This window comes from Prionailurus viverrinus, chromosome D2, assembly GCF_022837055.1.
Source record: "Prionailurus viverrinus isolate Anna chromosome D2, UM_Priviv_1.0, whole genome shotgun sequence".
Classification (NCBI taxonomy): domain Eukaryota; kingdom Metazoa; phylum Chordata; class Mammalia; order Carnivora; family Felidae; genus Prionailurus; species Prionailurus viverrinus.
In genome coordinates, this window is record NC_062571.1 from 48,880,105 (window position 1) to 48,950,724 (window position 70,620).

General features: G+C 48.8%; 2 protein-coding genes across 4 annotated transcripts; one reads left to right on the forward strand and one right to left on the reverse strand.

Annotated features, from left to right (window-relative positions):
- Nucleotides 1–20,516: 20,516 nt before the first annotated feature.
- On the reverse strand, nt 20,517–53,164 carry RASSF4 (Ras association domain family member 4). Of its 3 annotated transcripts, XM_047825628.1 has the most exons (11): nt 53,078–53,164; nt 42,836–42,931; nt 40,569–40,644; nt 31,111–31,253; nt 29,717–29,808; nt 28,870–29,027; nt 25,235–25,336; nt 24,899–24,950; nt 24,262–24,383; nt 23,320–23,417; nt 20,517–22,030 (listed from the first exon to the last, which is right to left on the reverse strand). In XM_047825628.1, the coding sequence occupies exons 2-11, from the start codon at nt 42,895–42,897 to the stop codon at nt 21,970–21,972; spliced, it is 966 nt and encodes a 321-aa protein (XP_047681584.1). In that variant the 5' UTR covers nt 42,898–42,931; nt 53,078–53,164; the 3' UTR covers nt 20,517–21,969. The 3 variants fall into 3 exon arrangements, with proteins under 3 accessions (XP_047681584.1, XP_047681585.1, XP_047681583.1); XM_047825629.1 differs by lacking the exon at nt 23,320–23,417; XM_047825627.1 differs by lacking the exons at nt 20,517–22,030; nt 23,320–23,417; nt 24,262–24,383; nt 24,899–24,950 and adding an exon at nt 24,390–24,874.
- Nucleotides 33,681–35,130, forward strand: DEPP1 (DEPP autophagy regulator 1). Its single transcript, XM_047825630.1, has 2 exons — nt 33,681–33,878; nt 34,449–35,130. The coding sequence occupies exon 2, from the start codon at nt 34,475–34,477 to the stop codon at nt 35,099–35,101; it is 627 nt and encodes a 208-aa protein (XP_047681586.1). The 5' UTR covers nt 33,681–33,878; nt 34,449–34,474; the 3' UTR covers nt 35,102–35,130.
- Nucleotides 53,165–70,620: the final 17,456 nt, after the last annotated feature.

A 70,620-nucleotide genomic window follows, 5' to 3' on the forward strand; every position in this document is an offset into this window, starting at 1 on the left:
CAAGCTAAGGGCACTGGGAAAAGGCTCCATTCCTCTGCTGTGGTTGTGTGAATCACTACAACTTTCATGGAACAGAACTTGGCAGTATCTAGTGACATTTAGAGCATGCATACCCTTTGATCCAGCAATCACACTTGGGAGATCCATTCCACAGAACTTAACGTCCTAGTATATAAGAATCTATGTGTAAAGATTTGTATCCCAGACTCGACCTCCATACTAGTAACTTGATGATGATGTATTCTTTTTGAGGCCATTGTGGGGATTAAAGATAATGTGTAAGAAATGTATTTTGCAAATTAGTTATCAATATTTAAAATACGTGGGAATAGTATGGGATTTCCCAAAGAGGACCCCACCTTTCCTGGTCTGACTCGTCATACATCATCCTCTGTACCTGGTGTTTCCCATAGCACAGCACTCAGCAGAAGCCAGCAAGAAAAGAAGGAAATAACAGCAAGGAATAGCAGAAATAAATTCAGCAGTCAGGGAAAGAAGCCTGTGCTTTCTCAGCCCATTATGAAGAGACCCTGGAGGGCCACCTCCTGGAACTCTGGCTCACCAGTCTATTGATGTTTCTCTCAAGTATTAATTACTCCCAGAAAGTTTAGAGTAAGGGTGAAAACTCTTACTCGAGTTTGGAGTAAGGCAGAGGCTGAGCCCTGGTCATATCTGCAGGGATCCTGGGGTCTGGCCATTACCTGCTTGTCTCTAATGGCTTTATTATCTCACAGAGGTGGGTCTCCCAGTGGATGCCTCCAGGGAGCTTAAAGGCTCTGGGGCAAGTTTCCAGGGACCACTTCTAGCCATAGGTGATTCTGGGATCCTTTGTTAAATCTCTCCTAGTAGGTTAGATACATCATGTGGGGAATTAGGCTTCAGCATATGAATTTGGGGGGACACAAACATTCATTCTATAGCAACTCTCCCAAGGGTCTGCCTTCCACTCTCTGAGATTTCCCCCATTAATTACCTGTATACATGTCCTTGCTCAGGCTCTGCTTTTGGTGGTGTCTGAAGCCAGAGCAAGTTCATTTTTCCTTTTTAATTCCAGGACAGTATTTCCTTTCCATTATTCTGCACTATTTGCCAACAACCTGAATGACTCAGGGCAGATGCTAGTCCGGAGTCTCCAGATAATAACATAGACTGGATGACACTTTGATTTTGGTTTTGTGAGACCTTATGCAAAGAACATAGTCAAGCCCACCCAGACTTCTGATCAACAGAACTGTGTTGTTTTAAGCCACTAAATTTATGGCACCTTGTTTTCTCACTGATCTTGAGTCAAGGAGCAGGTTGAGAGATAGAACCTGTACGTGTTTAGTGTCCTTCCAAAATTCATGTCCTTCTTGGAACACCAGAATGTGACCTTATTTGGAAACAGAGTCACTGTGGGTATATAATTAGTTACAATGAGGTCATGCTGAAGCAAAGTGGCTCTTAATCCATTATGACTGGTATCTTTACAAGCAGAAGAGAAGAGACACAGACACAAACAAAAAAGGGAGAAAGCCACACGAAGGTGGAGGCAGAGTTTGGGGTAATACCAAGGAGCATCAAGGATTGCTAGCAACACTGGAAACTAAAAGAAAGGAATGGAGCCCTCAGAGCGAGACTGTGGCCCTGTCTACATCTTAATTTCAGACATCTTGCCTCCAGAAATGTGAAAGAATCCTTGTTCTGTTGTTAAAAATCCCCTACTTTGTTACACCAGCTCTAAGAAACACATCCAGGACCTGTGTCTTCCTGCCCTTTTAGGTGGTCTTTGTTTCACCAATCAAAGCCTGAGCTCTTCACGAAAGGAAGCCTATGCTATCATTTCCTTAATCCAGACTTATCTGCTAATAGGTTGTCTATCATTCTCAAGTTTTAGTGAGACTGTGGGTTTTTATCATCACATATTTCAGCGGGAGGGAATAGGAAACCACTAGAGGCTGCTAGACAGCACAACCATCCTGACCGTTGTTGATGATCATGCACATTTTGGAAAACTACCACAAATCTCCTCTGGAACCAGGTTAGGGGCTAATTAACTAATTAGCAAGATCATAAATATTGCTAGAAGGTAAAAGAGTACTTCAATCTATTACATAAGCTTTGCCTTGACTATGGGGCTTTGAAAGTTTAAAAGGCCAGCTCTAGAAAGGACAGGCATCTGGTCAATTTCTCTTCAATCTCAGAAAGGGAATAAAAGAATTTATGATTGTCAAGTGGTATCATTTGGAATAACATACCCTCAGCATCAGAAAGTGGATAAGGAGAGAGAAAAGAATCTGAAACATACAACAGGATACATCCTCAAGCCATTCTTCTACAAGAATGTAGAAAACATCCATCAAAATGCAAATCTGGTTCTGCTTTGTCCCTATTTTTATACCCCTCTAATGGTACAGGGGTATGCCTTCAGGATATTGGGCCACACTTCTTAGCTGGGCATTTAAGTCTCTCCATGATCTGTGCCCTTGCTAACTTCATCTCCTCTACCCCCGCAGCATAGGCTCTAAGCAGAAGCCACGCTGGGCTATGCACACACCCCTGAATATTCCATGCTCCTTTACCTCTCTGACTTTGCCCATGTTTCCACATGGACAAGCCTTCTCCTCCCCCATCCTTCTCTCACTACACTAGCAAATCCTTCCCTGCCCCTCCCAACCCAAGGTGGTTCCTTCCCACTCCTAGTGCCTGCTGTAGCCAGTGCAGGTCTTTGTTTTGCACACATCCCCATTCCTATGCAGTACCTTGTCTCACAGTTGACTTTTCTTCTACGCAGAGAGCTCCTAAGTTGGTTCTATGGCCCAGCGAACTCTGATTAAGATACGAAGTGGAGCTCTGACTACACGTTTAGAGTTGCATCAAAGGCAAGCAGCAGCCTGGTGTCTATGTAGTGGAAAGCCATAGTGGCCCATAAAACTTAATATATATTGAGCAGGCTGTGGCTATGTAACTTTTTAAGTCGAAAGAGCACACAACCTTTAAAGGCGTACCTTTCCCATTTTCGTGACTCATGTACCACAGTAACCAGATTTTATCTCTGTTATTATTTCCCAGTAAAAGGAACCAACAGATTCAGCTCAGAAAAAAATCACAGTGGGTCTGGACTTACCGATAACATGAGGTGAGGATGCTTTCAAGAAGTCAGGGGGAGGTGTTCCCAGTAGGGAGGATGAAAAATCAGAATAAAACTTAGGATGAATTAGAACAAGTTAAGCCAGGGGGCACCTGGGTGGCTCAGTCAGTTAAGCATCCAACTCCTGATCTTGGCTCTGGTCATGATCTCATGATTTGTGAAGGTGAGCCCTGAATTGGGCTCCATGTTGACAGTGTAGAGCCTGCTTGGGATTCTCTCTCTCTGCCCCTCCTGCTCTCTCTCTCTCTCTCTCAAAATAAATAAATAATTTTAGAAAAAAGAACTAGTTAATCCATTGTAAGGCCATGAGTTAATAAAATATTGAAGAGTTCATATTATGTGATAAAAGAGTAGTCGTGATCTCAAAACAGAGGAGTGTAATAGGATGAAAACAAATTTTTTTATTTTAATAAGCCTCAGAATATTAATATAAGGAATTTTTCTCCTAATTATATGTTAGTAAAATGGTTTTATGTGTATACACGTATTTATATATAAGAATATACAAATATGTATTTTTTATCTAAATAAACAGGAAAGAACAAAATAATGTGTTCAGAATAGTAATATGCAGTCTGAAGGGCAAGTTACAAAGTATATCTTTAATAATTCTGCCACAAAGAGTAAAGTTAAAACTAGTGTTTGAGTTAACTTAAGAAGTTTAAGGCAAAACTGACTATGAACTTGTCTCAATTTAAGTGTGAGGTTAAAAACAAATTTAAATAAATTTGCTCTTATTACTTCTGCATAGATATTACTTATTGGAAGTCCTCAGAAGACTTGATGTGATAAATGTGAACATTTAGTAGCATTTTTCTGTGAGAATGGATACAAACATAATACGAAAACATATACACAGAGATGAATTATTTTTTCTTTTAAGGTAGTCACATCAGAAAGTATGTGCTCACTGCAATGTTTCCATTACTTAAACTATTGTTAGATTATTCATTTGGAAATTTAGAAATTGTTTTCAGAGCTAATTTATAAGTTTTAAGAATATAAGTCCTATTCTTTTATATTTTTTTCTTTTCTTGTGTCTTTTCTGTCTCTTCTCTCTTCTCTCTTCTCAACTACCCTCCCCACCCCCATCCCTTCATTATAAATGGCGTTCCTCCTTCCCCTTGCAAACCACATCCATTAAAGATGGGAACGAGCACTGTCATCCCAGTTAGCAGGCAGATGGTGGCTCGAGCTGAGAACTTCTGATGGTAGCCTCATAAAGATCCACCTGTGACCCTGAGATCCCTGGGGTTGCCCTGGCTGACCATCCTTCCTACGACCTAGTGGTTCAATTCTTTCTTTAGCCATATTTCCTTACATCTCTTTGTTTTGTTGTGGTTAGCCAAAGTTGGTTTTGGCAGCCTGCAGCTATAGAGTCATAACTGAGACAACCGATTTACTTGACTTGAAGTCAGAACTTGACTTCATTTGATGGATGGGAAAACTTAGGGCCCAAGAGGAAAAATGAATTGCCTAAGGGCATGTGGATATTCCACAACAGAACAGGATCTGGAACTCAGGACTAATCACTCCAATTCAGACATAATTTCTCTTATACCATACTGCCCCTTATATTCAACACTCCCTTTCCCTCCATACCCACCCCAGGTGTACCCAACCGCTGAACACAAATAAGTTCCCATACATGGACTCTGTGATAGAATTCAGCCCTTTAGAAGTTGGGGAAAGAAAAGCACAGGGAGAAGGATTGGAGAAACAAGTACTAGATGAGATGGTATGTTTATGAAATGCAATGCTCCTTAGGACTTCTTGCCCACCAGGCAAAGGTGACGAAGGCATTGCTCTGGGACACCCCCCCCCCGACTTCCTGTTTCCCCAGACTGTCCTAGTCTTGCTACAGAAATGTAATTGGCTTTACATTTATATTTTAATTGTAAATATAATGCATGTACATGCTCAAAAGTCCAAACTCTGGAAAGCAAACTGTTCTTCCAGCTCTAAAGCTCTAGCATCAGTCTCTACAACTGCATTCAATTCTCCACGGGGTCTAGCCTTGCCTTTGAACCTTCCTGTCAGTGGCCTGTGCTGCACAAATTCCTTGAGAAGAGTTTTTCTGAGCAGAGGGGTGGATGGAAGCATGGTGACTGAGGGGAGAATGCCAGGTAAAGAAAGGGGAAAACAAGCACAGGCAGATCTTTCAAGGAAAGCAAAGAAGAGGGGAGCAGAGGAAACAGCTATGGTTTGGTTAGCAATCACTTCAGGTGATTTCTTTTCCTCTTCTGCCAGGACAAGAAAGGTACTTACTTATCCCTCTGTGCCTTAGAAGTAATTTAATATCCAAGTTACTGAAGAAATGGAATGACAGGTAATTTGACTGAAATGTGCTTAATCTTAAAAACTATGTTTGTATTCCCAAGGACACTTTACTGAATCCCAGATGACTGCAAAGAGTGGCCTTAAGTTTTCAACATTTTGAGTATGGTATTTTCAAAGGAAAATACAAATTGAATGTGGATCAGCTACAGTCTGGTTTCCATTATGTCTCCTTTGCTCCCATGCAGTGACAGTTCAAGGAAGTACAAGAATCCCAGTGTCCTAGGGGCTCCTGGATGACTCAGTTGGTTAAGCATCTGACTTTGGCTCAGTCATGATCTCACAGTTCATGAGTTCAAGCCCTGCGTCAGGCTGTGTGCTGACAGCTGGGAGCCTGGAGCCTGCTATGGATTCTGCCTCTCTCTCTCTCTCTCTCTCAAAAATAAATAAACATTAGAAAAAAAAAAAAAGAATCCCAGTGTCCTAGAACAGTGAAGACTTTTGTGACGGAGTACCTTCTGTTTCCTTTGCCCACATGGTGCCTTCATTGGGTGGACATATTTCTGAGTCTAGGGATTTAATTTGTTGGTTTTCTTCAGTGGTAAAAATCTCCTCAAGAGCACTTACTAAACATGTTTCTGTATGAAGTGAGGCAAGTAGACCCTTGAAAATGACATGGGGTCCATCTCCAGCTCAAACAAAATCCATGAGGACATCATGAAAAATAAGCCCATGAATGAATACTTTGGTTACTTCCATATCATAGCTATTATAAATAATACTCAGCCTTGCCCCCTTTTTTTCTGGAACACTTTCCATGGAATACAGTCTTTAACCCGCATTAATATGCTATATAGTTTTCAACATCAGAGAAAACAAGGGAGTGTTTAATGAACGAAATGAGGAAAGAGGATTGATATGTGTAATCCTGTCCTTTTGCTGGCTGGTCTCCTGTTGGCTTGTGAGGAGGCCCAGCCAATAGGGGGCAGCAGCAGCATTTTGTTTCATGCTCACTTCCAGGGTGAATGCTGTGTCTACTGCCAAGAATGAGACCATAGTCGACACCAAAGCTGATTAGACCTTTGGTCCCACTGAAAGACTTTCCTACAGGAGACTTTACCATGCTCTCCATACTTGTGAGTCATCAGAGTGCAGCCCTTTGCCTCTCCCCAAACCACCATTCACTTTTTATCAAAGTCTGCAAGAAAAACCGTAGACAAGACTTGTAAAATTGTCCTTGGAGTAGCAGAGTTGAACAGCCAAAAGGTCCACAGAACCAAGGTAAAACAGAACCTAGGTTTGGATCCGTTTGGTTTTCAAAGGGCAAATAAATCCACACTTATGGGTGACTATGCAACTAAGGTAGATCCAGCCAGAGAACCAGAAGAGCTGGAGGCTGTGTATGGAGTCAATACTCATTCCTGTTATACTCTATTCTGGCAAATCTCCTCTCTCTTTGAGGTCAAGGAGGTTGGGACTGTTACTTTTATTTTTGATAGCCATAAAGGTGCATCCATTTCACATGATCTAGGATGGGATAACGAGATATTTAAAAGATATCCAAAAGGCCATGGACCTTTTGGTCCGGTTTGATGTTGAATAAGTTACTTGAACTCTCAGAGTCTGTTCCTTTATCTAGACAATGGGAATAGTATCCCTTGCGAGCTGAATTGTGTCCTCCCAAAATTCATATGTTGAAGCCTTAACCCCCAATGTGAATGTATTAGTATATAGGGCTTTTAAGGAGGGAATTAAAGTTAAATGAGGTCAGGAGTGTGAGGCCCTAATCCAACAGGACTAGTGTCCTTATAAGAAGAGACCCAGGGAGCTCTCTTCTCTCTCTCACCCCCTCCCCTGCATGCACAGAGGAGAGGCCATGAGAGAACACAGTGAGAAGATGGCTGCCTGGAAGCAAGGAAGAGAAAACAGAAAACAACCCTGCCAGGACCTTGATCATGGGCTTCCAGCCTCTAAAATAAGAAGACAATGCCTGCTATTTAAGACACCTAGCCTGTGGTATTGATATGGCAACCCAAGCAGATTAATACAAAATCTAATTTATGTAAAGCATCCAGCACAGGGTGGTGCAAAGATGAATTTCATTCCTCAATATCTTCCATGCTTAGATACAGATATTCAATTTTCTATTACAGTTGTTTACCCAGATACTACCATAAACATCTCAAAATCAGTATTTCTTAAAACAAATTCATCGTCTTCTCCCCAAACCTCCTAGTCACTTGGACTGGAAACCACCGTGATGTTTCCTCTCTTGCTTGCACCTCAAATCTGTTGTGTCTCAGGCCTGTCCGTTCTATCACCACAGTATCTCCTTCCAAGACTTCCCCACTCCAGATCCCCTCTTTAATTTCTTCCTGCGTGGACTACTCTAAGAGTCCTCTTGACTTTCAGTGCCAGCAAATGGTCTACTTGATCCAAGTCTCTACCTTTCAAATCATCTAGGTAACATTCTGTCCAAATTACAGACTTAAAACTCTTCCAAAAACGTCAGACTTTCCAATTTTGGAGATCTGGTATTTCTTGGTCACAAAACCAGTATTAAATGTGTGTGTGTGTGTGTGTGTGTGTGCGCGCGTGTGTGTGTTCAAGTCTGCAAAGTCCTTAAAATGCTCCAGATCCGGCTTTAAGGTGAAAAACGCAGAGTGTTGGGTCATTTAAAAGTTGGAAATGGTGGTTTCCTAAAATGATATAGACTCTATGTATATGTGTTTTATAACTCCAAAGAGCATAAAAGAAGAATTTGGGTCATTAAAAAATAATCGTCCAATTAGGGGAAGGTGAAGTAAGTGGCCTTTCAGGTCCCTTAAGACCATGAGAATCTTTTTCCTTAAAGGTTGATGCCATTTTATACACATTCATTCATTCATTCATTCAACAAATATAAGTGTGTACTTTGTGCCAGGCTAAAGAATGAACTACACAATGAGCAAGGACCTCCAAGAGGATAGAAGGTTTGAAGAAGAGGGATAAGGATGGCAGATAGGGGAAGAAAAGTTCTACGGGGGACTCTTCAGCTAGGTAGGTATGATAGCTGACAAGTAGGCTAGCAACTTTCCAGAACTAACTTCTTACCTCTTTCTCTAACCTTCTTTCTGTACTTCCCTCTTACCATTCTTCACTAAAACTTTGACTTGATTGACTACTGTAAGCCAGGAGCTCACAGTCTAGTAGGAGAGAGGAAGAATGAGAGAGATTGAAACATGGATCACTACAATTCAGTTTAAAGGAAGAGCATCTAAAGAAGGTCCAAGGCTGACATCCTGGGTGGTCTACCTCTCAGAGTAGGTACTGCAGGATATTTGCAGGATAAGCAAAGCTACAGAGCAGTTTGGAGTTGCTGTCAGTGTGGGGCAGGGAATGGGAGGAGAGAAGATTTGAGGCCTGAGGCAGGAAGGGAAGCCCTGTAGATCCAATTAGTCAATTGGGTCTCTTCCGGGGGAGTTTTTCTTCTCACCAACGGGGTTATTCTCCTTTGTGGGTTCATCACCTTCCAACCTACACTCTAAAAACCTTTGTGCATTTCGTCTCAAACTGTTTCACTCTTAAAGTAATATTTAAGGTTCTTCTGGAGGCCCCAGCCTTATCTCCCACATCTCTTGGATAAAACTGTTAATAAAGCAGCCGCTCGCTGTTCGCTGGGCATTCTTCTGTGTTTTGCAGCTTCGATACCATCATGCAGCTGGGACTTTCCCCTCCATGCTCTCCATACACACAGAGGCTTCATATTCTTAAAATTCTAGTCCAAGTGTGGCAAACTGACAAGAAGGGTTGTGACTTTTAAAATCTGGATTTCTCTTGGAAAGTCAAGAGCTGGTAAGTCTGGGCCTGAATCTCTATATGGCAACAAGGGGTTGAACCTGAGTCGGGTTATCTTTTGGAGGGGGACAGGCACCCATTTACAGGACACACGTCTTTGGCTTCACTCATGACATTAGCTGCCTGGCCTCCACGGCCTTTTCGGTTCCATTCCCTAACCTAATATAAATGTCATTCCTTTATGATTATTTCCTTCCTTCTTGTACTAGATGTAAATTCTCCCAACTTGAATAGCAATCACACTGTATATTCATCACCTGTTTTCATATTACTTTAAAAAAAAATGTAACCTCCCTTTACTCCCAGTCTTTTATACATGGCCAGTACCTACTTTTATACGTGGCCAGTACTCAACAAATTTTTGTTTCCTCAACAACATGAAAGCTTCTCCTTCCCCGATATGGAGTATAATCATTGTGTTTGTGGCCATGTACTTCTATTTTGAACAGGTCCTCCCATTACTTGTCAAAAAATTAATGGATTCTAAAATTTCTCTTAGAAACTTAGATGGCCCTTGCCCTTTTTAGGCATCTCTTTCTCTCCCAGGGTCTTGCCTCAATCAAAGTAAAAGAGAACTCACCTTTATTTAAAAAAAAATTTTTTTTTAACGTTTATTTATTTTTGGGACAGAGAGAGACAGAGCATGAACAGGGGAGGGGCAGAGAGAGAGGGAGACACAGAATTGGAAACAGGCTCCAGGCTCTGAGCCATCAGCCCAGACACCTTTAAATTTATGGGAGTAATACTTTTGCCACTGACAATTTCAGATGGATAGAATAGCTTCTCTGTCTCTGGCAGTCTAATAAGCTAATCAGTAAATTCTAAACAATGTCCCAGGCACCATGCTAAGCCCTCTGCCTGCATTTGTTCATTTAATTCCATCCACAACTCAACCATAGGCATGTTCTCCAATTTAGGCAAGGGCAATTATTCAAACTGCCCAGTTGCTAGGTAACTAAGATATAAACCTAAGTAGGTAGACCCCAGGGCCATCTTCATCATTAAATCCTGCCCATCCTTATCAATGAATAGTATTATGTATCTTAGGATTTTATGTGAGCACATCACTACCCTCCAGTAATGGGTTATAGTAGTTCTTAAAGTGTGTCCTAGACTAGGGTGCCTGGGTGGCTCAGTCTGTTGAGTGTCTGTAGGACTTCGGCTCAGGTCATGATCTCATGGTTCATGGGTTCGAGCCCCACATCTGTGCTGACAGCATGGAGCCTGCTTCGGATTCTGTGTCCCCCTCTCTGCATCTCCCCGGCTCATTCTCTTTCAAAAATAAGATAATTTTAAACATTAAAAAAAAAAAAAGTGTCCTAGACCACTATATCAGCATCACCTGGTAGTGTTAGAAATGTAAATTATCTGGCTACAACCCAGACCTACTGGATAAGCAATTCTGGGAACAGACTGAGGAATGTTTTAACAAGCCCTCCAAGTGACTCTGATGCACCTTGAAACTGAGAACCACTGGGCCAGAGGAACTGCCCTTATGCTCAAACAGCACCCTGTGCTTGCGCTCCTAGTTTAGTTTCCCAGTTCCTCTACCCAACTACTCATTTAACCAAAGTTCCTTTACACTAAGGGTGTCTTGATTGGCTTTATTTCTACCACAGTTATGAAATGACTGAATAAACGAATGTGGAAGGCAAAGACATTGAACAACACCGCTTACTCACTAGTGTAGGGTGAATGAAATTTCAACAATACTTTAAAAAAACACCTTGGAGCTTTTTTTCCCCTCTTCTCCAATACAACATCCAGAGACTGCATAAGAAAAGAACCTGCCAGAAGGATAAAAGGATTCGGTTTAGTAAACGTGAGTGAAGGTAGAGATTCAGCAGAATATTGAGGGGCAGCATATTTTCACATGAGATGGCCTTTAAAGAGGCAGTGCCTGTCAGATTTACATTCTCCCATAACTCAATTTCTAGCAGGGGAACATATCCTTTAATCAATTTAAAGCAGCTGTGATACTTCTCTGGTAAGATGTCACAAAAGCAGATGAAGGCTGCCGCCTGTACGTTAGGTCCTACCTACGTTAGGCCACCAAGTTATTGACCTATTTGCTTCCAGTTTTAGGGCTCTGAGAAGACATGCATACCACTAACTGGGAATACACAAAAGTCTGAAGAGGATTTGCTTTACTTTTCTACAGAATATGGAAGTCTATTCAGGGTAAAAATATAAACTATGAAATCTAACAAGATACAGAGGTCTATTGCAGGTTGCTGTCAAAATTGGCAAATTCATTAAAGAAAGTGGTGTTGGTCCCAGACACAAGTTACTCCAGACACAAAACTGCTATAAATAACACTCATGGCAGAGCCTCAGAATGGCCCCAGAGCCATGCCCCTACTACAAAGTGACTTGGCTGTGATTCAGGGGACACTTGCTAAGTAAATGATCAGGGATCGAGTCTTTTGTAAAAGATAACTACAATCACCTGGTACTCACCAAACACTCTGTGGATATTCTGTTGAATGAAACTGTTGTCAATAAGGCATCTTCTATGACTTGCACTCAAATGCAAGGCCAGGAGGGAGGCCAAGTTCAAGCTTGAGGAAATAAAAAACAGGCAGAACAGGGATTCCTCCAAAAGCTCGGATTTCTACATGTTGCCTAAATCACTGAAACAATTTCCCAGGAGCAAAATAAACAGAAGGTGGTCGTATGCAAAATATTTCATTTTCTTTATTTTTATGGATGTCATTAATACAGCAGGAACTGGTATGATTACAAAAGATACAAAAAAATCAGAAGAATGTTAGCTTTCAATAGAAATTAAAACCTGAGCTGAAGGGTGATCAGAATGTCTGACACTTGGCACTGTCCTGACGAAAGTTAAGAAACAGGTTTGCTCAACTTCATAAATAATTCGTATCGACTCAGAGGAAGTTAACTTACATTTCAAAATCTACACATTGAGCTACAGATGCACGGACACTGGAGTCAAATGACTTTCACTGTCGACAAGCATTTGTTTAAGATAACCAGTGTTACCTAAAACTCTCAAAGGGGGAAAGCAGGGAAGCGTGTAAATTGTAGATTTCTAATTAACAAGTTGAGTGTGCTGGTAGGATATGGTTTAATTATTTATTCATGTAGATCTAACAGGCTGGCTCAGTTTGTCAGAGGGTAAACGAATGCCGAAAGACAAAGGCATGGGGACGGGTGAACATGAAGCCACCCCAACTTCTCAGAAACAAGTGGCACAGTGTAACACCATCTCAAAGAACTGTGCTAGTGGGAATAGGAGACTTGTGGTCTACTTCAGTTCTCACTTTGGCTTCTAGAGGATCTCTTATTAAGCATTGGGTGAAAGAGAGGGAAATTCAATTCCTTTTATTAATAAGTGTCCATAAGCAGGAGGGAAAAACAAAAGCTAAGTGAACAGGAATACATTTTAATATGTTGAGTCTTGAGTCATACTTACATACCAAATGGTTAATATACTACAAAACTTTACAAACATAAAATCTCCTCATCGGCTGCAGAACTTCCACACTAACGGAATTAATTTCTTCTCCCTTTTAATTACTTCCACAGAAAGTCCTAAAACTGAGGAGTCACTAGAATACCTGCACTTTCACACGTGCCATTAAAACATAGTTATTTTTGTCAAAATGATGCAGGAAGCAATTATCATATGAGGTCAAGGATCTTATATTCTCTCAAAACATAGTTTCGGGTTTTTGTCTTCCAAGTTACATAAAAAGAAATGAGACCAGCTGGACTTGTAGTTTTTCTCAGCCCAAGGTCATTAAACTCCCAATGTCTCCGTGCTAGGAAAGGATACAGTATTTAAGTGCTCTATTACAAAATATCTCCAGTTCTAAAAGGGACAGCTTTTATTTTTGTATTTAAAAGAAGGCTGAAGCAGTGCCCTTTACTTAGCGGAGACCAGCCACTGACTTCCTACCTGTACCAGCTTTCCAAGATGACACTAAGTGAGTTTTTGCCCTAATATTTTTGCCCCGGGTTTTACGAGGTTTCTCTTCTTTGTGCACCTTCATGTGCTGCCTAAGATGAGAGCTCTGGCTGAAGCATTTGCCACATTCACTGCACTGGTAGGGCTTCTCCCCTGTGTGGGTTCTCTGATGTTGAATAAGGTGGGAACTCTGGCTGAAACATCGGCCACACTCATCACACTGATAGGGTTTTTCTCCAGTATGAATTCTCTGGTGTTGAATGAGATTTGAACTCTGTTTAAACCTTTCTCCACACTCATCACATTTATAGGGCTTTTCCCCAGTATGGATCCGCCGATGCTGAATGAGGTTAGAGCTCTGAAAGAAACTTTTCCCGCAATCGGCACATTTATGGGATTTCTTTCCGGTGTGAATCTTCTGATGTTGAAAAAGAGTTGAGCTCTGACTGAAACTCTTTTCACATTCAGTACATTTATAGGGCTTCTCATCCAACCTTCTTCTCAGTCTACTCAAGCTTGAGTCAAATCGAACAGTCATTCCCCATTTTTGCCGCTGCCGGCCTGTTTTGCGTGGGTTCTCATAAGCTTTTCCTTGGCTTGAGCTCCGAGAAATACCTCCCTTAGGTTTTCCTAACCTCATGGTGATGAGCCAGATGTACTCTTAAGAGTCTGCTCTCTTCTTCTGAAGTTTCACCTCCTAGAGCTCCTCAGCTCAGAATTTTCTGCATGGAAGAAAAAAATAAAAGCCAACTTAGATCATTTGTTAATTATTCAACTTTAATACCTCTTCAACCCACTAAAATTGTATCCATGCTTAAATTAACAATGTATACAGTACAGGGGTGCCTGGGTGGCTCGGTTCATTAAGCGTTGGACTTCGGCTCAGGTCATGATCTCGCTGTTCGTGAGTTCGAGCCCCATGTCGGGACAGCTCAGAGCCTGGAACCGGTTTTGGACTCTGTGTCTCCTGTCTCTGCCCCTTACCCCCTCACACTCTGTCTCTCTCTCTCTCTCTCACATAAATAAACATTAAAAGAAGTTTTTTTTTTTTAATGTATCCAATACATATGAAAGACAATTCTGGGGGAAAAATACTTGAAAAATAATTCTAATAATTCCCAGGGTTTCAACTTAATAAATATCCCCAAATTTTGACCAAATTTACCTAGGGAGTTTTTGTCTGTTGAGACATGACAAAATAAAAGTGATAATGTGAAATATATGTTTTTATTAGGCATTATCAAATGGATATAGAATTCTGAAGGATTAAAAGGCTGAGACAAAATAATATCTTCATGGGAACAGAAGAAATAACTCCAAAAGACAATCAAAATTTGGGTAATAGACTATCATTACATTTTAGTATTTACTCCCATGTTAAAATTCTACTTTCTTACTGGTGACTACATAAGGCATCCAAATTAAAATGAAATGCCAAATCATACTACTTTATTAAATATTTTTGTTTATCCTTACTTGGTTAGCCATTCTACTTTCACAGCGTGAATACTACTTGGCTTTAACTTTGTAGCATAAATTGCTTTGACAGTAGGAGCTCCTCTCTAGGGAGTGGCAAGTTTGTGAATCAATTCAATAATACTGGATGAGAAAAATATAAAGGAAGAGACGCTTTAGTATTTTTTCCAGATTCGAATGATCCAAGAAAGAGGACAATTCTTTGAAAATTTGAAACAAGGGAATTGTTTTTGGAGAGAGGAAAAAAATTTTCAGAAGAACTTTTAGTGGACAGTGGAATAAAACGGGGTAGGAAAAAAGCGGGGTGAGCAGGGCACACGAAAAGGAAGGGCGGCAAGTTTACATGCAAAAATAGGACAGGATTTTGTAAATACCCAAATGCTAGGAAAATTCAAATAAATGAATTTCATCTATTTAGCTTTTTATTGAAATAATGGCCATAAAGTAAGTCACTAACTCCAAATAGGTGACAATGTGGGATAAGATGGGCTACAAAGGTAATAAAATTATTGGAACTATTTTCCACATCTTGTGTCAGAAAGTAGACTTTAAAATCAGAATAATTACTCTGGGTCTCTGCATACAAGCTTATGAAGCAAATAACTGAAAATACAAATTACATCACTGTTCTTGCTTTTCCTTCATCTCATGTTGTATAATTGAGACTCTAGGCCTGGAAGTGCCGAGGACTTTATTTGGGATATTTAATAATTAGCTCTGTTGTAATTACGGTAAGTATCAGAAAGAGCAAACTGCACACACTATCAATTACTGAGAGGGCACCACTCATTCCTTTAGTGAATATTTACGGAGTATCTATTACAGAATATGTATCTACTTACAGAATATCTATTACAAGGAAACATTTGTTAGGCACATGGTCTTGTGTTCAAATAACAGCTATAATGGGACTTACACATTGAAAAAGAAATCATTTTTCATACTCTAGAAGTCAGATCTGGTAGGAAACTTTTAGACTGTGCAATCCACCCAGAACACTACAGATGAGAAAATCATGCTGAGAGGCAGAGACTGTGCTACGATATTTCATTCTCGTAGCAGCTTCACGCGACGATCTCTATTTTACAGCTAAGGAAAGGCAGGCATACGTCGGCCAGGCTCCCAACCCCTAGCAGCCAGGCCCCAGAGCTCATGCTCTTCAGTGGAAGACCCGAGTGCAGCCACAACTTCTAACACCAAGTCCAGCGCTCCGCCCGGTGCTCAGCATAATTCCTCGGCGGGTGGAGGTATTAAGGTAAACCCGAGCGATGGGAACTGTAGTCGTGCGAACACGCGTACCGGAGCGGGCCTTGCTTTCTCTCGCATAGAACTGGGAAGACAATAAGGCTGCTACATCATCAGGGTGTTAGAGGTGTAAGTGAGTCAGTCTCTGCGGGTCGCCCCTAACAGCCCTGTGCTACCCAAGCATTTGTTCAAACTATTTAGTCCTGAAACGGCGATGGCCGGCGTAGGGGATGCGGCCCGACTCGCAGGGACTCCCGTGCAGGCCTCCGCCCTCCCGAGGCCTCCGCCGGCCGCTCCTCGCAGGCCCGGCCCGCCCAGCTCCCTCCGCCCCCGCCCCGTGGCTCCGGGAGCGGGGGCCCGGGTCCGCGCCGCCCCGCAGCGGCCAGCTGGCGCCAGAGCGGCCTCCGAGCACCGAGCACCGGGCCTCGAGCCCCCGGCCCACTCACCGCGCCGCGGGCCGCCGGCCGCCACCCTGGCTCGCTCACTCGCTGGGCGCCCCTCGCGCCGCCGGAAGTGAGGGCCGCGCCGTCAGTCGGCGCCGAGCTGCCGCTCTAGGAACGCGGTGGGGGCGACCCTCTATGGTGCTGGGCCCACCGGAAAGAAGGAGCCCTATGCTTCTCCTTGTTTGTTTCCCGCTCTCGCCCCTCTGATGGCATCCGGAGGCCGCCGGGACAGCAAGACCTGTGGCGGGGCCCCTTTGTGGGCGCCCAGCGGCCTACGGGGCCAGCAAACCGAAGCCTGATCAGTCAGGGCTTTCTTAAGGCAGCGCCGGCCTGCCCGACCCCCTAGACCTCATTCTTCCTACAAGTATTGAGCACTTACGAATTATAAGAGGTACTTCTGGAGAGCCGAAACTGTTACCGATAGTTCTCACGAGTCACTTGTGTTAATTTTTTTTTTTTTACCAAGTAAATGTCAAGATTTTTTTTTTTTTAATTCCAGTGTAATTTACTGTCTTATATTAGTTTCAGGCAAATTTTAAGATCTTGATTTGGCTTTGTTAAGCAATTCATGAATGGGCAGCATCCCATTCATGAATCTACATCTGGGAAGTAGAGATGCTCCAAGGAGTTGTAACAAAATGGAAGATTTTTATAGGAAGGAGGGACAATAAATTATCAGCAAAAGAAAAAAAGTGTTGTTACATTTTGGGGGGAGGGAAGGAAAAGCAGGGTTTTTGTCATGCAGATGACCTCACTAGAGCCTATCAGGAAATTTCAGGTGTTAAAAGGCCACAGTCCTGGGACAGATTGAAACTAAATAAGTCTTGAGTTCCTTTTGTGGGGGAGCGGCACAAATGACCCCATTTTGGGCTTCTTTAACTCCTTAATTATCACCAAAAAGCCTTTGCAAAGTGGAAATGATCATACTCTCTAGTTAAGGAAACCAAGACCTGGAGAAGTTTGCTCAGGTTTACACAGTGTGTGAAGTGGAAGACCAAGGATTGGGAGTGGCCTTTTCAGCAACAGTCTCCTGATTTTCAGCATAGTCCCCTGTTTCGCTTTAATAATGATCTCTCCTGATTCTTCTCTCTTACAAGCTCCTCCTCCTTCTCCAGCCTGGCAGGTGCTGGGTCATCTGACCTTTCTTCCTCTCCGTGCTCTCATTCCCCTGTTGAGCTACTCCAGTCTGATGGCTTCAAATACCATCTGTTAAAGCTGGAGACTGCTGACTTGGTAACTCCAGCCTGATCCTCAGACGCAAATATTATTGAACTCCAGGCCTGTATCTGCAATTGATTATTCGGCTGCCATTTGCATGCGTGATGGACACCCCAAACCTAACATACACCACAAAGGAACTTATGACTGAAAGGGCGGGCCTACGCCGGCGGACTCTATCTTGTTCTGTGTCCTTCACCTTGACCACACCTCCTCCCCTTGAGTAACCCCCCCTCACCTGCCTAACAGGACTCAGACCCTTCCCCAGGACCCTTCCCCAGCCAATTGGCTGAGGCCATAGCCATTACCTCACCAACTGCCCCTAGGCCCCAATAAAACCTTTGTCCTTTTCAAACTCGCTCTCTTTCCCTGGTATCTCACCGCTGCGCTGCGTCGGTGCAGGTAGAGGGGATTGAGCTCGAGCTAGCTCGAATAAAGTCTCTTTGCTTTTGCATCGGACTCGGCTCCCTAGTGGTCTTTGGGGATCACGAATTCTGGGCATAACAATGACATTCACCCAACCTGTTCCTTCAGTGGTCTTCGTCCCAGCAATTGATGGCAACTCCATCTTCCTAGTTGCTCAGGTCAAAAATCTTGATGTCATTGTTGTCTCTTTATCCACCCCAAACCCAAACCCAATCCAATCCTCAATTCTGGTGTCTCTGTCTTCAAAATCTACCCAGAATCGAGCCACTTTCAACACCTTCACGACTATAACCTGCCCCAAGCTGCTGTCATCTCCTTGAAGGCTGGGGCTTTTCTGGGAAACCACCCAGCAGGGACCAGTGTGCCCTTGAGCCTGGTGGTATTTGACAAGCTCATTCTAGGAAGAAGCGCCTAAACACGTGACACAGAAGCCCCGTCTCAGCAGGGAGTGCCCCTGCATTTGGCAACAATGCAAGGGAGCCTGGTCACACGTGTGACCCAAGCACAGTAACAGGAGTGGTCCACACACAGGGACCCCTGGACAATAGTTCTGTCTACCAAGCCTGAAACTTTGCTTTCTGTTTCCTTTGGGTTCTCTGGGAAAGGAAACTGCGGGAATTCCCATTCCTGGGTTTGCAGAAAACATTCTATTAAAATCCTGGCGGGGGTTGGGGGGGGCGGGATAAGCAGAGCCCCACCCTGCATGTTCTGAGTCCAGGGGCAGGTCAACAGCTGACTTTCTTTCAGACAATCTCAGCTTGTGGGGCCTAAATACAGCACGTGTACATATGCTGTTTTTACGCTTAGAATGGCTTGGCTATGACTGCACTTCCTGCCTGATCACGGCTGAGGGACTGAGGCAGAGGGGCCGCTGCCCACCTGGGCACCTAAGAAGGATGTCCCGCTCCTTCTCCACAGCTGCAGGGTGCCTGCGTCCTGCCCGCCTTGGGGCACATTGCGCACTCCTGGCTCCTCCACAGATCACCTGGTCAGGCTCAATAAGCCTTGTGCTTTGTTTCCCTGCGACTAAAGGCCCAGATGTATCCTGGGTGAACACAGAGCTTTATTGTGAAAGTAGGAAGGTCTTTAATCCGTTTTCTGGTAAACATTCCAAGCAGGTGGCATATGGTTATCACGTGAGAAAAACAAGCTGTTTTTTGGTTCCTTCTGATAATTTGTTCTGGGCAAATCACCCTGTTTTTCCTGCGTCCAGGCCTTCTTTTGCAATCATGTTGATTTCATCCTGTGTTTATTATTTTCTCTGGTTGAGACCTGGCCTGGGAAGGCAGGCTTGTTCTAGGAGAGGACACGCAGTCACAGGAATCTGTACTTTGTTTTTGGATACTTTTATTACCTGAGATACTAGTTAGTGAGGGAGCACGTGAGAAACACCGTAAACTCTATGGAAAGAGGAAAATAGAGCTCCCACACAAACCAGCAGGAAACCACAGAGCCCAGCAGAGAAAGTCTGCAAGTGTGGTGTCACTGTGAGCTGAATTAGCAGCTTTTCAAATTGCCTCTGAAAAGCAAATATGCTGTTGATGAAAAGATTTGCTAACCCCTTAGATGACTGTAGAAGTGTACCTTTCCCCCTTTCCTATGCAACTTGCTAGTGATTTTTCTTTGCTACGATCGTCACAAGTTAATTTTGATAATGTCTATTTCAAAAGTGATCCTTATCTAGAGATGTCTTGAACAATACTATTGTAGCAACTGCAAAAAAAGAAAAAAAAAATCCCGAACACCAAAAAAACTATAAAATGAAACCAGTGAGTGCTTTCAGAAGGTCTCCTGATCCAATGGCTTTCCCCTGGGCTTTGTCTTTCTCCCAAGCTGGCACGTGTTTCTCAGGCTGGAGTACCACATACTCCAACCCGGGCTCAGCCTCAGGCCTCCTTCCAGGGACTTAGATCAGCTCTATCCTCTCTGGTCCAGCTCTGCTGGTCCCCTGACCCTCCTGGGTATCCAGCTTGCTTCTCCAATTGAGGGTACCCCTGGACACCTCCCGGTGAGGTGAACCGTGGCTCTGTCTTTGTCCCTCCAGGGCTGAGCACAAGCCTGGCATAGTTACCGCTGAACGATGGATTGGCGGTTGTCCTAGACCTGAGCTTGTCAGTAACGGGTTGGGGAGTAGAATGACCTGGGGGAGCCTGTTTGATTTGTTTTCTACCCTCTCTTAGGTAGAGATGCTGCCATCCCATCTGAGCTCCTGCCTGGAAGATTCCTATGGTCCTGACGCCAAGATTTTGTAAATCACGGTGGCCCTATTGCTTATCATTCAGGCTGCCCACAGACCCCCATCAGTGATTCTTTCTCTGTGCCCTTTGGCTGCCTCTGTCCTCAGGCCCCACACCGGTCCCAAGGATATGCACTGAAATGAAGGAGTCACGTTGGGGTCTAGAGCAGCGGGCTGCCCCCAGCGCTGGCTCTTTTGCCAACTTTGGCCACACGTATCGTAGGATAAAATTTGAGAGGTTCGAGCAGGGAGTTAGGGTGGACACACACAACAAAAAGAAGGCTTGGTCCTAACTCCTTCACTTCAGCACACCTTTATTGAGCACCTGTGAAATTATGTTGCCAAAGGAGAACAGAGATGACAGAAACTGCAGGGGATCTCCCTGGGGCATCTCTGCATGTCTCTGTGACGGCAGAGCTAGGTCAGGGCACCCCCGGCACGAAGTTCACCCTGAACAGTGGATCCACAGGACACGGCTGCTCCCAAGCTCTGCTCTTTGTGGGGGCCAGTAAGGAGCCACTGCACGGAGCAGAGTTGGGATCTCTCTTATATCTGGAAGACTCTCTAGTTCTTCTCTTTAAATCCACTATCCACAGGCCCCAGTGGGAAAAGAATTTGGTCTTTAATTTGCTCTGGTTTGGACAAACACTTCACATGACCAATGTAAACTGTTGCACAGTTGTGCAAAGGCCTTCTTGTTCATTCCAGAAATTCTCCAACAGCTGACAAACCCAAATTGTTCTGGCCCCAGGGGGTTCAAAGCGCTTTCTCCTCAAATACACATTTCTTCTCATTGTGCCCCTTTGATGGGAAGCGTAGAGAGTGGAAGAAAGAGACCAGAAAGGGCAAGAGGCACACAGGTATCCATGGGACAGCGCGACGGGGACGGACCATTGCCTTCCCGAGCCCACCATATGGCTGACCCCCCCACAGCCCCCTGGACTCTGCTCCACACAGGCTGGCACCCTTCCAACGCCACGTGGGCCACCTCCTCCGTGTGATCAAAGTGCCATGTTTCCTGCAGCAAGCTCCTTATAAGAATTCCTTCAGGTCTCACTGAGGATGTTAAGAGTGAGTGCTGCAGAGGGAAGATGGTGCGCTCCTGGTCTTACTCCTGGTCTGACCTCTGCTGCCAGGGTGCTAGGCTGCATGGGGCTCATGGGGTGGGCGGCCAGGGATGCCGTGGAGAAGCGATGGCCGGACACAGGGCACATCCCGTGTCTGCTAGCAGCCCCTGCTTTTCCCAGCAGAGTCCGGAGCTGCTGCATGAGGTGAGGGCAGACGGGGATCTTGTGGGTCACGTGGATGAGGAGGTGGGGGGCTTGTGGCTGTGCAGAAACTCTGGGCCGGGCCCTGGGAGAGCAGACAGAGCGCACACCTCACGGGCTCGATCGCGTACTGCTCTCCTGAGCCAGAGAGGTACGGCGTGAACAGGACCGGCCGCGACATCCAGCCCCATACTCTGGCCAGTGCCACGGCTTCGGGGCTACTTGCCGCACAGGCAGGCCTCACACAGACACCCCACCCGGCAAATTTCTGGCTCCTCAGGCCTGGCTCTGGGCCCTGCGAGTAAGCCAGGAGCCAGGGGCACGGGACTTATGGTGCTCGGGCAGGTAGACATGTAGAAGCACGTGTGCTAGACTCCTCAGCCGGTGGCTCTCGGTCAATGTGACCGATCAGGGCCTGGCCACCGGCGCTCGGTGCGCACCGGCCGTAGGGGGCTTCGGAAGAGGCTGGTGCCGGCTGGCTACTCGGCCTCCACCAGCTGCTCCAGGCGCTGCAGCATCGTCAGACGCAGGGCTTGGAACCTGGAGGGAGACACAGTCAAGGGGACTCACTGACACGGGAGGACACAGGGAGAGGGGAGAAGAACGAAGGAGCACACAGGTGCCTGGGCCAGTAGACCCGCGGCTGGCGGTCGTCATCTCTCCTCCACCAAGGAGAGGGAGGAGCCAGGTCCACACCCTGCAAGATGGCTGGCTTAGAGGAGCGGACAGACGGGGCCTCACACCCTGCTGGGCTTCAAAAGCAGAGCGCGCTGTTCCTTTCTGAAGATTCTCCAGTACGGAAAGGGGAGTGCTGGAGTGGACAGGTGGCAGGGCAGGGATCAGGAAGCCTGCACTCAAGCCCAGGCTCGTCAGTGACCTGTGCTGCGACCTTCCTCACCTCAGGCCTCGGCTTCCTCTCTGTGTGCTGAATAGACTGACCAGGTGGCCCCCAGGTCCCCTTCCAGCTCCAAGACCCTACAGTGACACTGCAGACTGCACGGTGGACCGTCCTCTCTGACTGGGGGTCTCTGCTGACTGTCGGAAGAGGCCTCGCCGCATGGACGGAAGCCCGCGGGGCGTGGGGAGGGCCGTGGCTTTCCAAAAATCACTCAGCCAGAAACGGGAATCCAAAGCAGTCTCCCCACCGCAGACCCTGGCCGTGAGCAGACTCCCTCCTTCCCTTCCTAAGGAGGGGGACTCCAGCCCTGGCCCTGGCTGATGCCCCAGGTGCTCTCCCTGCCCCACCCTCCACCCTGCAGAGGGACAGACCAGTCACTGGGCTGTGCATCTTGGCTAACCTCCCCCAGCCGGGCCTTGATGTATCTTCCCCAGGAGCCGGCTCACCTTTCCATTGGCCGGGTCCCCTGCGCCCAAAAACATCGGCTGTTACAGAAAGCTCCAACAGCCACCGCTTCGGGGCAGGCTCAGAGAGCCCACTAGCCCAAAAGGTGCAGACCAGGCTGAAACTGCCCTGAGCAGGCCCTCTCCTTGCTTGCCCCTACAGAGCTGTGTCACCAGAAGAACACTTTACCCTGGCCCAGCACCCAGCCACACTCCTGCCTGACTCTCCCACTCAGTTTCAACAGCTGTGCCCTTCCCGTGCTGGTGAGATGCTGGGGCCAGATGGGCGGCTTGCACCGCAGCCTGCCATTCTGGCAGACTGTCACCCCATCTTGGTGTCAATCCTGAGCAGGGGGCCAGAGGGAGGTGCTGGGGAGCCAGGGCTGGGAGGCGAGGGGAGAGCTGTCCCGGCCCCAGCCTGGGTGCTCTGCCCTGCACGCTTGCCCTGGTGTTCAGGACCCACGACTGGCTCCTTCTGTGCTGCTTACTTCATGGTCAGTTTGATTATTTCTCTTTCCTCCTCTTCTTTTAATTTTTCAACAAAACTGTCCAGCACCGGCATTTCAAATTTAATGTACTGAGCGACCTAGAAAATCCAAGAACATTTGAGTGTGCTTTCAATTAGAAGCCAGACATGTGTTTTCTTTTCCTCGTGGCTTCCACGGCAGCCAAATCCGGCAATGTCTTATAGCCAAGGAAGTGGCTGCCCTCCTCCCCAGCCAACCCCAGCACTCTGTCTGCTCTGGGATGGAGGACGGATCGGCTCCTTTTTACCTCACAGGCCACTATCATCCCTGGGATGAAAGGTTAAGCTGGATGTGAGGAAAATTATTCAAGAGAGAGCAGGACCACACTGGGTATTCTCTGGGGTGGGGATGAGGGGGGCTGGGAACACCACTGTTTCTATCAGTGGAACGAATCTGCACTAGTCTGTGAATGGTCTGAGGGATACAGGGTCACCGGCCTTTGCCTTGGGTTCAAACCCTATGGGCCTTTCCTGTGCAGGGGAGTTTGGCAATGTGCTCACTCCTAGCCCAGGACTCAGGCTGTGGTAAGACTTAGCCAGCTGGCTCCCTTCCACAGGCCCTGGGTAGGTCCTAGTTAAGGAGCCCTTGTGTAGGTCTTTAAGGTAATAACTAAACACACTCTAACAAAGGAAAAGTTTCCACCTGCCGAGGGGAAAAGCACAGGCTATGGTTTTCTAGGACTCAACTTCTTTTTTCCCCTAGGCCTGCTGTTAGAGCTGGTGGTCACTGACAGGAGGAGGGAGGGCTGGAGCCCTCACTCTGCCAGGCTTGGGGCCCTTGAGGACAGCTGTGTGGCCCCTGGAGACAGGGCCTGGCCAAGGTGCCCTTCAGAGCCCTTGGGGCCCCCATGCTGTCATCCGGCTCTTCAAGAGCAGGCTTCCCAGAGCCTCAGCCCCAACTCACGTCGTGGGGGACTTCCTCGCCCAGGTCGGCTTCCATCAGGAACATCCTGGCGATCTTCTCACACGGCCCGTGCAGGATCCTGGAAATCAGCGGGTACTCACAGTCTTTTAATTTTGTTCGCTCTGAAAAAGAAGGCAGTTTACAAAATTCATGGGGCATGAGTACTGCCCCTCATTGTTCCAGGCTGGGAATGTGGTAGAAAATGGATGTCCGGGGGGCCCAGGAATCTTCTCCAGGCTTGGAAGAGAAGGGTGCCCGGAATGACGTGTGATTGTGGCACAAAGCAAAGGCCCAGGTCAGAGAGGAACAGGAGCCGAGGGAGAAGCAGAGAGGGCAGAGTGGCCAAGGGGAGGCCAGTGCTGTACAGAGGGCCATGCGGGTACGGCAAACGTACTTGGGGGGGAACCTTCAGCTCCAACTCCCGGACCCCGACACACATCCCCCAACCCCTCCCAACTGAGCGAGGCTGGAGATGGTGACTTCCCTTGGGATTCTGAGAGGCACAGAGAGGGTGGCTGGGTTTCGGCCTGGCAGAGGCATTCGTCGTGGCCCCCTGCCCAAGCAGCACGGCCATTGAGCCTGCCAAATGGACAGCGACTTTTGTTTTCATGATCTGGAAGCACAGGCAGACACTTACCCCCAGACTCGTGAACAATGTAGAGTGCAAATTCACTGGGGCCATTTTCCACCTGTACAGGCAGTGATAGGCAGTCAGACCACGGCTTTCTGGGACAAGATGGACAGAAAGGGATCCCTGGCAGTAACCACACCCCCAGTGCTACACACCAAGTCCCCAAGGATCCTCCCCTCTCCCTGCTCTAAATCCCAGAGATGCTGCTTCAGTCCAGGAAACCTTGCTAGACCTTCTACCCAAGAATCACGGGCACCTTCCCCAGCCTTTGCCAGCCCCCTCCTCCAACAAAACAGCAAACCACCAGCCTCCCGGGGCAAGGCCGCTCATGGCCAGACTTACTCGGAACTTGTTCAGCAGCAGGGTGAGCACGTGCAGGGTTGTCATGGTGCTGTTGACCCTCACGTTGGTCACAGACCCATAGGCAGGAGTAAACACTGAGGTCTGTGGAGGGAGGCGGAGCGTTCAGGGCAGGGCCAGAGGGACATGGAAGTGACATCAGGCAGGGTCTGGGCACACTGTCAGCCAAGTGGTCCAGAGAGACAGGTGAACCTGGGCTGTGGGAACACCTGTGCTTGTCCGGTCACAGGTCTACACACAGCTGTGCCCACATCTGGGTGCACTTGGGGAAACTGTAGCAACAGAGGACTGAAAGAAAGATGCCTCCAAAGCTGTCAGGGCCAGCTCTCTGATCCTAGGAGCCAGTCCCATGGAAGTACTTCACAGGGGGTGGGGGGGGACCAGTCTCCTTCTCACTCTGTCTCTGAGTCAAATTGCCAAGTGTCTGTTGATTCTAAGACGGAAAGTTTTTGAATCCGTCCGCTCCTCCCCATTCTCCCAGCGGTGCCCGAGAAGAGGCTGTCCGTCTACACTGCCTAAGTGTCCCACCTTTCTCCCGTCCAATCTCAGCACTTTCCATCCAGTCTCCACCCTGCTGCCCAAAGGAACAACCTTTCAAGCACCTTGCAGCTCTGTGTGTTCTGGACCAGCTGCGTTAGCACAGAGTCTTGGCTCCCAGCCCCACCCAGCCTCCTGAATCAGAACCCGCATTTTGAGGAAACCGCCAGGTGATGCTTTCCATACAGGACAACTTGAGAAGTACTGTCTTTTAGCACAGTTCTTGTTAAAAGTCTCTGAAGGCTTCCCATGGCCCAAACGGCACCATCCACAGCTCCTCTCACTGTTTACACATGTGGTACAATGATTCTCTCCCTGTCTCCCTGTGGTCCAGCGACACAGACTCTTCACATTATGTTCCTTGCCTTTGCCTATGAGACACCATATATCCAGTCAACCAGGGCATCGCCTGAGGCTTCATAGTCCTCAATGAACACTAGCCAGGTTATAGACCTGCTTAGCATTTCATCCCAAATCTTTGATTGGCTCTTACAACAGCTTTTCGAAGCACCTGTCACTAGTCCTCCTTTTAAGAAAGGACGCCGAAGCTCGGAGAGGTTAAGTAGCCCGTCAGGGTCACCCATCTAGAAAGGACAGAGCCATTGGAAAGCCCTTGCTTTGGGTCCTCCCTGTGAGACTCACTCCCCCCCCCAGGTGAGCTCTTCCTCACTTGCCAACACCAAATTCAAATTTGCACATTCCTCCTCTGTGGTCCTAGCCCTGCTGTCCCCAGGAAGTAACTGGAGCTCGGGTGTATGAAGGACCTGCTCAGTGTCCCCAAGCACCAGGGTCAGACTCAAATCCAGACCTGCCTCCTCCAAAGTTGAGACGTAGAATGACTCTGGGAGATACAGAACGCCAGAGTAGGCTTTCAGTTCCCAAGAAATACGGACTGGAGGAGTTAGGCCATTTCAAGGAGAAGAAAGGTCTTGTCAACAAGACATTGTCAGTGCTTCTGCCTGGTGCCTTTTCTCACAATGATACTGACCAGCTCCACGTAGGAACGAAGCTCCCATCTTTGCCATCTCTAACCACAAGGGTTTCTCTCTGGTAAAACACATTTGAATCCAACAGCCCAGGGCAAAGCACTGGGACAGGTACCAAGTTTAACCCAGTCTGGAAATCATGTCAACATCACTGCGAATCACAATAGTTTTGAAAAATGATGGAGTCTTGAGGTAATAGCGTGCAGTCCTCAGAAAGAAAATCCAGACTAACAGCCTCAGGAAGTCAATTCTAAGAATTTCTTTTCTTCCATTGCTGCCTGTGACTCAAACACTGTGTCACCTGATTTCTAAGGACACGGATTCTGAATGGATCATAAGTAAGGTGAGAGAGGGGGAGCCCCTTACTCAGCCAGGAGATGGAAATCCACTGTCCAACATGCCTAAAGACACTAGCTCACGTCCTGGGGTTTAGTCAGTTTGCCTGGAAGAAGGAACCCACCTTCTGTAGGTAAATCTGTCACTGGGAGAAAGAACCACCCTGACTGGATTACAGGCTAGTGGGTTCAGTGTTGGGCTGGCTGAGGAGCCCTTCTCGCCAGGGCAGCTCCAATGGGCCGAGACAAAAGCTCTCACTGGTCATTGCTGTGCATTTTGAAGGATACAGAGTGCTCAGATCTCCGTGTCTCTGGGATATTTGTAATGACTAAAATAAGGCTTAATGTGCCAGGCACATATCTTAGAGATGAGTCACTCTCTCAGAAGAGGGGGGTAAACGTACTGGAGATAAACCCCACTCTTTGGTACCTCGAGTCACAGATCAAAAGGTTCCTTTTTTAGGAACATAGAAATACAAAGAGCCTAATCCCATGCAAATATTCTTTTAAAAATTTTGACTAATTCCTTAAACTAGCATGTAAATATCTAATATGCTTACATAACGCCTTACAGACCAACCCCCTTTGGAACCAGATTTAAAGAATACCCAAGCCAGATTGAGAGTCCTCTGGCTAATCCAAACCATTCTTAATCTCTGCTTAACCTCAGCCCTGCCTCCCCTGTGCCCTTTCAGGAAACTTGACTCTCAAATAGTCCTGGGTTTTCCTGCACTTAGCAAAGATAACCTATTATCACCCCTGAACACTCACCGCCAACCCAGCACGGAGTGGAAGGCGGGTCCTGACAACAAGCTTGCCTTGCTGAATTCTTCACCCCGAAGTCCAGGGTGCCCCCAGAGCACTCGAGTGGCTCCTGGCAGGCCTCAACTGTGTAACCGTTCTTGAGATCTGACCCTGAGACCTGCCTTTGCCAGGCCCCCTCCCCCTCCCATGAGTCATTGCCTATCAAGACGGGCAGCTGCCTCAGCTGGAAACCCCTGCTTCCATTTCCCAGCGCTGCAGGATGTGGCCCCGTTATGGGACACTCCATCCGGGGCCTCACCCACACTGCCACTCATGCCATTTATAGAAACAATCAACTTCTCCTTTTACACTTCGGTTTGTTTAGGGACTGATGTCATCTGGGGAAGGAGATCTCTTCCTAGGGGCAGTACAATGCGCACTCGGACAAAAGGCTAAGTGCTGGGAACCAGGAGCAGGGCAGGTTCTCTGGGACACAGGAGCACATGCCTCTGTGCACACCTCAACCGAGGGGGCTAATCTGCCCTGTAAGAATGCCAGTAGCACGTCATGTTCCCACAAAACCATCAACTGAGCTCTGGTGGAAACCTCATAGAAAACTGCCTCATCAGACATAAACATGGCATTACTTTCCAAAAATCCATGCAACTTATGAAAATGGATTGACAGTGAGTAAGCATGTGGTAAAAAAACAAAACAACACAGGCTTTGGGGTCACCAGGTGGAATGCTTTGTTTTGTTTTGTTTTGTTTTGTTTTGTTGAATGCTACTTTGATGTGACTTTGGGCAAGTTCTTTCTCCTCCTGAGCCCATCTCCCTATGAGGACACAGATACGACCACCCCAGTCCACAGGGCCAGGGTGACGGTGAACTCTGACAAGACTTCTGTGCGGCCTGGCCTAGCGAAAGCCCAACAGTTGCACCCGTGCAGGCTGGGGGCTGGTTCCCCGTGGCCTCGGCTTCAGGGCCCAGGGGAGAGGCCGGGCTGGGACATCACCTTGTGGTTGTAAAAGTGCCCGTTGATGGAGAACCGATGTCGCCGGATCCTCTGGGCCTCGCCGGGTGTGCGGGACCGGGGCCTCCTCTGGATCACACAGGCTGCGTCGCTCTTGGTCCGCATCAGCTGTGGGGTCTCCTCATCCTCCTCCACGGGCTCTGCAGGGAGGAATGAATGAGAAAGTTGGTCCCAGGTGGTGCACAGGTCCAGAGACCTGCTGTGCTGCAGTGCATGGGACCTGGCTTCCTGGGGCTTTGTGGTGGCACCACGCTACAGCAGACAGTAATGTGAATGCTGCTGCTGTGACAGAGGCTGGGGTCCAGCTCGGGTGATGCCCACTTCGCAGACGGGAAAGGTGACCCCCAGGCAGGATGACCTATGTCACCACACCACATGGCCGTGGTGTGGGCCTCTGTCTCTGGGCACTCAGGGCAGGTCTTTGGCGGCCCTGTCCCAACCCTCTGAGCCCCGACTGAGTGCGAGAGGGACAGAAGAGCAGTCTGGACCCCAGAGTGTGAAGATGTCCCAGAGGTTCGCAGGGCCAGGAGGACACCATGCCCGCTCCCGACGTTGTCTCCTTTCTGCAATGCAGCACGGTCCAGGGGACTCAGGCAAATTATGTCAAATAATGTCACCTCTGCAAGCCTCTGCTTCCTTTGCTATGAGGAGCTGATGAGACTACCTCATACTGAGGAGGGATTCAGCCAAGTGTCATTCCTGAAGACAACTGAAGCCACTCTGTGCCCCTCCACAAAGCTGTCCTTCAGAGACAGTCCTGAGCCAAGCCCCTCCGCTCCTACCCGGGCTGAGTGAGACACGGTCCCGGGTAGCTTGAGGCCCCACTTACCTGAGCTGTCTCTGGAACTCTCGGTGCTGGGCGCCGTCTGAGCGTTCGGCTCCTGGGCAGCGACCTTGCCATCCTGAAGAAGCGGCTCCTTTCTGAAAAGACAATCATGGTGCTCACAGAGCTGCTGACAGAGAGAAGTAGCTCAAGTTAGAGAGACAAGGATGGATGCCTCTGTGGACGGGACAAAGGTGAGAAGCAGGGCAGGCTGAGGTAAGGCTGGATTTCACACCGAGTTAACGCAAAATATTAAAAGAAGAGCAAAGAATTGCCATGGTGTCTGCTGGAGGGAGAGGGAGTCGGGCCCGTTGACCCGAGTGAGCTTGTCCCTGTTGCATAGACACAGGGACACAGGCGGTGCCCATGCACTCCTAGGCGTAGACTGGGGAGGCGCTGTCTGTGGCCAAGCGCTGAGCGGGCCTTCTGGGCTTCCCTCAGGCCTGATGGAGTGTTGGGCAGGGGCAACCTTGAGGGGCTAACCTCTGGGCCTCTGGGCAGGGTGGACTCCAAGCGAGGGTAGCTGGAGCCAGGCTGGAGAAGGGCCTCTGAGGGTCCTGCTGTCTGTCTGCTCACGTGGCTGCTTTACCCCAGGGAGTGGGACGCATGAATCGCACTAGCAGCCTTTCTAAGAAGTCCATCCAAATGCTATACTCGAAGTCTGCATGGGGTGCAACGGGGCGGCAGGGGGCGGGGGGTGTTCAGTGCCCTCAGGACAGCACCTGTACTTCAAGTTTTGAAGGGGAGAACGTTTTGAATTTATGCCTCTCAGAAGGATTCATTATAGGCAGGAACAAGCAAAACACAGCAGCCAACTGCCCTTTATTGGGGGTGACAGGGCAAGAGGAGGCAAATGTCCACTAAGCAATAAAATAGGGACCTGTTGTGTCACGATTAAAACGTATTTCTGATATTAAGATAAATCTGGCATCGAGTCCAAGTACATTTATAAAAACAAATTCTGATATTAAAATAAAAGCAGAGCATTGAGAGGTGAAATCTGTGTGAATTTTTGAGCTAGAACAGATGCCAAAAAACATTCACTTTGTCCAGGATGGGGGGAGCCCCTGGCTGTAGCTTGCCTCCTTGCAGATAAGGTGGTTCCCGTGAATGTATGAAAAACACAACTGGAGGTGATGGGAGTCTGGAAAATTCTCCAAGAGTGAGGTGACTTGGTCATCATCTAGAAAGATCACTTGTTGGCAGGTGAGGCCATGGGCTCAGGCAGTCGCGGGGTGACAAGGATTAAGGCTGACTTGTGCTCTCATGTGCCCCATGATGGAGCAGGGCTTCTGCCCTGAGACTGAGGACCCCAGCCCCCGAACCTCTCGAAAAGTAAGCGGGGTTGAACGGTCGTCAGGGAGGCCCCCTGGCCCTGCCTCAGCCATCCCGGCACTCACAGGTGGCAGCTGGGCTGTCCAGGCGTCCAGGAGGCTGCCGAGAGATGCACTCGCTCCCTGTCATCCTGGATCTGGAGCCGGATTGGCCGCCTCAGTCCCCAGGCAATGTTGAGAAGTCCCTCAATGATCAAAGCGCCTTCCTCCTGTGGGGACCCACACAGGTTAGCCTCAGTCCCCAAAGTGGCCCTTCTCGGGGGTCACTGCCCACCCTCTCCCAAGCCCCCGTAAGGGCCAGCCTGTCATCCACGGGACGCCCTGCACACTCTTGGCCCCAAACACGTCCTCTCCTCCTTGGGGTTCTCCCCAGGGGGAAGGTACACAAGCCTCTACATGCTCCAAGGCGTAAGGCCATGTGACTGACCAGAGGAAACCTGGGGCGTACCATTTCACTGCTCAGCTCTCGTCTGGCCAGGGGCACGGCCTGGGACAGAGCGGCTGAGTCAGGCGTCCCACAGGAACCCAGCTGCTATCCAGCAAGCACGTCCACACAGGAGTAAGGAAACATGTTCCAGAGAAGCATGGCCACAGTGACACCAGTGCCAAGCAGAGAGCCTTCCCACACCCCTCCCCCCACACTGCACCTGGGAAGGAGGCCCCACGGTCACCAGGTCCTGCTGCGAACATGTGCAGGGCGCTGGATTCCATTCCCTGCTGGTCCTCGGAGCTGGGTCTCAGCCTCACCCTTCTCCCCACACTGCTGCCATTTGCCACCATAACCACTCGAGTGGGCCGGACCCACCCCCATATTTCCAAGCTGCTTTCTTTCCCGAGGGCCAGTCTTGCTTTCCTCACCACCTGGACACAGCCAGTCCCATGGTTCACCATTGGCATGAACACTCAGAAGATCTACAACAGCTCTCATTCTGTGTCCCCAATCAGCCTTGATTTCCTAAGGTCTGCAGATGGCACAGCTACCTACTGCCCTTCTGCCAGACTCTGAGGTCCTCATTGTCAGAACCCTCCAGAGGCACCCTCAGCGAGTGCCCTCAGGTCTCAGGGGTGCCACTCACACCCCTCAGGTCTTTTTGATTCTGTTTCCGACCTAGTTCAGGCTCCTATGTATGCGCGACCACCTCCAGGCTCCTTGTGCCCAGCCTAACGGCCCCCACGCGTGTGCCTGGCCAGGCTGCTTTCAGAGCATCTGTCTGAACTCTTCTCGGCCTCATTTTCCCCAGAGCTGTGGTCCTCCCAGCTCCAGGATCCTAATCTGCTTTGATACTAGCCTTTGGGCAGTGAACTTTGAACATCATTCTCCCATTGCTATCTTGAACATCACTCTAGATTCACAAATTCCATTTCTTTCTCCTTCTAGGCATGGGAAGCCTTGCAAGAAGGGACCTTGTAGAAACTTCTTCATATCCCCGGAAGGCCTTACGGGGGATGTGCCCTGCAGTGTTGATTTCATACTAAGTTAGTCATCGCTTAAAACACTCCGCCATCCACAGAGAAAACAGTTCCACTTTGTTCAAGGTTATCAAAAGTACACACAGCTTTCTGGAATGGCCTTGCACTACTTGTTAAAAAAGAAAACAACAACAACAACAAACCAGAGTGATTTTTGATAACCACTGATGTTACACAGTCACAGATAGGTAACTAACCCTCCCAACAAAGGAGAGACTGGATTGATTCACTGGAGTTAAAGGGGGCAGTAAGGAAACCCAAAGTGGGGTTCCTCTGAGCTGCTGCCCCACCTAAAACACCTCAGCATGTCTGTTCACAGAGACCCGTGCCTGCCGGCCCGGCTGACCCGGGTGGAGGGAGATCAAACCAGTCAGGTGCTGGGTATGAGAGTCAGGAGGAAAAGAGAGCACGGCTGGGGCAGGGCAGTGGGGCCGGACACACTGAGGCTGAAGCTTCAAATATGCCATTGGAAGGCTCTGGAGAGCTGGCAGGGAAGGAGGCAGGGGGAATTGCCCTGGGGCTGGAAGCAAGGAGCTAAAGCAGAGCAGAGCCTCCTAGGTCAGGGGTCAGCTGTGCAGGGGACTGCTGGCCCTATGTCCCTGCATGGGCCGCGTATGAGCCTCCACGCTGTCCCCCCAGCCACAACTCCACTGTCCCTCAGCCTGCCCCCTATGGAATGGAGGGGAGGCCCTGTCAGTCTGCAGCTGTCTCTGGTCAAATCAGAGGAAACCGAGGTCAGAGGAGGACCTCCGGGCTTCTGGGCAGCCCTCGCCACACAGGTGGGGAAGTGCATGCAGACAGAGGCAGGACTAGAACGTGCTGTCCCAAGGCCTCACGTTTCCGTAAGTCAGGAAGTCATTGTGTACCCTCAGTTCTGGGTCTTAGCGAACACCTTCCTCCTTACTGGAGCCCCCTACTCCTCCCTCTGCCCTCCACTCCCTCACCCCTATTTCACTCGCCCCTACTCCACCCCTCCACAGGAATGGTGCCCCTCCCTCCCCTGCCCTGTAGAGTAAACATTCCCCAGGGCCTCCTGTAGCTCCAGGCTGGCTGCTGGGCCAAACCCCGCCCCACCCAGCTGTTTTCCTCCCAAAGCCTTCCTGTGAACTGCTATTTTTGGCCCTCGTGACAGTAACTGATGGCTGGTGGAAAAGTATAAAAGCAACGGCCACACCTCCAGGTTCACCAGACGGCTCCCGGAGGCCAGCGCTCCGGACAGGGGCCAGTTGTCCCCACATTCCACGCGGGACGCGGGACTCAGCCGGCTGGGCCCCCAGCCCTCCACCCTGAGCTCTGTGGGTCTTCCCAAGGACTGTCCTTGCTCATCCGGCATCCCTGCTCTCCCCACGTTCCCTCAGCTACAGGTAAGAGGGAGCAGCTTCCTTCTGGTTTGAGATAAAATGGAAAGGTTTTGTTTCTCTTCAAGGGCAGGGACCTACACAGCCTCACTGGCTACGAGAGACCAGGGGATGCAGTTAGCGGCTAATAGCTGCAGAGGGCGTCACATTAGAAGAGATTTCACGTGTAGGGTCATTCCATGTGTTTCTTACATCCTTTCCAGCGGGTATTTATAACCCTGTTTTATGGACGGGTAAGGGTGGACTTGGAGAGGTGACCCTGCCATAGGTCCCCAGGTCAGGAAGTGGCAGAGACTGGCTTTACTCCCAGGTTCCCTCTGACTCCAGTCTGTTAGGCCGGGTTCTCTTATTTGTATAGGTTCTTAAACTACAGGAATGACAGATTCTTAAGCACATGGTGTTCAGGGTTAGCAGGAAAGGGAGAGTCCAGGAGGTCCGAGCCTGGGCTTGGGGCTGCAGACTTCACTCTGCTCTCAGGCCCATGATTCACCTAGGCAGCCTCTCAGATGAGGGAGGGGACACAGGAGGGGTGACAGGATGGTAGACGCTCACCGCTGGTCCTCTGTCCACCAACAGGTTACTGCTCCCCATCGCCGGCAGCCATGAGGTCCCGGCTACTGGTTCCTGTGGCCCACTTGCCCACGATTCGGGAGACCTCAGAGGAGATGCCGCCCGGGGGCCCTGGGCAGGAACCCCTGGCCTCCCCCAGCCTGGATGACTATGTGAAGTCCATTTGTCAGCTGGCACAGCCCACTTCAGTGCTGGACGCGGCCACAGCCAGGGCCCAACTCGGCAGACCGCCCCAGCCAGCCCAGGCCTTCGAGACGAGCTGCCCTACTGAGTCCCTACGGGACATTACTACCCGCTTCAGTGGCCAGCAGCCTGCACCGCCCAGGGATGGTGCTGCTGACCCCCTGGACTGGCTGTATGGGGAGTCCCAGGAAAAGCAGCCAAGTAGGAGGGACCCACCGAGGCGGACTGGCTCCTCTGCTGACCCCTGGGGTCCACAGAGACAGATGGATGGTGGCAAGGCCCGAGGGACCCCCGGAGGGAGACTCTGTGGCGCCAGGGTGCAGGGGCACTCTCTGGCAAGGCCCTCAAGGGACCGGCACCAGGGCTCCTGGCCTTCCAAGCCACTCTGTGGGACCGCAGCCTCCCCCCCACCCCCCCGCCACGGCAGCACCCTCAGAACTCTCTATTTGCACCTCCCAGTGATCCATGAACTCTGACCCCTCCCAATAAAGGCTTCTGTATAGAGCACGCTGGTCTGTGTCACCTTCTGGCCCTCTTCCCCCGCGGTGGGCACTGTCCCCGGCAGGTCTCTGAGAGGGAGACACCTTTCTGCAGGGGTTGCCCGCCTTGGCATTTCATAGCGAGACCCCCTCCTCTGAAGAGTGAGAACAGCCTATCTGGCATGATGTGGTATTACTGACCCCGCTCGCACTGTTCCTTGCTGGATGATCACCTTGGGCAAGTGACTTAATGTTTCTGTTCATTGGTTTTCTCATGGGTAAAATGGGGTAATTAAAGGGACCTGTTTCCTCGGCTGTTTCTGATGAGTAAGTGGGATAAAACCCACATGCGTCATGGGGGGTGTGTTGTAAGCTACTCGGAGTAGCTACTGTCTATGCGGTGGCTTCAGGGTGGGGAAATGAGGTCGGTGGCAGGTAAGAAGCAAAGGTCTCAGCCCCACGGTGATTTCAGAGTGAAGCCCTGGGCACTCCAGAGTCAGCCTCCTGGCTCCCACCCTCAGAGCCTGTGCTCCATGTGGCCCAAGAGAAAACAGCATTTCCCCAAATGTGCCCGCTCCGGTTTGGGGGGAACTTATCACCAGGGTACCTGGGGGTATCTCAGTGGCTCCAGCTCACAAGTCCTGTTGTGTCACTGGGGGTGTGTTGTCCATGCTGAGGGCTGAGACAGAACTTGCACCAGCTCAGCTTGCAGACCAGGTGGCTCCGTCCTCGCTGTCCCCATCCCTCCCTCCACCCAGGGGGCTTCTCAGCTGTGGGGCCAAAGTGCAGGCTGTTGTCCAGAGCCCTGTTCTTCGGCAGGTCCGGGGGCCAGGACCTCGCTTCACATGAGCTAAGGTCTGGGCCAGCCCTGGGTCCTCTAGCCTGGAGGCGTCTGGCAAGGAAGGAGGTGAGGGTGAGGAATAGGGGAGAGGAAGGGTCTCCTTCCTCAGAGAGGCAGGTGAGGCATCAGAGAACTCAAAAGAATCAGGCCTGAGGACCCATTACCCTGCTCCCTTGGGCCAGGTCAGAGCTGGCTGACCCTGGTCAGTGCTCAAGGGACAGAGGGGAGAGGAGGAGGGCAGAGCTGGGGCCACATTCAAGTTCACAGCCTGCTTCAGTGTCCTCTGTCTCTTCTGTGGGCTATCAAACTATTTTCTTCCTTTCTTCTTCCCTTCCTACTTTTTTTTTCTGTTTTAAAATTGCTTTTCACTTTAAAAATGTTTATCTGCCCCCTTTTTGAAACACTTAAAAAAGTTTATTTATTTTGAGAGCGAGAGAGACAGGGAGAGCGACTGAACAATCAGGAGCAGGGGAGGAGCAGAGAGAGAGGGAGAGAGGAGAGGGAGGGAGAGAGAGAGAGAGAGAGAGAGAGAGAGAGAATCCCAAGCAGCCTCCCTGCCATCAGCACAGAGCTCGACGTGGGGCTCAATCTCACAAACCGTGGGATCACGACCTGAGCCGAAACCAAGAGTCAGATGCCCAACCGACTGAGCCACCCGGCGTCCCTATCTGCCCTCTTTTATGTGTGTTGAGTGGGGAGGCAGAATGTAAACCATACATTGAAAAGTTTCAGGCAAGTAATTTACTCAGTTTCCTTATCTGTAAGATGCGGACACCAACCCTGCCCTCCACACCCCACAGGGTTGGGAAATGGGGCACGTACTCTTGGAGATGGAGTTAGAAACAACATATACGAATGCCTGCATCTGCCACAACCTGCTGGTCCCTGACCTTCGCTGGCAAGTAAGTGTGGGGCAGCCTTCAGCCAGAACATCCTTAGGAGGCAGCGGGGAGGGCTGACCTGGGAGTGGGTGCTGGCTGGTGCCCACAGGGGTTGGGCTTGCCTCGCTGTAGCCCCTTCTACGAAGCTGTGTGAACCAGGGTCAGAGGGAGGCAACTAAGGAGGAGTGAGGTTGGCCAATTCTCCCCAAGCTCAAAACCACGTGGCTGCATTTGGGACATCAGGCAGGGCTCTGGCTCCTCTGCTAATGTGTACTGAGATGAAAGAAGCTAATGGTATCTTCAGAAGGTGTCCCCCCACCCCCCGCCAAAAAAAGAATAAAGGGCAGGGGGAAGGGGTTTCTGGCATTATTCCAAGCTTCCCATGAGACACAACAGCCTAGGAGAGAGTCCCTGTGATGGGGGTCCTATGGAGAAGTCTCTTCCCCACAGCCACCACTGGAGTGGGAAAGGACACAATGACCTGACCAGGGGGCAGCCTGGCAAGCGCTTTGGAGCTCTCAAGGGAACGCGTCCATGACCGAGTACTCACCCCAGGTGCCAGTGGTCTGTCAACTGCCTGTCATTTCTGCCTCCTGGCCTTAGAGGAAGGGGGGGGTCATTTTAAGAGGGAAGGGGATCCTGACTTTCCCCACCCTGGGAGAGACAGAGACCCTGAGCCCCGGCATGCTCCTCCCCTTTCTTCCCCTGCCCAGGAGCCTGGCGCCAAGGATGGGGACTGAGTGTTGTGCGTGCTCACGGCCACCAGGGGGAGCATCAGAGGCGGGCTCCCTGAGGGGGCCACAGGCCCCTGCACGACATAAGGGTCCTGCTTTTCATCACAGTGATATATTTACCCACTGGTATTTCCAGGTGGTCCATTTTTTCTCTCAAGAAGCCACCCAGCCTGGTTAAAATGCTTTGCTATCTTTCAAAAGGCACAGATGGCTCCAGGTTGCTCAAGCTCTTCATTGTAATACAAGCAAAAGTATCCAAAAGCAAAGTTTATAATACAATAGAGGAAGCGGGTGCCTGGGCCTCCTGAGTAGGGATTCCTTTGCCCTTTGGAAGCTGGGGGAGAGTTCACAGGGAAACACTTGCCCTAGGGCGTGGCCCCTATTCCCTGACACACTTCATCTCTCCAAGGGCTCTGGACCCCCAAGGAGACGGTGGCAGTCAGGCCACAGTTGCTCTGGGGGAAACCTAGTGACAATGGGTGGCGGCGGCGGGGGGGGGGGGGGTGGGGGGGGGTGGGGGGGGGGGGGTGGGGGGAAGGTCTCTTCTGGGCCCCACATGGCTCTGTGAGGGCGCAGCCTGTGCTGAGCCCCTTGGTAGCTGGAAGTCCCCTTAGCTTGCTGATTGAAGGTGACAAGCAGCTGCCTGCATCCCCGAGGCCCCTCAAAGCTTAATGCTGGTAATGCTGTTGCTGTGTTACAAATTCGGCGCCCACACCTTGTAGCCACGCTGGCACCTTCCACTTACTGCAGTGTTTACCTTGCTGGAGACTTCAACTCTGAAGGCCTCAATCTCTTTGTCTGGAAAATGGCCATTCTGATGTCACAAAGCTCTTGTATGGTGAGAAACGAGTCGGAGGCAAAGTGCCTGGTGCCTGTGTGCCCCACCCCTGAGGAGAAGCCGGCCTGGGGTGGCCCCACAGTGCAAGTGCCTGCAACTGGGAGTTCTCCGAGGTCCAGGAGGTCCCGGGGCTGCATTCCGAGAAACGGCGGAGGCCTGAACGCCGGGTGGTGGGTGGGTCACTAGGCCCTTGGTGTCCAGGAACCAGTCATGCATTTCAGCATCAGAACTCGGTGCTGCCCAGACCTACAGCCCGTCTCTATAGTGGCGATCACCTCCCAAAGACACATACTCCCTCAGGCTGGCATCCCCTTGATGGCTAAGGCTGTGGAAGTTTCCTGCAAGGTACTTTCTGGCTCCGGGGAGATCAAGTCAGGTCCTCATACCTTTTTTAGGTTAGGAACATGAAAATCCCCAACTGTGGGGCGTTAACTTCTTACCACGGGGGCCCGTCAAGAATACCTCTTCCCCTTTTTGGGTCTCTCACTTTCCCACGTGGCCTGTCCCATCACACACAAACACAGGGCACAGGTTTGGGGCTTCCCAGCCCTGCTCCCCACACAACTGCTCCTACAGAGGGGACTGTCTTGGGGAATCCCAAGAGTCAAGACCAAACTCTAAGAGTAGCAGTTCTCAAACTTGGCCTTCATCGCAATCCCCTGGAGGGCTTGTTAAAACACAGCTGGGAAGATAAAGAGTTTCTGAGTCAGGAGGCCTGGGGGAAGGAGGGTGATAAGAATTTGCATTTCTAGCCAGTTCCCAGGTGACTTTGAGGCTGCTGAGCAGAAACCACCTGTTGAGAGCTGCTGGGTCTTACGTCAATCACTGAATGGCCCAGGGCTAAGAAGCAGGGTGCAGCCAGAAGACTCCATCGCATGCCTCCAGCACAAGGACTGAAGTGGGTCCAACTCCTCGCTTAGTATAGATTAAACTGTCCAGCACACTGGAGCTCGGGACTCATCTCAGCTTGCCCTGGGCCTGCACTTGCCGGTTAGTCACCCAGCATCTGTGCTCAGGTGCTACACCGTGCCTGGCCGGGGGACACGAAGCCAGGCGGCAAGAAAAGAAACAGCAAAAGCAGAGATAGCAGGGCGGTGGCATCAGAGCCCTTCCAGCAGCAGTACAGAGCAGGGTAAGTGGCCGATAAGACGCGTATCAGAGAGGCTGCTCTGCAGAAAGAAGAGCGGGAGCGAAGGAACAGTGCAGAGGGGCTGGGAGACAAGCCGTCAGGGCTGGCCCCAGGCCCTGTGCAGGGCGGCGGGTCCAGGGGAGGTGGCGTGCGAGGTTGGCACAATTCCAGGTCACACTACTGGCAGGCCAGTGCTGCCTGGACCAGGAGCCAGCTGCTTCCCTCCCCTCCAGGCTCTGGAGCTGGGTGACAGTAGCCTGGCCTGGGCTGCATTTCACCTACAGACGTGTTTTGTTTAGCCCGCTTGATGTTTCGAGGTTTGGGAAATTTCACATGAAATTCCAGATGTCTAACTTCTCTGGCTCCCTGGAGCCCATCTTCCTGCACAGCAGCAACGGGTTCGGTCCGCAGGGCGACAGCGTCTGCAGATAGCACGTGCTCTCTCGAGTCCTCCACTCCCCCACGCCTGCCCTGTCTCTCCTGTTCTGACCTGCCCAGCCACGTGAGCATCTTTTGGGGAGCTCTCCTCCATTTCAAGCCTTCTCTGATGTCTATTCTGATTGGCAACCACAGAGACTGCTCCCACTTCTTGATGGCCCTGTGAACTTGGGCAAACCCGAGCCCTGTGCTGAGTTCCTTATTTGTGCTGTGGGCTGGGCACAGAAGGGACTGGCTGTGCGGTCTTAAAGATTTTAGTCTCCAGGGTCCTGGCAATTCACGGAGGCAAAAATCTCAGGTGGAAGGAGAAGAACTGCAGGTGATTATTTCCATCTGCTCTGAACTCTCGCTGGGGGAGGGAGAGGGAGGGGCCGCTCTGACCCTCAGCACCCCTTACAGGACGTCCGGGAGAGAGAGCTGGTAACCTGGTCTCTAACTCAGAAGATGGGCGGCCTCATACTTCATTATCCTAACTGGGACACTTCTCAGAGTGAAGGGAAAGGTCTTAATAATGACCCTGGAATAGCAGGTATAAACCAGGACTGTCTTCAGCAATCCAAGATAAATGGTGACCTATGAATAAAGAAGAGAAACAGGCCTTACCTCTCGGTGTCTCAGCTGAAAGCTTCTGCCTTCGTGGTAGCAGTTGTAAGTTTTTAGCAAGCTTAAGAGCTCCGACCTAAAAAGGTAAACACACATATAATCTTGGGGCGTGGCAGGGCTTTGGGACGTGATGATACAGGTCTTGCCAGCCACACATAATCAGTTTAGAGACTAGACTCTGCCATCAGACACATGCCTTTTAGTCTTCTAGAGGTTTCCACATGACAGACCTTGTGTAAGGTGTAGGGCTGGGAAGAGAAGGAAGTGAGCTCACAGACGGCCCATAGAATTGTGCAAATGGTGTTTGCATGCTTTCACTATCACAGATAAGAGTTCCCGAAAATCTCCTTGTACTTTACTTCTGAGTCATTTCCTCAATAAATCCCCCGGGATTGGATTATTGGCATTTTAAAGACTCTTGCTTCCCCCTTGCCCGCCCCCCCCCCCCCCAACAATATTACTTTCTGTGAGTGCCTGGTGTGGCTGCTCTGGGGGCATCATGAGGGGTGTCTACCTCTTCCTCATCCTGGCTTTCTGGAGGTCTGACCAAGAGGTGAAGGTGACAGCTGTGAGATAAGATCCCGAAGGTCTGAGGGAGGCCACTCTGCCCAAACGCCTTCTCCCCAGAATAAAGGGAAGCCTTAGCAGATAGAAGCCGGTCCCTGCGCCCAAGCTGGGCTCTGCTGGGGAGTGCAGTCCAACAGGTAAGAAATGCAAGGCACACGTGTGCTTTTAACCCTTCCAGCGGTCACATCACGAAGGAAAACAAAACAGGTGAAATTAATTTTCATAATGCATTTTATTTATGACACAATATATCTAAAATATTTTCATGTCCACATGTAATCAATATGAACATGATGAATGAGGCCTTATTCATTATTTTATTTTGTAATAAGTGTTTGCCACCTGTATTTGGTATTAATATATGAACGTTTTACATAAACGCTATTAACGAGATCTTGTTCATTATTGCATTTCGTAATATGTCCTTGCCACCTGTCTTTTATATTAACTGTACTTCTCCGCCCGTAAGTCACGTGCTTGGCGGCCACACGTGGAAGTCACTCCCCTGCTGGCCGGGGCCGCTTTAGAACCTCTCTGGGCAGTGCCTTCACTGACACTGGAGCACTCCAGGGAGTGGATAAGCAAAACCCGCCGTTGGTGCTCTGGTGTGCTGCCTGATGTGGGGATGACGGTAACTGATGACGGAAGTGATTCACTTGTGGTCCAGTTAATGTTATGGCGTTAACATTGCAAGAGTCAATGCTGCATGTTCGCTGTGCTTGTAGGTGTATCAATGCTGAACATAAACTTATTAGGATATATACACATGAAATTAATCATGTTATGGCTATTATTATGACTTTCCCCAAAACTATATTGTTTTGAGAGAGAGAGAAAGAGAGACAGAGATAGAGAACGAGCAAGCAGGGGAGAGAGGCAGAGAGAGAGAGAGAGAATGAGAGAATCCTAAGCAGGCTCCACCATCCCGAGACCCTGGGATTATGACCTGAGTTGAAATCAAGAGTTAGCTGCTCAACCGACCGAGCCACCCAGGCGTACCTAATGTTATTCTCATTATAAAATTTAAACCGGGAATGTGAGAGTATGGGCAGCACTGTGAATGGGATGCTGTCTGTTTTCTCAGGTGTCTAACTGGAGGACCCAGGAAGCAGCTCAGCGAAAGCTAGGAGGCTGGCTTTTCTTCAAGGAGGCAAATAGGAGCTGCCCAAATCTAGAAAATATTTGGCCCCAGCACGCAAAAAGCAAGAGAAAATGAAAACTTACGTTAGTTCAGAAATACATTTGAATAAATACTTCAAGCATTTTTTTTAAGGTAAGACGGAGTAAATAAAATTGAAAATAAGCCAAGCTAAAAAATCATCATGTCAATAAAATATGCTTTTTTCAAGAACAACTCTAAACCTATTTTGAGTTTTATTTCTTCCCCAAACTGTTTGACACAATAAGAGTATTAGTATTGCTCTAGCTTTTGAATAAATTAAATGCCATCTGTGCAGAGTCACAGCGGACATGGCCATGCTTTCCTGCTTTTGTGGGCCTGAGGGGGCAGGGGTCAAACCCTCAACCCAAAGAGATCCTTGATCTCCAGGGCGCCAGGCTTCAAAAAGAAGTGTCCCCATCACTGTCCCTGGGGCAGGCACATCGTCCTATCTATGAAAAGTGCCCAGAATCCCTCTACCCAAAGGCTGCCGATGGCAGGGAGTGACCACCAGACCCCCTCCCTGTACACAAAGGCTTACTTCAAGATGGACTTGCTGTCACTGATGGGAACATGAGAACTGGGTGGACAATCTTCCTTCATGTTCTCCTCTTGTCTGTAGCATCAGGGAGGCTACCTGCAGGGAAGAGGAGGAAGAGCATACAGACAGGTGAGCCGGAGAAGGAAGTGCTGGCCAGTGCAGTGCCCAGAGCCCTGTTGTGCAGGCCTTGTGGCTCCAGCCTCACCTCCCCCCTCCCACCCTGGGGTACAGGGTGGCCATAGCTCTGAAGGATCAGGCTCAGAGGACTTAATGGGGTCCCACACCCCACACGGGGCAGCCATATTTCCCTTGGCGGGAGACAAGGTCAGAACTGCTGAGCTAGCTGGCACCCAGTACCAGCCCAACAGCCACCCTCCCTGAACCTCTCCATAATCCCTAGGGATCTGGATCCGTCTCCTAAATGTTTCAGACCACAGGCTCTTTTGCCTCAGCTGGGACACCCTAAATGATGGCTACTGCCTCCATCACTCCTCCAGCCCCCCAAAGCACCCTGGGCCTTTCTCCTTCATTCCCACTGAGCCCAGGCTGGTGGCCCTTTGGAACCAGCACACCTGGGCCAGCTCTCCTGGTGATGGGTTAGTCAGTACTGGGGTCACTGCATGCTGGAGACCGTGTTGAGCATTTTCTATGAATTATCGTTTTTACTCCTTACAACAACGGTATAAGGTAAGTACTATCCTCGTACTATTTTATGGGCGAGAAAACAGGGACAGAAGTTAAGAACTTTACCCAAGATTCCCAGTGAATCGGTGGCAAAGTCATTGAACATAAGCATTTAGATCCTAGATCCCGGTCACTAAAACCCATCTCGCACAGTGACTTAGACCCTCCAGACTTCCTTTTCTTATCGATGCAATGGGGTAATCTCTATAAAGATTATAAGATTGCTAGTTGATTCACACATGAAACCGTGTATTCACAACCCAGAAGGCTTCACAGAGTTTCTTAAACCCTCCTGGGGAAATCCACAGGTGTTTTTTTCTATCTTGTTGGCATCTTCTGCGCAGATTTCTACTACTCTCCCTCTCCAACTTACCCTGGCTGAGAGCTTTCTTATTGAGAACCCCCGTGTGTCAGGCAGTGAGCCACAGTACCTCTCTCTCTCCCTATCCCAGTCATGGCCCTGTCTCTACCGCTCCTCTCAAGTTGCAGCTAGGACTCTGAGGGGTTAAGTCACACTGGGAAGTGGCACAGACAGGGCGCACAGCCTGTCCTTCATATCACAGAGTGGCTCCTTCCCCAAACCCCAACATCTGTTCACACAAACCCGGCTCGGTCGGGTCTTCCCCACCTCTGTGTGTGTGCAAATGTTCCTGGGGGTTCGGGGTCAGGTTCAACTGCTGCTGTGTCAATGCCCTCAAAGTGGACAGGGTGCTCCGTCCCCTTGGGCCCTGACTCCCTAGCTGAACACACTCTCCTCCCACTTGTTTGATATCACCCACAAACAACACAGGCTTGCTTTCTGTGTTGGTGTGTCAGGCCTGAATGAGCATTCGATTCTGGAAGCAGGGGAAACAGGGAGAAGGGGAATGAATTGAGGGAGGTGGGCTTCTCAGTGACCTCAGAATCATCCTAAAAATACCTCCCTTCTCCGTGGGTCTAGAGAGAAGCAAAACAGGATCTAGACAGAGGTCAGACCCTACCTCTATAGGGCACAGGGCAGGGCGCTATGGGGTTCTGGAGCGGGGGGCCTCACTGCTGGGCAATAGGATTTCAAAATCGGGTTTCGGTTCCTCAGCACCTCAGTCTCCAGTGGAAAAAACTGCTCTGCAAGGCTCCCTCTCTGAGGAGTTCCTCAAACGTTTCCATGCAGAGCTGGCTTCAGCCCAAGAAAAAAGTATCTGAGTTTCTCACTCAACACTGTTTCTGTGGGTCCCTGGCACAACTGTGTCTTGCTTTACACAGGCTCATTACCGGAAGGGAAGAGCTGGATTTACCCAGAAGTAACAGCAGGCGGTTTTCCCTCTGGCCTCCTCTGTAGCCAGCTTCTCTCCCACCCCTTCTCACTTCCTGCTCTCAGCTCTAGCTTCCCCGAGCTGCTCTCATCTCGCCTACTGTGCTCTCTGCTTTGTTCTCCTTTTGGGTCTTGATGGAGCTATTCTTTGTCCAGAAAACAGCCCACTGCTTGCCCTGTATTCTGCAAGCTAGCTCTGCCAGGAAACCCTTGCCAGAGTGGTCCCCTCCTCTAGTATCAGGAAAGGCTCCTCTCTAGTCCAGCACCTGCTCTGGGCTCCTGGATGTTCTGGGCCCGCAGGGCCTGACCCATTGAGTGGGTGGCTGACAGGATGATGGGGGAGTACAAGTAGGGGAGGTGGGAGGGGAGGCTGAAGCCGCAGACCTCCGCACCACAGATGATACTTTTCTGGCTCACCTCTTGTTTCCAGCCCCGAGCCCGAGCCTGACACACAGCAAGAGGCCCATAGATGTCTACTAAATTATTGGATGGATTTGAGAAGCCTCATGGGGTCCTCCAAAGTCAGCTTTCCCAGAGTTGTGCATTCCCAACTGGAAAACACGTAAAAGTCTCCAGGGGCTAGGAAAGTGACTCAACTGAGACACTGGTCAGTGGCGTCCATGGGGAACAGGGAGACACATTCCTTCTCTGGAGGGGCAGCTCTTCTGGCGTTTCATGAGAAGCCAGAAATCTGCATCTGTAAGGGCTATATTTCACTGTTTGGAGTTGGACACTGTGGCAGAGACATTGCCCCTGGGATGACCTGTGACCACTCACATTCCTCCACCCACCCCCCCGGGTGGCCATGTGACTAACATGTCACACGCTACACATAAGAGGTGTTGTGTGTGTCACTCTCAGACTAGTGCACTCAAGCCAGCCTGTGACCCCGTTCTTCGCCGTGGTGATCCAGAAAGCCACATGTCCCGATTGGTGCAGCTTCCAGATGGTCAGCCTGGGTCCCAGAGCGCCTCTGCGGACTAGAGCTCTCTGCCAACCCATGGCGGATATGGACTGGGAAAGGGATTTAAATAAATCTAAGCTGCTGGAGTCTCAGGGATCTGTTACTGCAGCATAATCTACACTATCTTAAGGCCGTAAATTATTCAATTAAAACTATATAGTTAAAAATAAAATGTAGCTAGACAAAATATACTTGCAATACAGATGGCTTTAGCGGGGCTCTGGCGTGTGACTTCTGATTCATGACAGGACCCAGTTTACAATACTTTGATTCTCCTACAGCATGTGGGGACTATGCTGATTTTGCTCTATTTAGGAGGAATACTTATAAGTGAAATCTCTATAAGTCAAGCAGTGATCAGTTACAGCTCTGGGCCAGGGGCTGCTAAAGACCCTCATGGCTCTAGCTTCCTGCCTTTTCCTCTCTGAGCCTTCATTTTCCCATCTGTACAATGGGGATATTGATCTCCAGCAGGTTAGACGTTTTCTTAACTGTAGAAGACTTTTTTTTTTATTTTAATTTTTTTTATGATAATGTCAAGTTTAATCTGCCAAATATACAAGTGGGGCTTGTGGAGCATGTTCTCCCTGGGTGCCGCACAGGAAACAGAGGTGTCTTGAAATGATCAACGGGCAAGGTTAAGAATGGGCCCTGGCTCTGGCCAGAAGGGTGGGAATGGGGCGGGGAAGGGCAGAGAGGACTGGCTGGGGAGGAGCCGTGACCCTCAGGGACCCAGGGCCACAGGCTCCTGGACAACAGCCCCTCTGAGTGAGCACCCAGGCAACACAGACCAGGGCTGGTTGTTGCAAACTCGTCAGCAGCCGCCCCTCCGCACAACCAGCCCCTCCTGTGTAACCTACGGGACAAATGGAAGCTCTTCGTACCCTACCTCCCAGGCTTCCCCAACAAGAGTTCTGAATTCTTAAAACGGCAAAAACATTCAAATGGTTATGTATGAAATGCTGTCCTGCACCCCACCATGCCCCCCCCCGTGATTTTTTTTTTTTTACATTTTATTTATTTTTGATAGAGAGATAGCACAAGTGGGGGAGGGGAAAAGACAGACGGAAATACAGAATCTGAAGCAGGCTCCAGGCTCCGAGCTGTCAGCACAGAGCCCGACGCGGGGCTGGAATCCACAAACCGCGAGATCATGACCTGAGATGAAGTCGGACGCTTAACTAACTGAGCCACCCAGGCGCCCCTCCGCCAAACGCTTTCTAGGCCAAGATGAAATGGAAGCCTGGTTCCACTGAACTTTGTTCACATGGAATATTTATGCAAATCAGATTAAAAGGGGCTGCTCGGGTTGACAGTGAGGTGGGTGGCCGGGACCCCCCATCCAGGGCTTTGCCTAGGGCTCTGTATTTGCAAAGCACGGTACAAAGTAACACATGAAACCTTCCAAGCCCTGGCTTTCGGGAGAACTTTGCCCTCCAGAATCTGCTTTTTAAAAGGACATGACCAACAGGCTGAGTGGCTCTAGCCGGAGTCAGGTGGCATCAGCGGGGGGATGAGGTCAGGAGGAAAGTGGAGAAGGGTCCTGGATTATAGGTGGTCAAGTGAAGAAGGAAGGGGGAAGGCAGCCCATAAAGTAAATACCTTAGCTCGGCAGGAATGGAGAATGGGGTTGTACACTGTCCCAGGGGAGGGCAGGAAATGAGTGAGCAAGGCTGGAGGTAGGCAATAAAGGGCCCACTTCAACAAAGGGGGTCTCTTCCAACTTGCTGGGCTGGGTCTGAGCCTTATGTGTCGGGAACCTTGCCCCCTAGAAAAACAGTATCTTCTTTGAGAGAATGATGGACTTCTGATATGCATCATCTGTCTGTCTGATTCTCACATGTCCACCCTTCCACCCGGAGGAGACAATGTCTCCACCTCCCTGAGTTCCAGACCTGAGCTTGCGGTCACTCATAAGATCTCCACTCCAAATCTGAACACTGTGCCTTTGTGTGTCCTTTACCAGACTGAATGTTGAGATGATTTTCATTCATTTTGATAAGCCCAGTGTCTTGTAGAGCTCTAAAGTGAGGTGTACATGCACCTTAGAGGTGCCCTAGAGATAAGTGCCGAATGAGAGAGTTGCAAGGGAGGGAGAGAGAGAAGAGAGCAAAAGGAAGAAAGCAAACAGAGATCCCTCTCTGTTTGGAACATGTTCCTGAAACTGCCCCTTTTTAAATATTCACTCTCTTCGTGCACTGGACACGGCCTTAGCGAATCTCTTAGTGGAGTGCTTTTCAACCTTTAATAAAAAGCACAATCTCATATTTACAGGCAGAAGTCCAACGCACAAATGGATTATAGCAAAGCTACGTTGTGGGGTGCCTAGGTGGCTCAGTCGGTTAAGCATCCAACTTGGGCTCAGCTCATGGTCTCGTGGTTCATGAGTACACGCCCTGCATCAGACTCTCTGCTGTGAGCACAGAGCCTGCTTTGGATCCTCTGTCCCCCTTTCTCTCTCTGCCCCTCTCCTGTTCTCACTCTCAAAAATAAATACACATTTAAAAATTTTAAAAATAAAAATCTTAAAAAAAAAAAAAAAAAGCAAGGTTACTTTGGTTGAAGCTGGAGATGGGGAGAGGACGGGCTGGGGCTGGCCTGCCACCCTGGCGCAGTCCAAAAACCAGAGTGACAGATGCAGCTGGGCAGGCCAACCCTCTGGCCCTGGGATCCAGCCCTCTTTGTCCTGGCCTCCACCCCTCCCCCAGGGCCCCAAGGCACACAGCTCTGGTCTCCAGGTTTTCTTCCCCAGGCCAGACTAGGCTCTGTTCCTGACCAGAGATTCATACAGCAGCCAGGGCTCCTTGTCCCCCAGAGAAGGGCCCCCGGGGCGACCTGCCAGCCATGGTTACCTACCTGTCCCCAGTGAACAAGCAGTGAACTGTTTTTGCTTTCCACTTCAGTGGCTGCTCAGTCAGCCATGCAGAGGGGCTGCTGAGGACAGCAGGCACCACAGCCTGCCCTTGCTATTGTCTCTGGCCTTTGGTTTGGGACAAAGGACACTGAAGCCTTTATAACTGCTAGGCTTGGCCCATCTCTCCCTTGTTGGTGGTCATGGAGCCGGTTATCACAGAAGAAGGCAGCTTTGTGGCCCTTCGGGTCACCATGACAGCCCGATTCCTACTGGCCAGGGCCGAAGGGGAAAGAAAGGCTAAGCGAGTGGGGTTTCCAAGAAGCCAACTGAGTACATTTGAAAGCCTTTTCTTTCACGACTCCGCGCTGCCTACTTTTCCCTCTTACAATGCCCTCTCTTTTCCTGAAATGATGGCAAAAATAGATGGTCATTGTCCTCACTTGGCAAAATGGTCAATGCGTCACTATCCAAATTAAAATGCTCCGGGGATGTCTGTGAGATCTGGGGGCTTGGTAACCTCTGTTCTAACGCTTCATCAAGTTATGATTATTCTCTTATTTAGGCATGATTACAATCCAATGTGTAAATAAAGCGACGCAGGAAGCAAAAGAAAGGAGGACAGAGGTGTGGGGCCCAGGATGCTCCTGCCAGAAGGAGGCAGGCTCCGAGAGAGAGGGCAGGTGCAGGGACACTGCCTCGCATTCCCGGGAAGCCGATGTACTCGGCTCAGTAGCCCGTGACCAGCCAGGGGCAGCAGGGGGCACTGGAAAGAAGGGGCCTTAAAGGGCCCCCCTCCCAACCCCCAGCACCTGTCAGCCAGCAAATGGCGGAGCTTGGCCACGGAGGAAGCTGCAGTGCCTGCTGGTACCAGCTGCCTCCGAGAGGACGTCTGGTCGCACACGGGCTGCCCCTCAGCGACACATTTTTGCTGAGAAAGCCAGTTGTTGGGATGCAGACAGCAGACAGCGATTCAGCAGCTGCTGCCCCCCGCCCCTCCACACTGCTGTCCTTACCCTCCCCTCCATATCCATGGCTGTCCACCCCCCTCCCTCTGCCGCCATCTGCCCGCTGGCTCAGCCACAGCCCTCCTTGCCTCAGCACGGTAGCTGGGAAGGAGGTCCCAGGAGGACACTGTGCGCACTCCAGATGGTGGTGATGGTGGCTGAGGGAGGGCAGGAGAGGTGGCCGCAGAGACAGCAGCCACTCCACTCACTGCCTTCTCCTGGGCTGACTCACGGACCCCAACTCGCCTTTACTGCATCCTCCCGCCTCCTGGGCTCCCACCAACAGGTCTCCCTGAGCCCATTCTGGCACCCGGGTCTCCCTGACACCATCGCCCTTCCTCTGAAGAGCCTGGCCCTCTGTCCACACGTAGGCTGGCCTTCCTTATGGCTTCTCACCCGAGCGCACAGGCAGTGCTCACCCAGCCCCCTGTGGCAGGATTTTGGGCTTCTGCTCTTGCTCTCGAGGCACAGCAGCTCGAGGCAAGAAAGCCATTTCCGACCCTCCTGCTCGCTCTCTCATACACACTTGGCCATGTGGGACCCTTCCTTGCCTATGGAAGAGGGTGTCTATGGAAGCAGGAATCCCCTCAGCCATGCTTTTTGGGCCAGACAGGTGCTCAGAATGACCAACAGCCTGAGTGTCTGGGGCCAGAGGTGCGGGGGGGGGGGGGGGCGGGCAAGCCCTCCAAGGGTTCAGTGCCAGCTGCTGTTGGGCCACACCGGGTGCCCTCTGTGACTTCCCCCACCCCTGCTATCTACTGCACCAGGCCTGTGTGCCAAGGGCAGTTGCTGGAGGTGGTTTCTTGTGACACATAGTGGGGCTCAGAATCTTCTGGGCCATAGAGCCCTTTGGAATCTCTTGAAATAACACACACTCCCCAGAAAAATGCACATGTGTGCATGAGTGTGCAAGTGTGTGCACCAAATTTACATACTACCGCAGGGGCCTTGGGAAGTCCCTATTCATGTGCCCCTGGATTCCCAGAGCCCAGGTTAAGAACTCTGCTGAAACGTGTCACAGTGAGAGGGAGGAGGCAAAGGGGCATCCCAGAGAGAAGTCTGGGTGTGGGTTTTGCTGCAGCGTCAATGTGGCATGTGACGTCACCACGTTGTGCCAGCCCTTGGGCCTCAGTTTAACCAGGATTGTACCGGCAGCTGATCTAGAGCATCTTCAGGGCTCTTCCCAGCTCTGCAGCTATGGGGCTGCATGGCCTCCCTGCTCCCATCCCCCAAAGTCAGGCAGGGCAAGGGGAAGGGGTTCCAAATCTCTCCCTCAGCAGTGCCTCCTGGAGAAGGAGGTCAGACAGCCAGAAAAGAAAACTGAGCAAACTATAAGTTCCCCTTTCACTAGAGCAGAAGCTCTGGGAAGTGTAGCTGCTTTCTATTTGGTTTTAATTTACTTGAAAACAATTCCAAAACACTTCCTTCACTGTACTCTGTGACCAGATAACAACCCAACCTTTACAAGGATCTGAGTTTCAAGCTCTGCTCTGTGATTCTTCAGCTGTGTGACCTGAGGCCAAGTCCCATTCCCTCTCTCAGCCTCAGGTCCCTCATTAGTTGAATCACTGACTGCTATAAGATGGGCCTCATAGCAGGCTCACCCATAATAAACTGAAGCTCTCATGATAGGGCACAACGGGGTGTGCTCTGGAGATGGGGACAAGGGACTCAAAGAGGGTGGCAGTCCTCCCCTGGAGTGGCTGTGAGCAAGGACATATGGTTGAGTTTGCTCTCAAAACCAGGGCCCAGGTCCCCAGAGGCCCAGTCCAGAGTGCCTTCCGGTAGACCTCCTGGTCAGGGTCTCCCTGTGAGGCTTCTCACTTACAGGATCTGAACTGAGACATGCTGAGTTCTGTTCATGTCCTTTGTTCTCTGTCATTGTCCAGGTGACCTTGACCCAGGGGACCCTGGACCTTCTGTTCGAGAACCTTCTGTTCTCGACCTCCAGGCCGCCCCCCGGGGTCTCAGGGTGGAAATATGGCCTCCCTTCCCACTTTCACAGGGGCTGTTTAATCAGTAGCGTCAACCTCATTTTCGCTGTCAAGTCGAACCACCAGCACTACCCACACAGAGAATGATGACAAGAACTGCTGAAAATACACTTCACCACCGACAGAGAGCTGAACCACACCCCATTACAACTTCCAGCCAGAAATGTTTCCACTTAAGTTTAATGCGGTTCATCTTCTCTGCTCACCCTTCCCCTTCTCTCCCCACCCCCCCTTCTCTCCTCTCCCTCAGTCTCTCCTTCCTCCCTTCCTCCCTTTCACACCTCTCACCCTGGTGGTAGCAGCTCAGGGATTATACTGGAGAGCAGGAGGCAAGCAGACCTGCATTAACCTGTCCGTTCTACCAATTCACTGCGGGTATCTTTTTTTTAAATCATGGCTACTGGCAACAAATCTTGACTGTACCCCGAGCAGTTAAACTATAGAGAAGCTAGGAAGGGTTTCTTCTGCCAGTGCAAGTGTGAGGCTTTGGAGTCTAACCTGCCTGGGTTCAAATTCCAGAATCCTAGCCCCACTTGCTGGGACTTTATTTAATTTGCTTATGAAGTGAGTTTACTAAAGCTTTCGTTACAGTGTTTTAAGAAAGCACTGACCAGCACTAACCCTGCACTGATCCTGGTGTGGGAGGAGGCTCTCCCTCCCACAGGGCTGTGCCCCATTGTAAAAACACTGAAGCATCTCTTGGGGATTAGAAGTGCCTGATTGAGTGTCAGGAGCTGGGGCGGCGAGGGGTGGGGGGTGGGGGTTGGAATAGGATGGTGGGCAGGGTGAGCTCTGAAGTCAGCTGCTGAAATGAATGAGACCTGGCCCAACAAAGTCTGAGTTCAAATCCTGTCTCAACCACTGACTCATCTGGGTGAAACTGGACAGTTCCATAACTCTCCATGCCTCAGTTTTCTCATCTGAAAATGGGGAAAATGAAAGTATCAGGGCTGTGAGAAGTAGGTGCCTTATTGTGCTAATGACCTTTGCACAGGTCTGGGAACAAGGCAAATCCTCTGTAAATGGCGTGGTGAGGCAAGCCCCTCCTTCTGCTATTATCTCGGCGCCGGTTTTCCATCTGTGAAATCCGAGAGTTGTGCCAGAGCCTCTTGGAGCCTCTCCCCACAACTAAGATCAATGCTTCTAGGATATTGCCTAAGATAAGAGGCAAACTGGGCAAAGGTGTAGCCTGCGGCCGCTCTCACCCATCGTGCTCAGGTTTGAGCCCCTGAGGTGCCTTCCCTCTGGAGAAGGTGCCTGGCGCAGTGCCCACTCTCAGCAATGGCCGGGGCTGCGCCAGGCTGCAGGGGGAGGGAACTCTGCACGCGGCAGCCAAGGGGCACCGGTGCCCAGGCTCCAGAGCCCATGGTTGGGGGCGGTCTTGGGCTCGGGGACGGGGGTGACGGTGCTCCGTGGATGCCCCCAAACTCTCCTGCCTCTGCATCACTCACCGTCCGCTCATCGCGCCGTCCAGAAGCCGCTGCCCGTGCTGTGCCCTCGCCGGCACTCCAGCTGTGTAGGCAGCGCTTACTGCCCCAGTTCCCTGGGGCTTAGAGCGTAGGGCCCGCCCCTCCCCGCCCCTCGCCCGGCGCCGGCCAATGGCCCGCTCCATGTGTCCCTCTGCGCCCCGCCCATCCCCGCCTCTCCCCGCCTCTCGCCTCGCGCAGGCCAATGGCGCCGCCGCGTCCGTCTCGCCTCGCCCCGGGCACACAGGGGAGGGTGGGCTTCGGGCTGTGCCCGAGAGGCAGCGAAGAAGGTTCGGGGACTCGGGCAGGAGAGGTGGCCTCGCGTCACGACGAGGGCGCCCGGAGACGCTTGGAGGAAGCAGTCCCGACTCTGCCGGGAGGGTCCGGTGCGTGGGCGGAGTCTGGGACCCTTGGGTGATCAGGACCCTTGGGTTTCCAACAAAGGCCACTTCGTGGGTACCAAAATTACTAGTGTGCACTGGGGAGGATGTTATCAGTTAAAGCCAGGCCGTTGTCATCTTTTTTGCTCAAGGGGCACCTGTGTGTGGTCCTACTGTTTGGTGTGGCCTCTTAGAACTCATTCTGAGTTTAAGAAATGCGATCCGATGGTAAAGAGGAGGTAAACTTCTCGGGGCCCCTGGGTGGCTCAGCCAATTAATCGTCCACTCTTGATTTCCGCTCAGGTCCTGTTCTCATGGCTCCTGTGATGGAGGCCTGCGTTGGGCTCTGTGCTGACGGTGGGGAGCCTTCTTGGGATTCTCTGTCTTTTTTTTTGCCACTCCCCTGCTGGTGTGTGCCTGTGTGCTCTGTCTCTCTGTCTCTCTCTCTCTCAAAATAAAAGTAAACTTAAAAAAAAAAAAAAAAAAGGAGATAAACTTCTCTCCCAATCACTGCCTACTGGATGGGGATTTGCTTGCACAGAGGCAGAGGGGACAAAAGCACACAGGCCTTTTAGAGAACTCAGAAGCTCATTGTTTCTGGGGTATGGAGGGGTGGGGGTGGGGTGGGGTGGGGAAGAGGCTGATGGAAACATTTGCAGTTTCTGTTTTATATCACCATCCCTAGTCCTGACCTCCAGACCTCTTCTCTTGAACTCTCAACACGAATCATTTTAGTGTCATTCAGTCTGTGGTTCCTAACTTTGTAGAAACAGATGTCCATTTTAGAACCTGATACGTACCTTCTAGAAAAATGCGGGTATATTCAGCCTGGGATTTGAATTTATGGGCCCTTTGGACCCCTCTTGAGAGGGGCTGTGTTAATTATTGCTGCTGGATTTGGGGTCAAGAGATCGGCTCTGCTGTCTATTTCCTGCAGGAGCTTGCCGTGTTGCAACTGCTCAGGGCCTCAATTTCCCCACTTGCAAAAATGAGGGGGCTAAAGATGACCAGAAATACTTCACCTTTGCCCTTGCATGAGTTCATGGAGAATGGCCCATCCTCTGCCAGCTTAGGGCCTGTGGTCAGGGACTTCCACTCCTGCATAGCCAAAAGTTCTGGTCATCAAAGCTAAGGCCAATAACTGCTGCTTCTGAAAAATTTTCAAAAACAGTGAGCAACAAGTGTCCATCAACTGAGGAATGGATTAAGAAGATGTGGTACACACACACACACACACACACCACACCACACAATGGAATACTACTTGACGATGAAAAAGAATAAAATCTTGCTATTTGCAATATCGTGGATGGAACTGGAGGTTATTATGCTAAGTGAAATAGGTCAGTCAGAGAAAGACAGATACCATAGGATTTCACTGATATGGGGGATTTGAGAAATTTAACAGATGAACATAGGGTAAGGGAAGGAAAAATATAATAAAAATAGAGAGAGAAGCAAACCATAAGAGACTCTTATATACAGAGAACAAACTGAGGGTTGATGGGGGTGGGGTGGGGGCGTAGGGGGATGGGCTGAATGGGTGATGAGCATTAAGGAGGGCACTTGGGATGAGCACTGGGTGTCATATGTAACAGATGAATCATTGGGTTCTACTACTGAAACCAAGACCACACAGTATGATAGCTAACTTGGAAAACAATTATGTAACAAAACAAACAGACAAAAACAGTGGGCAAAATTCAACATAGCCCTTAACCTCTGAGTATTCATCCTGTGCCCAATAGGATAAGTAAGCACAGCACCAGGGTAACATGCAATTTCCCTGGGACTTTCCAGCCCTTGAGAATGAATCATTCCCTCTTATCTGCTTGATTCTGTGTCCAGGGCCAGGACCGGTCTGGAGAGATGATTGCATTTGAGGAAGCAACCTGTTGTGTCTTGCATTCCCACCATGTGTCAGGCACTGTGCTAGTGCTATACATCGGGGACCCCACACAATCCCCTCGACACCCCCTGGGGAATAGGTGTTTCCACCTGGATTTTACATGGAAGACAAGTGTCTGTCATCAGGGTCCTCAGTTCCTTCAGAAGGATGATCACCTTCCCCTTTCACTCAGTATTCAATGAAACTGTATTTGGTCTCCAGCTCACTTATGGTGGGTGTTGTGGCTATTGTTAGTTGCCAATCCATTATCCATTCTCTTCTTTGGAGAAAAGAGAGGAAGGAAGTAAAGGAATGGAAAAGGAAGAAAGTTGAGAGAGAGAGGGAGAGCCAGGAACTTGTTTGGAGCAGAGCTGTGCCAGTCCCTAGCGACGGGTTGTGACCACTGCATTTTTCATAAGGCACTTGCACCATCCCCACGGTGGGTGATGAAATTAAGTGAGTAGATGATGTGACTCATATTTAAGACACTGGAAGAGAAAATATCAGTTTACAGCACACAACGTAAATGTAAGTTGCCTCTTACAAAACTTTTGTTTGCAGTATTTCAGTTACGTGCATTAGGCTATGATATGATATGTTTCTCACTGTGGGTTATGGTCAAAAAAGTTTGAAAGTGACTAAGTCAATCTTGACGGTCCTTTCCGTGGCTTTCCCAACTTCCTTGGAAGCTAGAAGGGCCATATGACCTACTTCTGGGCAAAGAGACAGGGAAAAGCATTCCGGGGGTGGGGGTGAAGTCAACTTTTGCTTTCCTAGTAGAAGGAACCGATACCTCTTTCACCTGCCTTTCTATCTCAGATGTGGATAGAATGTGCTATTTCTGGAGCACTGACAGCTATTTTGAGAATATGCTGAAACACATCCATAGGCTAAGACTAGTGGACCATAAAGATAAAAAGAGTCTGGGCCTTATTAACATCATGGGGCTTCTGCACCTTGCCTGCACTGCCCACTCTAGACCTGTCATGGAGAAAAATAAACCTATTTGTTTAAACTGGAGACTCCCAAGTGTTTTCTGTAAAAGGACAGATATTAAATATTTTGGGCTTTGTGGGCTAAATAGCCTGTGTTGCAACTACTTAACTCTGCTGTTGTAGTTTGAACGCATCCATAGACAACGTGGAAACCAAAGGGCATGGTTGTGGTTCAAATAAGACTATTTACAGGGGCACCTGGGTGGTGCAGTCGGTTAAGCGTCCGACTTCAGCCAGGTCACGATCTCGCGGTCCGTGAGTTCGAGCCCCGCATCGGGCTCTGGGCTGATGGCTCAGAGCCTGGAGCCTGTTTCTGATTCTGTGTCTCCCTCTCTCTCTGCCCCTCCCCCGTTCATGCTCTGGCTCTCTCTGTCCCAAAAATAAATAAACTTTGAAAAAAAAATTAAAAAAAAACAAATAAGATTATTTACAAAAACAGGTGGCAGGTCATGTGACCCTAGGCTGTTGTTTTCTACCTCTTTTCTTAGATGATCTTGCCCCCTTTATTGCTTCTCTGACCTCATCTCCTACTTCCCCTCCTTCTCTCTGCTCTGGTCATACTCTTTTTCCTGCATAGGTCTACTCCCACCACAGGGCCTTTGCACTTGCTGTTTCCTCAGCCTGGAAGGCTCTGCCTCCACAGGTCCACAGGGTTTGTTCCTTCGCCTCCTTCAGGTCTTTACTCACAAATCACCTTCCCTTTGAGGTCTTTCCTGGTCCCCTAACCACAATGCTCCTCACTGGCTCACATGTACTACTCTCTGGCAAGCTGTATGTTTCATTTCTTTACCATGAGCTCCTTGAGGGAGGAAGACTGATTCTGTTTTCTAAGATACTGACTCTAGAATGTGGTAGTGTTTAATCAATATCTGGCATATGATTTTTTTCCCCTTTTCTGCCAGATTCAGATTAGAAAACAGATTCAAGGAAGCTCAATTGCCCATCCAAGGGGACATGGTGAGTAAAGTGAATAAAGAATCTGGGTCTGGGACACTGTGTTTGTGCCACCAAGGAGTGGGGGTAAAGCCACATCTACCCTGTTGGAAGATTGGGCCTCAGGGGAGCTGAGGCCACACAGAAGTTTCTGCAAGGCTTCTTACCCTAGCACATGGCCCCAGGAAAGGGGGCCTTTGAAAGTCCATTAAGGACCAGGGCATTATTCTGTTCACCTGGGGCAGTTTCACGTTTATTTATTTTATTTTATTTTATTTATTTATTTTTTTTTTTAGTTTCACGTTTTATAGTGTTCCTGTATCAGAAAGTCTTTGGAGAAGTCATTATTTTGTGAACAGTACAAACTAACTTGTAAGATCCGTAAAAAGCCACATGGAAACAAACACAAATGGATCCAACATTTTTAGTCAAGAAAGAGCCACAAAGAACGAATTTGTGTTTGATTTTCGAGGGGGTAAGTGGACAGGAGCCCGAGTCTGATAAAACGCATGTGACTTATTGCATCAGCTAAGGCAAGGAAGAGTGAGGAATTGCCTTCTTCCCTCTGGTGCTTTGAGAGGCAAGTTGTGAAAATGCCTGGGCATAATCACATGTTGTCGAGATGCAATTTAGATTGCTCTGAGTCTTGAAATATAGGTTTATGTAATTGGACATAAATGCTATTAATAATGAGGATCACTTTCAAGGCCATTCCCTTAAAACAGTAAAGGTGAGTTTGCGTTAAAATTGCTAGTTAACTACCTAAGGCCTTTTAGGGATGACTTCGTAGGACTTTTCCCCCCCTTTACTCTCCCTGACATAAGATTCAGAACAAGTGATTTTTAAAGGCACTTTTTCAAAGTCTTCACGATTTCGAATGTATATTCTTTAGGAAACAATTGGATGATTGCACTTGTTTGAGATCTGTAAGATCCAGTTTCAACCAAGCAACTTTTCTTTGCCTTTAATGGGCTCCATTTTATTAAACCCACCAGCAGGAAAAGGCCACTTACAGAATGCTGCTTGCACCACTTGGTCTGATGGAATCCTTGAGCAGGGAGGTCATCCGTTGCATGATCTTAACACATAGAAGGACTTGCCATCAGTTTTCAGATGATTTCTCAATCTGCATTCCATCTACCCTTCCTTCCTATGTAAAATGGTTTTCATTAACTCCATTTGTTAGCATACCAATAACAACTTCAGGTTAATATATGGAACTCTTTTTTTTTTTTAATTTTTTTTCCAACGTTTTTATTTATTTTTGGGACAGAGAGAGACAGAGCATGAACGGGGGAGGGGCAGAGAGAGAGGGAGACACAGAATCGGAAACAGGCTCCAGGCTCCGAGCCATCAGCCCAGAGCCCGACGCGGGGCTCGAACTCACGGACCGCGAGATCGTGACCTGGCTGAAGTCGGACGCTTAACCCACTGCGCCACCCAGGCGCCCCTATATGGAACTCTTTAACCCATGCTAGAGGCAGGCTGAAAATGAGAATTTATTCTCCAAATGGACATAACTTTGCATAATGGGTGCCACATAATTGCCTTCTTACGCAGACACACACATGCATATACATGTACACACAGATACATGCCCTTTATATGCTACTTATGGTTTGTTCGTTATGGTTATGCTTTGGAGAAACTTTGTATCCGATGTTACAGAACTAACAAGTGCTTAGGCACAGGGTTTCCTGGGATGGAGAGAGCTTACTTTAAATTTTTAAAAAAGGTTTTTATTTTTGAGAGAGAGACACAGCACAAGCCATGGAGGGGCAGAGAGAGACAGACATAGAGTCCGAAGCAGGCCTCAGGCTCTGAGCTGTCAACAAAGAGCCTGACTTGAGGCTCCAACTTGTGAACTGCGAGATCACGACTTGGGCCAAAGTCAGCCGCTCAACTGACTGTGCCACCAAGGAACCCCGGAGAGAGCTTGCTTTAAAAGGTGATAGCTCGGGGTGCCTGGGTTGCTCAGTTGGTTGGGCGGCCGACTTCTGCTCAGGTCATGATCTCACGGTTTGTGAGTTCGAGCCTCGCGTTGGGCTCTGTGCTGACGGCTCAGAGCCTGGAGCGTGTTTCGGATTCTGTGTCTCCCTCTCTCTCTGTTCCTCCCCCGTTCGCACTCTGTCTCTCTCTCTCAAAAATAAATAAAGATTAAAAAAAATTTTTAAAAAGGGGATAGCTAAAAATTGCTGCTGAAACTTCCTTTTGGGAAAAAATGTCTGCTTAGCTCAAGCCCTTTCTCTACTGGGTCTTGAGAAAAAGATGTCACCGTCCCTAGGTCTGCTCCAAAGAGGGGGCACCTGGGTGGCTCTGTCCGTTAGATGTCCAACTCTTGATCTTGACTCAGGGCATGATCTCACAATTGTGAGATCCAACCCTGCATCGGGCTCTGTGCTGACAGTGTGGAGAATGCTTGGGATTCTCTCTCTCTGCCCCTCCCCTGGTTGCACACACACACGCTCTCTCTCTCAAAATGAATAAATAATTTTTTTTTAAATCTTAAAAAAAAAAGACATATGTGAAGACAAGGGTGGCATGAACATCCATAGTCAGAGAGCATAAATCAGTCTGGTTTGTAATGAGTCAAAGGTCTTTCCCATCACCTTCTCCTCCCTAGGTTCCTGACATTGGATATATATACATATATATGATTTTGGCTCATCCAACAGTACAGATCAGAAGATGTACTTCTTTAGAAGGCACATCTTTCGGGGCGCCTGGGTGGCTCAGTCAGTTAAGCATCTGACTTCAGCTCAGATCATGATCTCACGGTTTGTGGGTTCGAGCCCTGCGCCGGGCTCTGTGCTGACAGCTCAGAGCCTGGAGCCTGGCTCAGATTCTGTCTCCCTCTGTCTCTATCCCTCCCTGACCAGTGCTCTGTCTCTAAAAAATAAATAAATGTAAAAAAAAAAAATTTAGAAGGCACAGCTTTCCATTTCCTTAGGCTTTCCCTGTCTTCTTGAGCCTCCTGTAGATCTATGTGACCCCCCATGCACCCACACTTCATACACTTTGCCACCTTCTACTTGGGCTATGGCCCTGGGGGATCTGGGGGATGCTGACAATGTGGGGCTGCCAGAAACTCAATTATTATGAGTGGACTCCGTAATGGCCATGAGTTGCTAATATCTCAGAAATAAGATGAAAATAACTATGGCAATGCAAGATGCCCGAATAAGTTGCATTTTCAATGGAACTAGAATTTTAATAAATGACTTTCTGCTGTTCAATATTTTGACTCATTTAACAAATGGCAAGACTGTTTGCTGGACATGGCATGAAACACTACAAGGGCAGGAGGATTTACAGAAGGACGGTTTCTCAAAGTATAATTTCTTAAGGATTTCCCTCTACAAAGAGTCTGGTGTTGCCTGAGAGCCAGAATTCCTATGAATAGACAGATACTGAGATTCAAGGGGGCAAGCTAATCAACGATTAGAACCTTCCCTCAAGCCAGGATGTTAAACAGCCAACGGAAGTGGAGACTTTCGACATGGAAAAGAAAGGAACCTTGAGAGAGCACAGAGCATTTGCCCAGACAAGGGCCATTTGTCCAGTTCCTGGGCTTTGTATTTCAAAGCAGATCATCCTCAGGGCACTCTGGGGAGACTTCCCGGCTGGAGACTGTGGCTCCTGCTGTGTCCTGGAGGGAAGTACAGCCCCTCTACCTCTTCTTACAAGCGTGCAGTTTCCCAAGGAATGTAAGCCATCCTCAACGGAGAAGTGGCAAGCTGGCCGGACTTGACCTGTGAACCCTGTGTTTAAAAAGATGTTTCAGCTGGGTTGACCTCACCTCTGAACCTGCCCTCAGAGACACCTCTATTTAGTTCTTGGTATGACAGGGGTCGGCTTACCCAAGGTTTCTTCCCAGTCTTTGTAACTGTGAACTCAGGATCTGTGTGTTGGAGGCAGGATTGTGCCATATAATAATAAACATCTTGACTCTTGTGTCCATTTGGGAATCATCTCTGACTTTTCGCTTTGGAAACTTCCTCTCAACAAAATAAATAAGATGTCGACCTTACAGCTGGGACAGAATTAGAATGATCAGTGCAAAATCTTTGGGGAAGGCCAGCAAGCTGGAGACTCAGATGAGAGTTGATATTGCAGTCTTGAGTCTAATATCGTCAGGCCAGCACACCGAAACCTCACCCAGGGGTTCTCTATTACAGTCTAGAGGCAAAATTTCTTCTTCCTTGGGAAACCTCAGTCTTTTCTGAAAGGCCAACTGACTGCGTGAGGCCCATCATGTTTTCCAGGAAGGTAATCTGCTTTACTCAAAACAAAACAAACAAAGAACTTCACAGCAACTTTTAGACTGGTATTTGACCATGTAACAGGGTGCCGTGGCTTAGCTAAGTGGATGCATAAAATTAACCAACACACGCTGTGAGATTGATCAACACCTTGTACCCCATCTTGTCCTTCTCAGGACAGACTCTGTGGCCTTGTATCTGTGGCAGAAGGTAGGCATTCCAAGACTCTTCAGGGTTAACAGTGTCTTCTTTCCCAAGGATTTCATGTTTTAATGTACCTATATAATCCGTGGCAAGTTTTGAGGAACTTTTGCTTCTCTATCTAATGGATCTAAATTAGAAGTTGGCATTTTTGGTAAAGGGCCAGATAGTAACTATTTTCATATTTGTTGACCATACCATTCCTCCTTCCACAAATCAAGCCGTAGGCAATCTGAAATGAATGGTATGGCTGAATCCCAATAAAACTTTATTTACAACAGCAGGCAGAGGGTGTGGTTTTGGTCCATGGTTAAAGATAGAGTTTGGGGTGATATCAGACCTTTTCTCCCCAGCAAACCCGGCAAAGGGGAGAGAAAAACCACACTCTGGGTTGAGATGATTTCAGCTGTGAGGCATAAAAAACCCAAACAAAGTGGATTTTATTATCTCATATAGTAAAATAGCCCAAGAATGGGTGGTTCCAAGGTTAAGTCAAGGTCTGAAAGACATCTTCAAGGACCAGAGTTGTTTCTACCTCTGTACTCTGTCACCTTCAGCATATTGGTTGGTTTAATTTCACCTGGTATTTGCAAATAGTTCTTACATTTCTTGGCAGACATGACTACATTCGATGGAAGAAGAAAACAGATATGGTCCAGTGCAGCTCATTTTCGTATCAAGGAAACCTTTCCCAGAAGGTACTGGACCATCTCTCTCAGTTCTCACTGGTCAGAATTAGGGTGTGAGCATGGTATACAGGATGGACCCTCTGTGCTTGGCTGGGTAAAAAAACATGGCTGGCCAAGAGGAAGAAGATAGATTGACCATGAACATTCAGGCTTTACCAGCAAGCAAGCGATCAACAGTGCCCCTGGGAAGAAGCCCAGCGATGCCTGCTCTAATCCCGGGTCTATCACAAGAGGGGGGCTGAAGAGGAGGTGGGGGAAGTTGCTGCCTTGTGACAAGTGAGCAGGGTTTGAAGGGAGAGAAGAAGGGAAACAGTCTGGAGAGAAGCTCAGGAGAGCAGTTTCCTCTGTGAAGCGTCATATAAGGGGTGGGTGGGTGGGAGGCTCTGGTTAACTGTGAAGGAACCCTAGCTAGAGAAACGGAGCCACCCAAGCCAGAAAAATGGGAACTGAAAATGCCTGTGGAGACATGAAGAGTTCCAAGGGGACCTGAGGCCAGAAAGCTCCCCACTCCCTCACCCAGTTGCCAGCCAACTCCAGGCTCAGAGGAGCGAGAAGCCTTGGGAAGCCAACTGTACTGGCTGGTCTCTGTCTGCTAACCTCCTTTAGAGCCTCCAGGGACTGGAGTGCAGCAAGGAGGAGCAGCGAGAGATCTGGGCCCCAAGAAAGAAACTGGAGGGGTAGACCAGGTGTTTAAACCGTGTCCCTGGGTGTCAAGGTGACATTGACTTAATTATTCCTTCTTGAATGGGGTGGGGGACACTCTGCTGAGGCTTGGATTTTTGTCATGGGCTTGGAGGCAGGCCATGCAGGAGAGCTGGACATAGCACCCAGGCTCTGCTCTGGCCCATCAGCCAATGAGGGAAGTCCAAAAGGTGCCCCCACCCCTCCAGTGTGAGTAGGCCAATGCTGATCAGGTGTGGGGACAGGGTAGAGAGCCCATCTGACCCTTTCCTTTCCTTTTCCCTTTCCCTCCCTCTTTCCTTTTCTTTTTCTCAAGAATATTATTTTTTAATGACATATGATCATGGATAATACACATGCTTCGTTCCTGTCTATAGTTGTACCTGACACCATAATTCAATTTAGACATATTGCATAGGGTGTGCCAACAATCACATTAATAACCAAATAAACTCCATGACTTTGCTTGGGTGACACAGTAACTGTCACCAAGGTTTCCACCCAAGCAGGTGGCAAATCGATTCTGAATGGAAGCTGGTACCACCTGCAGGGAATCTAACTGTGGGGATAGTTCATCAAGGCAGCTGCAGAATAGACTCACTCTGTTGAGGTGAGGGCACTTTGTGCTCGGGATAGAAACCATGCCCGGGCATGTGAGCACAAGGGTGAAAAATGAGGTAAACCCAGTCACCACCAAAGTGGGGAGCTGGCCTTCTGCCGTGTTGCACCTCAGCCAGTTCTCTCCAGTCTCTGACTCTCTTGATCCCTCCCTGTCCCTTGCCTCTTCACCTTCTGCAAAGCACTGAAGCCTGGCACACACTCAGGTCTCAATTCTGTCAGTTGTTACTGTCATTGTTGGTGATACTGCTCTTTGCCTTACGCTCTTTCTGCTGCACAGAAGTCTCCTTTGTCACGGATGGAAAATGCATCTGCAGTCTTCGGATTCTGATGGCCTTGGCCACGCTTCCCTTGTCCCAGGATGGACAATTATGTGCCTGATAATATTCTAGTCCTACTTCTGAAGCTCAACACAAATCTACCTTCATAGATTTCCTTTTGAATTCATGTCTCACGGCATATTGTTTGCAATTTCATTGTAGCGTTTATATCTGCCTCTTGTCAGCCATGCTCACGGTCCATCCTATGAGATCAGACAGCATGCCTGACTCACCCCTTCAGCCCAGCACTTTGCATGGTTCACCAGTAGGTGCTTAATGAATGTTTGTTGGATTAAATTGACTTTGATCACTAGTAACCTATGTCCTAAGTTTATATTGGTGCTGTTGTTTTCCAAGAAAGGAACCTGTTACACTCTGGAAAGAGGAACCCAAGACCTGAGGCCTAGGAATATCTCAGAGAGTTTCCTGGGAACTGGAAAATGAAATGACAGTGAGCTATCACGCCCTCATCCCGATCAGAGCCCTGCACGGCCTCAGACAGAAGCGGCTGTTTAGGGACAAATGAATCACCACAATCATTGCCCATCCACTTTACTTGTGACCTTCTCTTTAAAGGGAAATTTGATTCGGGACTCACAAAGGCTTTCAGTATCAATTAGGTGGTAACCAGTCCATTGGAGGGGCTCTTGCAGCTGCCCCAGTATATTCCCAGTATACTTCTCCGGTTGTAATGCTCCCCTCTGTCCCAGATCGTTGTCCTAAGAGATTATGCAAATTTCCCAGAAACTCACGCTGCACAAAACATCGCACAGCCTATCTTTAGACTCAGAATTGGATTTCCCTTGGGCCTGCTCTGATGTCTGGGCAAATGCTCCCGGTTAATGCATACAGCTGAGCACCTCTCCCTTATGCAGATGGCAGGACTTTTTGGAGATGACCTAATTCCCTCAGGCCCCAAATCTCAGCAGAGCCCCATGGGAATGTACTCTTGGTGTCCTGGAAGCTTCTTTTTATGAAGCTGTTTTCACCCTGGTCATAATGTGAAACCGGAAGTATCATGTTTCACTTAAATGACACTTGGCTTCTTTAAATTCCCCTTCTCTTCTGCACAAAGGTCTTGACTTATCTGTCCTTCCTTCTTCTCAGAACAATGATAAGATAGCCAGCCCGGCAGATCCCGTGGAAGCAGCCCCTTTCCAGCCAAAGGGGACAGTCCCTCTGTGTCTTCCAAGAGCCTTACATTTCCTTCAGTCTCCAGGTGGTCAAACAACTGACTCTTCACCAGCAGGCCAGCAGCTGTCTAGACTCTGGCTGAGCCCAGAGCTTCGAGGGGGAAGATGCAGGCTCGATGACTGAGCAGTTTACAGAGAAGGCTTGACATTTTGTGCAGGCAGGGGATGAGGCAGGGAGTTTTCCCATTTGGACTTACTAATGAGTATGTTTCCTCTGAGAGATCAGTGAAGAGTGGGACTGCGTAGAATCCAAGGAAAAGAGGCTCAAGTTTGTTCCTAGGATAGACATACCACTGCAAGGGATGGCTCCAGACTGAGCTGAAAGGAGTAGGTGGGAAAAAAAAAAAAGAGGGTGCCTGGGTGGCTCAGTTGGTAGAAGCTTCCGACTTCAGCTCAGGTCAGCTTGTGGCTCCTGGGTTGGAGCCCTGCGTCAGACTCTGTGCTGATAGCTCAGAGCCTGGAGCCTGCTTTGGATTCTGTGTCTCCTTCTCTCTCTGCCCCTTTCCCACTCATGCTCTGTCTCTCTCTCTCTCTCTCTCTCTCTCTCTCTTAAAAATAAATAAACTTAAAAAAAAAAAAGATTAGGTGGGACTGACAGCCCCACAGAGGGAGCAGAGGATACCAGAGCAGCTTTAGGCTCCCATGTTCCAGGAAAGGACTATTCAAAGGGGGCCAGGGGGCTGATGTTTACTGAATCTCTGCCAACGACCAATCAAGTCTTGGAAGTAGGTTCTATTATTATCCCCTCTTTACAAATGGGGAAGTGGGGACTCAAGGGGGTTTTATGAACTCTGGCCACGTAGCTGGTGAAAAGCAGATCTAAGGCTCAAGCTCAGGTCCGGCACACTTGATGGTCAATGTTTTCATCCATGCAATCAATTTCAACAAGGTCATGGCAAAAAAAAAAAAAAAAAAAAATTAAGAAGTAGACTTCTGGACTGGCAGTTTAAGGAGCTCAGGGGAACTCTCTCCAACAAGACAGCTATTTAACTGGAGAAAACTATAAATATCAATTATTTAAAAATCTCTGGAGATTGTCTTAAAGGCATATGGCAACTGGAGAAACATTCATTTAAGAGTATCCACTGAATCTTGGTGAGAACGGGGAGGGTCTATGGCATTGGAACCATGACTCACTCCCTCATCCCCTCTTAGCTCTATCTCATGAAGCTGGTGCTCCACTCTGGGCAGGTGTGGCCAATGACACAGGGGCTCCCTCTCCCTCCAGCTCCCCGTCTAGGTTACAGTTTTGTCTCCAAAGGTGCAAAATGCTGATATTTCTCATCCTCACAGCCCTGTGTTGCAGAAGTTCTGTTCTATTCTGAAGAGGCCCATGCCAAGATGACCGAAGCTCCCCTTCTTCCAGGAAGCCCTCACTCCTGCAGGAAACGCTCTGCTCCAGGAGCAGCGGGCAGAGAATCTGGGTCCTCAACTGCCGCACCCCACTCGCTCCCAGGATGGAGGCTCCACACTGGGAGAGGCAAGCTGAGAACACAGAGGGCGTCTCCGTCTCAGTACCTGCTTGTAGAACAGGGGTGTCACTCAGGGGAAGCAGATTTCTGTCCCCATCTCTGGCTCCTGCACAATGCTACAGATGTTCTACCCTGGGGAGAAAGCAGACAGTACGGATGAAGGGCTCAGAAGGGCTGTGTGCTGCTGTTAGGCTGTGGCTACTCAGGCGCCATCAACTGGAGGCAGGGCAGACTTGAAATCATTCCCCAATTCACACACAGCTCCATCAGCAAATGGTAGATGCCTCACTGGCACAAGAGGCTTCATTAAGCACAATTTCTGACCAAACACTAGGCTAGGGGCAATTCCTAGAAAGCCAGGCTCAAAAATAAAGTCACCCATATGCCTATCAGGCACACAGCCCGGCACACAGCTTTCTGTGTCCAAACTTGGACTCTCTCAGGAGTGACACGGGAGGCAACATCCAAGCTACTGGTCCCTGGCTAAATGTGGGGAAAAATGTAAATTTCTAGAACTGTGATAGAAGTCTCCAAGTTTCACACACACACACACACACACACACACACACACACACACCAGTGAAGGGTAAGTATCTAACTAGTCAAAGGCACTTAATCATAACTTTCAACTGATAAAGGGCTTATACGCACCCAGAGGAGGCTTCTAGAGAAACAGGCTAAAATACAAAACACAAGGAGGGACGCCTGGGTGGCTCAGTCAGTTAAATGTCTGACTTCGGCTCAGGTCATGATCTTGCAGTTTGTGAGTTCGAGCCCCGCGTTGGGCTCTGTGCTGCTGGCTCAGAGCCTGGAACCTGCTTCAGATTCTGTGTCTCCCTCTCTCTCTGCCCCTCCCCTGCTCACGCTCTGTCTCTCTCTGTCTCTCAATAATAAATAAATGTTAAAAAAATAAAAAAAAAGATTAAACACAGGAAAAACATCTGAGCAAGACATAAGAGGCCAAATGGGAGAAACGGATCAACTTCACAGAATTGGTCCAGCCAAGTTAGTAGACAAATGATGACAGGCGGGGGAGGGGGAGAACGAGTATCCAAGGTAATCGTATATTATTGAAAATGTCCAATTGTGAACAAAATCTTGAGATATACAATGAAAGAACGTGTGATACCCAGGCAATAGACACAGTGTTTGAGGGGGTCTAGAAGTAGGACTTGGTGACAAAGACTTCAAGGCAGATATAAATACGTTCAAAGGAAAACTAAAAAAATTGAAATCATGCCAAGTGTGTTTTCCAAACACGGTGGAGTTGAATTAGAATATGTGTAAATCTGGGGCGCCTGGGTGGCTCAGTCGGTTGAGCGACCGACTTCGGCTCAGGTCATGATCTCGCGGTCCGTGGGTTTGAGCCCTTCATCAGTCTCTGTGCTGGCAGCTCAGAGCCTGGAGCCTGTTTCAGATTCTGTGTCTCCCTCTCTCTCTCTGCCCCTCCCCTGTTCATGCTCTGTCTCAGAAATAAATGAACATAAAAAAAATTTAAAAAAAAGAATATGTGTAAATTAAATAACATATTGTTAAATGGCAAGCAGGCCAAAGAAGAAGTCAAAGGAAGCTAGAAAATACCTTCAGATGAATCAAAACAAAACTCCACATATTAAATCATATGGGATGGATGCAGCTAGAGCAGTGCCCAGAGACAGATGTATAGCTGTGAATGCATACATTGAAAAATAAGAAATATCTCCTATCCACAACCTAACTTCTACCTGAAGAAACCAGAAGAGCAAACCAAATGCAAAGTAGGCATGAGGAAAGAAAATGGAAGATTAGAGCACAAATACAGGAAATAGAGAATATAAAAACCGTAATGAAAAATCAACAAAATTGACAGTCCTATAGTTAGAAGGCCCAAGAAAAACAGGGAGAAGACTCAAATTACAGAAATGAAAGGGACTATAATGTAATATTATGAACAATATTACACCAACAAAGTCGATAACTTGGGTGAAAGGGACACATTCCGAAAAAGATGATAGATGTGTTAATTGACTGTGGAAGTCATTTTACAATGTATATGTATATTAAATCATTACTTTGTACACTTAAATATACATAATGTTGTCAATTGTACCTCAATAAAGCTGGAGAAAAAAGGAAAACCAGTCCGTTTACAAAAGCATGAAAAAAAGAATACAATATTTAGGAATAATTTTAACAAAGAGAGGCAAAACTTTCATGTAACGTTGAAAGAAACTGAAGATGATCTAAATATATGGAGGGCACCATGTATTCTTGGGTGGAAAGACAACATTGCGAAGATAGAAATGCTCTCAAAATTGGTCTACAGAGTCCACGAAATCCCTATCAAAACCCCAGCTGGCTTTTTTGCAAAAGTTGACAAGTTGATCCTAAAATTCATATGGAAACCTGAGGGACTTTGAATCGGCAAACCATCTTAAAAAAGAACAAAGTTGGGGGGTTCAATCTTCTGAGTTTCAAAGTATACTTACTACAAAGTTACAGTGGTCAGAATTGTAGCAATATGAGGGCAGATGCACAGATCAATGGCATAGAGTTACCAGTGCAGAAATATATGGTCCATGAATTTTCAACAAAGGCGCCGTTAACAATTTAGTTTGACAAACGGTACTGGGACAACTGGATATCCATAAGTAAAAAGAATTAAGTTAGATTCCACATCACAACATGCTCAGAATTACTCCCAAGCTGATATTTCTAAATTTAAGAACCCAAACTACAAAACTCTTGGAAGAAAATATAGGAATAGATCTTCATGACCTTTGGTTAGGCAATGGCCCCTTAGATTTGACCACAAAGGAATAAGCAACAAAAGAAAAGAAATAGGTAAATTGGACTTCCCCCCAAATTAAATCTTTTGTGCTTCATGGACACCCCCGAGAGAGTGAAAAGGCAACCCACAGAAAGGGAGAAAATATTTGCAAATCATACATCTGATATGGGTCAAGTATCTGGAATAGGTAAGAAACCTTTACAACTCACAATTAAAAGACAACTCAGTTTAAAAAAGGCAAAGCATTTGAATAGACATTTCTCAGAGAAGATACAAAAATGGTCAATAATCACATGAAAAGATGCTCAATACCGTGAGTCATTAGGGAAATGCATATCAAAACCACAACGAACGGATGATTGTAATAAAAAAGACAAACAGTAACAAATGTTGGTGAGGATGTGGAGATACCAGAACCCTCATACACGGTTGGAATGTAAAATGGTGCAGCACCTTTGGAAAACAGATTGGCAGTTTCACAAGAAGTTAAACGTTGGGTGACTGTTTGACCCAGCAATTCTGCCTCTAGGCATACATTTAAGAGAAATGAAAATATATATCCACCTCAAAACTTGTAGATGAATGCTCATAGCAGCATTGTTCATGCTAGGCACAGAGTGTAAACAACCCAGATGTCCATCAACAGATGAACAGTGACACACAGTGTGTGTGTGACATATCCATATAATGGAATAGTATTCAGCTACAAAAAAGGGGTAACATGAGGATACATGTTACAACATGGAGGAACGTTGAAAACATTAGGTTAAGTCAACAAAGCAAGTAAAAAAGTTCACATATTATATGAGTCCATTTATATGAAATGTTCAGAATAGGAGTATCTATAAAGACAGAAAGTAGATTACTTTTGGTGAGTCTGGGGTGGTAATTGCTAATGGGTACCAGGTTTTTTTGGGGGGGATGATGAAAATTTTGGGAACTTAGATTGTGATGAATCTGATGATGACTATACAAAAACCAAAAACCATTTAATTGTGTACTTTAAGTTGGTGAATTTTATGGTGTGTGAATTATATCTCAATAAATACATCTTAAAAACTAAAAAATGGAAAAAAAAAAGGAAAACAACCCTTAGTACTGATGGGAGTCAGAGAGGACATCTTGG

What these genes read in the sequence shown, in the direction of transcription:
- DEPP1 (XM_047825630.1), top strand. Translation starts at nt 34,475, where the DNA reads ATGAGGTCCCGGCTACTGGTTCCTGTGGCCCACTTGCCCACGATTCGG.
- RASSF4 (XM_047825627.1), bottom strand. Translation starts at nt 42,897, where the DNA reads ATGAAGGAAGATTGTCCACCCAGTTCTCATGTTCCCATCAGTGACAGC. An exon ending in GAGTTCCAGAGACAGCTCAG is followed by an intron (nt 29,028 to 29,716) that starts GTAAGTGGGGCC and finishes TCCTCCCTGCAG; the next exon opens with AGCCCGTGGAGGAGGATGAG. An exon ending in GGCACTTTTACAACCACAAG is followed by an intron (nt 25,337 to 28,869) that starts GTGATGTCCCAG and finishes CTCCCTCCACAG; the next exon opens with ACCTCAGTGTTTACTCCTGC.